The 52,616-nt window shown below is 47.5% G+C and overlaps 2 protein-coding genes across 3 annotated transcripts; one reads left to right on the forward strand and one right to left on the reverse strand.

Moving 5' to 3' along the window:
* Positions 1 to 10,158: 10,158 nt before the first annotated feature.
* Positions 10,159 to 43,775, forward strand: MME (membrane metalloendopeptidase). 2 transcript variants are annotated; one of them, XM_009088981.4, is made up of 23 exons: positions 10,159 to 10,175; positions 15,639 to 15,808; positions 17,008 to 17,043; positions 20,646 to 20,807; positions 21,905 to 21,985; positions 22,673 to 22,768; positions 22,870 to 22,988; positions 23,690 to 23,755; positions 26,331 to 26,465; positions 27,790 to 27,891; positions 29,425 to 29,561; positions 29,656 to 29,749; positions 30,378 to 30,506; positions 31,925 to 32,023; positions 32,533 to 32,613; positions 33,260 to 33,363; positions 33,538 to 33,596; positions 35,576 to 35,695; positions 35,943 to 36,076; positions 37,022 to 37,087; positions 39,162 to 39,257; positions 39,655 to 39,731; positions 42,412 to 43,775. In XM_009088981.4, the coding sequence occupies exons 2-23, from the start codon at positions 15,649 to 15,651 to the stop codon at positions 42,509 to 42,511; spliced, it is 2,253 nt and encodes a 750-aa protein (XP_009087229.1). In that variant the 5' UTR covers positions 10,159 to 10,175; positions 15,639 to 15,648; the 3' UTR covers positions 42,512 to 43,775. The 2 variants fall into 2 exon arrangements, with proteins under 2 accessions (XP_009087229.1, XP_050834024.1); XM_050978067.1 differs by lacking the exon at positions 10,159 to 10,175 and adding an exon at positions 11,841 to 11,972.
* Positions 43,776 to 47,204: 3,429 nt separating this feature from the next.
* Positions 47,205 to 50,544, reverse strand: STRIT1 (small transmembrane regulator of ion transport 1). Its single transcript, XM_050978136.1, has 3 exons — positions 50,532 to 50,544; positions 48,681 to 48,838; positions 47,205 to 47,287 (listed from the first exon to the last, which is right to left on the reverse strand). Exons 1-2 carry the CDS (start codon positions 50,542 to 50,544, stop codon positions 48,744 to 48,746), a joined length of 108 nt encoding a protein of 35 aa, XP_050834093.1. The 3' UTR covers positions 47,205 to 47,287; positions 48,681 to 48,743.
* Positions 50,545 to 52,616: the final 2,072 nt, after the last annotated feature.

A 52,616-nucleotide genomic window follows, 5' to 3' on the forward strand; every position in this document is an offset into this window, starting at 1 on the left:
TTAACCATGTATTAGAGCTTTACCAATAAAACTGAGACCAATAAAAGCAGTAGAACTGAGACCAAGCTGCCAGCAGGACATGCTCTGGAGCCCTGCCTTTAGTGAAGGCTGAAGGGCCCTGGGCACTCTGTGTCCCTCCCTCTGGGAAGTGACTGGAACGTCCCCACCCAAGGATGTCCTTTAGCTGGCAGCTGTATTCCTGTGGCAGTGCTCCATGTTCCACAGCATCCTTTTCATCCCAGGCATTGTTCTCAGACAATTTCAAATATCTTCCATTTACATTAGACAATGCCATGTCACTCTTCCCTCACACGTGGTCAGCTCACTCTGAGTTATGAGATTTCATTTCTGCAGCTCACTCGGGAAGGGGAATAAACAAAATAAAAATTCCTGGTAAGAAAGCAGCTGACTGATAGAGAACCAGCCCTCATGAAACCCATTATTCTGGAACACTTAAGGGGAGGAAAGAATTTATAAGACAGACGAGTTTTTTTTTTTTTCCAAAAGCATGTAAATAATTTATGAATTCAAGTTCTAATGGAAAGCAGGTGGGACCTGTACTATAAATGGCTGCAGCTCTAGAAAACTGAAATGCTCACTGAATATATCTTGGTAGGTAACCACAGAGCACTCTTCTTTAGAAAATACAAACCCAGAATTGTTAATCTTTGTTTTGGCAGAGGATAATTCTAGCATGTAAAATTGCATCATCTTAAATACCACCTGGAAACAAATGGTGGAAGAATGTGCTGTGTTAGAAACTGCTGTAACATTTCAAACATTCTTGTGCTGCTTCTTTCCACTGCAAGCCAGCAAAGAGCCCCAGTGAGAACATCTGGGACCAGCACAGAGCATGGCAGAAACACAGGCAGGGGGACTCAGACCAGCCTCAGACACCTCACACTGAACAGGAGGCCAGTACAGAGAAACCTGCCAATGTTTTCACCCTTAGAAATGCTGTTTTCAGCATTTCTCCAGGGACCCCGAGGGTATCTCCCATCCTCAGTGCCTGGGGTTCAGCTCATCCCCTGTGAGCTGCCAGTGCCCTTCCCAACTCCACCAGGGTGACAGAGGGCAAAGGGAAAGACCAGAGTTCCAAAACAAAGGATAACTGTGCCTCTCTTTCCAAAAGCTCCCTCTGCTCCCTCCCTCTCTCTTCCCTGGGCTGTCACCCTGGAAAGCTGTTAATGCCTAAAGGGGGGTGTGCCAGGAGCTCCTTTTAGCACTGGATTTTTAAACCATTCCCAGGGATTGTCTGAGTATGCCAGGGAAGCTGTGGTTTCACAGCAGGGTGGTCACCAGTTTGCCATGGCAGCAGAGACACAGGCCCAGAGCAGGTCAGAGCTTAACCAAAGGCAGAGGCAGCTGCAGCTGTAACCAAAGCAGAGGTTGAGACTGGCACCTCCTGGGGGGAAGCTGAGTGTAATAAACACATTTATAACTCTCTTCTAGCAAAATCAGGAGTGTCCCCTCCTCAGGTGCTACTTTATTCAATCCCTTGGCACCCAAACCCTTTAAATTTAGCAAGTGGTCCAGCCAGGTAAACCTTAGAACTTCAGAAAAAACTTCTTCAGAGCTTTTGAAATTTCAGAGCTTCTAAATCTTCTGAGTTTGAGCTTGGAGAGAAGGAAAACCACCAGTGACTGACCCCTGCTCCTGAGCCCTACCACCAGTACAGAATGTCACATTAGCTGGATCTGTATCCCCTCTTCACTGTGTTCTAAGTTTGCTGTGTAGCTCAGCTCAAACAAAAGAACTTCAGGGACATCTTATTTTAAGGCTGATACAGAAAAAAAACTTAATTATTATTATGTTGGAAAAGCTGATTGTGCTTCTCCACTACAAGATGAGAAGAAAATTAAAAATAAAGTATCACTTGTCAGTATCTTTATAATAACTAAAGCTGGGAACTCTGAATGCATCTTAACAAAGCTGTGAACATCTCCACAGATTCAAATTTCTAATCTCCTAAAATGCTGCAAGCAAAATGGTTCATTTTTAAATCCTCCAAGAATATGGATTATTCCCTCTAATCTTCACTAAATCATATAAAAGATAATGAAAAACTATTTTGTTTTAATCACTCTTAGGAAAATCATCAGAGAAATCTCCTCCTTTAATCCCCTCATAAGTGCCATCTCCTCAAAAGTTCATCAGCAAAGATTTGGTTACTGGCCAGGGGGAGCCTCAGCCAAGTCACCGTGACTATGGAATGTTCCAGTGCTGCTCTGACACTGGCAAGGGTGGTCCAGGGAGTACAGGCTCACCAGAAAAACCCCAACAACCACATCTCAGTCTTGTCTCACACACCTCTGCCAATTTTGATCTCATTCAGCCCAGCCACTTAATGAAAGATACAGCACTTTTTATCAGCCCAGCAGTGCCAAAGGCTTCTTAAGAAACCAATATCTGCATCAGACAAGTGTAAAAAAGCAACCTGTAAAAGGTAAAACACCTTTTCTTTCCTGCTACCTATCAACCATAAGGATTATCCAGGATATCTGACATGAAGTTATCCAAGATGCAGCAGGGTGTTCCAGGAGTGTTTCAGAGCATAGGATACACAAGACCTGGGAACACGTAGGAATAAATATTTATAAACACTCTTGTGAATTTTGTTTTGGCTCAGCCATCAGAGCAGAACATTATTTACATAGTAAAATCAACCTTCTATCTGTAAACAAAACCTAACAATCACGGTGATAATACATGCTAAGGGCAGAGGATTTTTGTCTCAGGTAAAACAAATAAAACTCATAAACATGAGAGCAGCCAGTCAGTGAAAAAGGAGGAATAGTGTCACACATCACGCAGAGTCAGCCGTGCCCAAAGCTAAAGAAAACTGTAAATGATGCATGAGCACAGACAGTATTTACCTAAAACTGTCAAGAAAAGCTTGAATAAAATATAGGGACAAAAAAACCTCTCTGTGAAGAAATTGTAAACTGTAAATGGAAAGAGCTGAAATTTCACAACGTAAGCAGTCAGCTGATGGTACATTTGGAATGAAAAGGGCACAGGACAGGGCTCCCTCAGTGCAGGTAAGCACTGCTCTGGGAGCTCAGGTGAGCGGGAGCTGCAGGCACAGGTGTGGAAATTCCTCCTCTCACTGGGAGCTCAGGTGAGAAGGAGCTGCAGGTACAGGTGTGGAAATTCCTCCTCTCACCGGGAGCTCAGGTGAGCGGGAGCTGCAGGCACAGGTGTGGAAATTCCTCCTCTCACCGGGAGCTCAGGTGAGCAGGAGCTGCAGGCACAGGTGTGGAAATTCCTCCTCTCACCGGGAGCTCAGGTGAGCAGGAGCTGCAGGTACAGGTGTGGAAATTCCCCCTCGCTCTCTCCCAGCTCCCCACGAGGCACAGCCCGGGCCGATGGGGCTCGGAGGCAGCGCCCTGCCCCAGGGCAAAGCCGGGTTGTGCCCCGCCGGGAGCCAGCCCAGCCCTAGCCCAGGTTCTGCCCCGCCGGGAGCCGGCCCGGCCCGAGCCCGGTTTTGCCCTGCCGGGAGCCGGCCCGGTCCGAGCCCAGCGGGGCAGGGCCGGGGCCGAGGACGATCGCGCTGCCAGCAGTGAGTGCCACCCGCAGGGCTCTGCCTCCCCGCAGAAGGCGCTCCCCAGGGAGCTGCCCCGGGCAGGATGCACAGCACGCTCCCAAAGGGGGATTTCTCCACGGAGAGACTTCAGAGCATTCACAATGCTGTAAATCACACACACAGGATAAAGGGAACAGAAGTGAGACAGGCTCAGGGCACCGTGTGGGGCTGTGTGGTATTTTACAGCCATTGTTTTGCACCATTCCCTCACCTAAGTCTAGAAGAGCGGTGTCAGAAATAATTCTTTAAAGTATGAAAGTAAAGAAAATAATTCTACTAGTTCTGAGCGTTGCTGAATATTTTCCAGAGGAAGTCTTGCTGGACTGAAGGTCAAACTGTAACTATAACAGTAGTCTAAGACAAAAAAAACTTAAAAGTCTATGAAGACATGTGAAAATTACATCAATGCATGACCGTATTTCATAAGAATCCTCACAGAATAAATACTACCATTTCCAGTCCTCAGAAATGAAGAATACATGTCACAATTTTCACACAAAGAAATTTAAGCGCACTTTCTAGACCTTCACACAGGGTAGGTCAGTGTTATTAGCCCTACAAAAACAAACACCAGGACTTGCTCTTCCACAGGACCTCTGCTTGGCAAAAGCAGCGTCACCAGGATCTCCCCCACCAGTGAGGAGGCTGGCACCCAGGCCAGTTCAGCTCTTTCGGGTTGTTTGGCTTTCGCTGGGCTGTTTCTGAGGCAGAGAGAGGAGCCCCAGGCGTGGGTGGCCCCGGGCTCCTCCCGCACCCACCCCGATCCCCAGGGCTGCAGCTGGGGCTGGATGCTGCTGCCTGCCAGCTGGGCTTGCACTGCTCCCACCACCTGCTCTGACTTCTGCAGCCCTTCTTAATCTCTGCAGCAGCTCCTGGCTCTTTCAAAAGCTAATTCACTGGAGAAAGAGGAAGGGACACTTTGTGCTTGGTGTTTAAACTGAAAGTTTGTTTTCCAGAAGCTCTTCAGGTTGATAGTTTTGATTGTATTTTAAGAGCTCACAGTGTGACACATTGAACTGTGGGTTCCTGCTGCTGCTGTCACTCACAGAACCCAAACTCTGCCTCCAGCCGGAGAGCAAGGATACAAATCCAGTGAAATGGCAAAGATATTCATGGAATTACCCTGCCCACAGGTGACAGAGCTACTCTGAGGCTGTGTAAGAACAGCAATAAAAGTTCACTGTGGCTCTTGATATACATAAACCCCAAACTTCTAAGCTCAAGGAACACTTCAGCACTCATCTTTTATCCCACTCCTCCCAAGGTCAGCAATTTTAGAAGCACATGTTTTTAGTGCTCAGGATACCATCGGTGAAGTTATGCTGTAATAGCTACAGAAACAGCTGAATTTATAGTCCTGTATTTAAACAAGACTTAAACTCGCTGTAACTTCAAAACTTTTCACAGGAGCAAATCAATTTGACATGAGCAAGTGCCCTTGGGTTGCTGCAGTCAGGAGATATGGGTATGGACCCAAACCCCTCTGAGAGATCCTGCTATGCATTACACTTACAAAAAATTCGGAATTTGAGTTTAGAGCCCAATTTCACAAGTCAAACCCATTGCTGATCCAAAACCAGACTTGGATAGGTCGAATTTCCAGACAGTTCTACACTCCCTTTGCTGCACAGGTATTTTATCACCATGGTCTTTTTTCAGGGTAATTACTGAACAGAGAGAAGAAAGTTAATTATGGTTTGGGTTTCTTTAACCTGGAAGAAAAAACAGCAATTTTGTGCTACTGTGAGAAAACTGCCCAGTTGTTTTCTGCCTTTTCTTATCCTCCACCCTGCCCAAGCTCAGAGACATGGGGTAGGGGGAGGAAGGCATTTTTAGGTTAGATGTAATTTTCTCTTCCTCTCTGGAAAGTAAACAACAACAGAAGCTTGTGCTTGTCTCAGTTATGAGTAAAAAATAAACCAGGACTTCATAATAAAATCACCTGGCATTTAGCAGACACTGATCTCCCCAAAACACACAGAAAATGTGATGCCACAGAACCTTGTAAGTGACAAACAAGTATGATGGAGGAAAGCAAAGAGTTCATAATTTTTTTAAACACAATTGCATATTCCAAGATCAGAAAGCAGCAGCAGTCACATATACCTACAGTACACTGCATACACTGAGCCTGGCTAATGTGTGTTTTAATATTCATGTCTTATCAAATATGTAGATATGCACTCTCAGAGAAAACACACATCATACACTCTAAGCCAGGCATGTGTTACCCAGATAATGCTGAAGATTTATTTCTGCATTTCAAGTTATGAAATCTTTGCGGCTTCTCCTTGTTCTTTACAAAATAAGTAGTTTTCAAATTCTCATCCCTCAGTTCTATGTGTATTTTGAGACATCCTAGCTCCAAGTTCCCTGCCAAAATCAGTGGTGTCATTAAAACTTTTTAAGGAATGTAATAGGTCTGGAAACCCTTAGTAGGCTACTAAATCCCCCTGTAAATCCTGGCAAATTCCCAGAGTGCCCATTCTCACAGGGATACATGGCCTAATTACAAACCCATTAAACACTGGGAGTTCAAGGGTCTGCTTTAAGCCTGCAATTATTTGATCCTCCTCACAGTAAAAGCTTCAGTGCAACAGAGACAGGCAAACCAGAGCCAACAGGGGAGGTGAAGCAGGATCAGAGAGCAGGCAAACTGAAATCCTGGGGCAAGTGAACAGCGGAGGAAAAAGACCGAGCAGGGAGGGAAATAACGCTCAGGAAAGGGCAAGGCTTTCAGCTCCAGGGGGAAGAGAGCACTGCTGGCATGCTGTGAGGCTGCCCAGCCAGGGCAGGGGCACGGAGCTGGCAATGCCAGGGCACCTCTCTGGTACCGAAGGAATGGAGCAGCTCTCTGTGGCTGGGCAAGGAGCAGGGATCCCTGTGGAGCTGCACCTGGCACAGAATGCCATGTACTCACCTGCTCTAACCCATGGGCTGAGCTGTGAGGATGCTCAGAGAGCACACAGCTGAGCACACCAGGCAGGAGCACCAACCCGAGGGGGCATTTCCCAGGCACAGCCACCTCCTGGCTCCTTGTGTCACCCGTGGAGCTTCCAGAGCTTGGACACGGGCCCAAGGAAGGCAGGACAAGTTCTCACTGAGACAAACAATAGAGATTTGTTTTCCCATATTCACACATACAGCACATTTGCCCTTTCATATTTTAAGATAGAAAACCTAATATAAACCATTAGGAAAACCTCTTGGTGTTCCCTCCCAGATCTACTATCTCAGTGTGGCCTGAGAAGGATGGCTTGGATCAGGACAACTCTCCCAGTGTTCTGACAGTCCAGAGCCAGCACTTTTTCCTCTCCATTTTCCATACTGTACTTGTGCCATACAAGCCTTGTACTTTGTCATTTGACATTAAAAAAGACCAGAAAGAGACATTTAAGTCATGGACTCGATTCAAATGATCTCATGGACAGGGCTGTGGAGCCAGCTAATCTGTGACATTGAAACACAACCTATTTTTCTTGCTGACTATTTGCTTATGTCATTTGGGCGGTGAAAAGAAACTCTTATCCAGGATGCCAGCAGCAAGGAAGAACAGAAAAATGGGACTTGCCACCAGGCCAGGCAAGGTGTCACCACCCAGTGCTTTGTCAGGTTATGGCTGATTGCTTTCCAGTGACCCAGACATTACTAATGGGTATCTTTAATCTGTCATCCCACATTTAGGTGTCTCTTTCCTCTCTTCTGAATACCTTAGCAATCAGCTTGACTGTGACTGCACTCCAGACTCCAGCAGACACAGCCTGTGGTGCTGAGTGTGTTTATCAGCCTCACAGTCCAGCAGGGGCTCGCTGCTGTAGCAGACTCTGACACTGAAAGCAATCACAGCCTTGGCAGGGATAACCTAATTAGTGGCTGCACCAGGCTGGACATCCTTGCAGCCTGCTGAGGGAACAGACAACTCAGGACCTGTCCTTCAGAGAGCTCCTGTCCTGCTGGGGTGGGCTGAGCTGCAGCCCCTGCCCCTCGGCAGCACCTGGCCCTGCCAGGGCACACCCACACTGCGAGGTGCAGCATTCCCGAGGGCTCCAGCCCCCCCTCAGCCCCAGCTCAGCCCCCCAGGGGTGCTTTGGTGTCCCAGGTGTGTGGCACTCCCAGGGCTTTGGAGCCTCTGCTGTGGCTGCCCAGAGCCGCAGAGCCCCGTGCAGAGCTGCCCGGAGACACAGAGGGTGTTCACTCCTTGGGTTCTCTGTGTCCCTGGCAGCTCCTGCTCCAGTTTTTGCTGGAGTGATGGCCTCTCTGTGCTTCTGCTCTTTTTTTCCCAGAGCTGTGGTTTTAAAGTTAACCAGAAAAAGTGTGACTGAGCCTTCTCAACTGTATTAGCACTGCACTGTGGTTAAGGGATCTCAATTCTCTCCTCTCCTTTCCTTCTGTGTTTACACCATTATCACTTTTCACACCATCTGCATGTGGCACGTGCAGTTTTACATCCCCCGTGCTGACCCAGCTCCACGAAGCCCCGCACTATTGTCCCAGTAGCACTGGGCACATTGAACACATGGCATTGAACACATGAACACATGGGCAGGGCTGCACAGACGGGACCCCAGAGAGCCTGATGGCCAGAGCGAGCTGCAGCAATGGCTGTGGCTCTCAGGCAAGCTCCAAACCAGCCAAAACAAAACCAAACAAAAACACCAACAAACAAACAAAACACGGGGAGGGGGGATTAAAAAAAATAAAAAGAAAAAAAAAAGAAAGCTTTTCAGCCTTTTCAGCCAAGTGTTTTGTCAGGCTTGCAAACACCTGCAAATCACTTGCACTGCAAAGCCTGTCGCCTAACAAAGACAAAGCTTTGTAATACAATACAATTAGACCTGAATAATTTAGGCATTGAAACAAATATTTTGAGACCAAGACTGTTTGCTTTCCTGAATGAGAAATTACCCAGGCTTGGATTCATTACAAACCTACTGAGAAACAAAACCAGAACCAAATGAGGAAATACTCAGTGTGGTAAGACTTTACCACCTAAATTCTCACAGTCCTGCTGCACTGAACACTCAGGGGCTAAGGAGGGAAGGCAGGAGGTTCCCCATTTCCCTCTCCTCTAGCACAGGACATGATGGGAAGGGATCAGCAGGGTTGACAGGGGTGGTCTCACTCACACAGGCAGCATTCACGTTGTTTGTTCCTTGAACCCTGGCTTTGCTGCTTTGAAAAGTGAGCTTTTCCAGAAGGAACTAGAGACAAGTATCAATAATGTTGTTTCACAGTAGTGTGAATGAGTCCTAATGTCTCCCAGAGGTCGTGCTGTGGCACTTTGGACCTACAGGAGAACACAGTATTGAATGGGTCACAGGCCTTTCTTGACTCCATGAGAAATTCCAGTTGAGCTATTGGGATACAGTTTGTTTTTCTGAAGGCTGGACAGGGAACCCATTCTTGTATGTTGTTCTGAACTACTTGTGGGCCCAGATTTTGGAACAGCTTCCTTCCCTAGCCAGATTTTTAAGGGATACTCCTGCTAAGTATTGCTATCTCCTCTCAAATTAGCAGTGAGCAGAACTCTCTGTTTTTTAAGGACACGGATTTAACAACAGTTAATATGCTCTTCCACATTAACTCCCTTTTGTTCATTTTCTGTCTCTAAATGGAATGTTGGGTGTTATTTGGTTCTACAAATTTACCACGTATTTGTTCCAACCTGGTGGCTGTCCAGAGGAGTCTGTGAGCAGCAGTGCCAGACCCCTCCAAACTCGTGCCTAAAGGATGAAGCTGCACACTCTTCCTCCTGCTCCTCACTGCAAGCAGCAAGATCAGAGCAGCACACCTCAACAAGGCGTTAAGGAAAAACTATTTCCTCTTATCTTATAAATTTGAGGATTCCATTGTTTCTTTCAATGGTGGGGTGAACTTTCTGTTGCTGGTTTGCCTTTTTGTTTCTTATCTTGGTGAAATCACAGTCCTGGCAGAGGAAGGTGAGTAAGAGGGAGGCAAACACATAGTGTTTAACCGGAATCAATACAAGGGTCACCTGCTCCTCGGGTCATCCTGGCACTGGGGGCTTGCCCTCAGGAATCTGCAGGGCATGTCCCATAGCAGAATGAAGATACAGGTCTGTCATCCCTAAAATTACAGGGTTGGAAAAGCCCTCTAAGACCATCCATTCCCCCAGCACTCCAAGGCCACCACTGACCATGTCCCCAAGTGCCACATCCACCCAGCTTTTTAAATCCCTCCACTGCCCTGGGCAGCTGTGCCAGGGCTGGGCAACCATTTCTGGGAAGAAATTCTCTCTAATAAGCAAACAAAACCTCTCTGGCAGAACCTGAGGCCATTTCCTTTTGTCCTATCACTTGTTATCTGGGAGAAGAAGAGAGCCACCTCAGGGCTGTGTCCCACTGCAGACCTCACCTCTCTGATTGCCCGCAGCAGCAGTGATAACATTGTCCTTAGGAAGCAGGTCACACTGTTGACTTGCTGGGAGTTTTCCCTAGGAAAGGCCCAAACAGGAATCTCAGTGCTTGACTCACAGATCACACCTCTCCCAGCCTGTGTCACCCACAGCTGCTCTCTCTTTCCAAGCACGAGGTTCTACAGGAGTGGAAACTCTCTCACTGCCTGCCAGGTATGTGAGTCCTCTTTGGGCTATTTACAGATTACCAGACGAGTTTCTTCCTTTTCTCTCTCTCTGTGGTTAATTAGGCAGTTCTACATTTGTTTTGTTCACCTATAATTTTTGAAACAAGTCCTTTGTTTTGCCACTTTAGTTGAGTCTGTTTGCACATCACCCTGCATTTCCCTTCAAGCTTTGTTGCAGTGGAGGCTGTGCAATGGGCACCTGGTTACAAAATCACATGTATTTTTAATGCCTCCTCCAGTCTTACATTGCTTGGTGAAATTTGCTATTGTTTAAGGCATCAGGCAATGACAGAAGTGACCTGCAGGAGCACATGGCTTGTCCCAGGAAAAGGACTGGAACTCTGTAAAAATTACTGCAGGAAAGGGTGAATGTGAGATACTTATAATAATTTGAACACTGATCCTGGAAAGGATATAATCAGTATTTCCCCCACTCCTCTCTGTAAGAAAATGCAGTATTCTTGTTCTCTAGACCTTTTGAAATTTTTTTCTTGCCCATTTTTGACACTTCTATTGCTTTTGTGGTGAATAAAACATGCTTCTTCAGAAGTTCATTTTGCAAAAGTGCTTCATTTGTACAGCTAATGCTCATCCTCCCCTCTTCATTGCATCTGCCCTGCAGATCACTCACTGGGCAGTCCCATAAGGAAATGGGGATTCAGTTTCCACCTTTCTTGGCAGAAGTTACCCCTCTCAAGCCGCAGACATTTTAGTGTGCGTAGCTGGTAATAAAAGATTTCAGAAATTCCTGCCATGTCTGCCTCAGAGGTAATAAACCTCTAAAGGAACGCAGCAGAAAGCAGTGTGGTATCTGGTTTGAATGAGAGGAATGACTGCAATTCATATTGCTGCTGTTGATGTTTGTCAGTCTCTTAGTAAAAATGAAACTTAATGAAGATGAAACTTTGTAAGAATGAAACAAATATCTTTTGATACTCAAGTGGCAGAGAAATCTTTTGACAGAGCTCAGAGCTGCCTCTCCGTGCAAGAAGTCACAGCTATCTCCCTCCCAAGGAGAAATCACTCGGTGAATGAGGATGTAAGATCTTGCAGAGCGTATGTGACTGCATTAATTTGACAAAGGCGATGAGTGTGCATGGAAGCAGGCACCGAGCCGCAGACATGCAGCCGCTAACCTTCCCCGCGCATCCCCTCCCTCCTTCTCCTGAGCCGCCCGGCGGGAAATGAGACGCGGGCAGGTGCAGGGGCCGCTCCATCGGACGCGGCGCTCCGCCGCCCCGCCCGGCCCCGCACTGCCCCGCCGCCGGGGGAGGCTTGGCGAGGTGCACAGCGCGCTTCGCCGCGGCGGGGGGGGGCTTGTTTGTTTGTTTCCTGCCCCATCGCGTTTTTATGATCGCGAAGAGGAAGAAGCCTTCAGGTCAGCCGGAGAACTGCTGGCCCGGCGGCCGGCGGACAAGGGCTCCTTTGATCGGCGGCGAGCGGCGGGCGCGGGCAGCGGGGAGCGCCCGGGCTCGGATGTCCCGGCCATGCGGGAGCCCCGCGGCGCCGCTGCTGCCCGCGGGCGCTGAGCCCCGCCGGTGGCTGCCCGGCACAGCCCCGCCAGCCTGAGCCGAGCCCGAGCCGGAGCCCGAGCCGGAGCCCGAGCCGGAGCCCCAGCCCCAGCCCCAGCCCCAGCCCCAGCCCCAGCCCCAGCCGGCGCCGCCTCCCCGCGAGCCCCGCGGGCGCGGACCCGCCGGCTCGGGGCGTCCCCGCCGCCTCCGCCCGGCGCCGCCCGGGGATGTGCGAGGCGGCCCCGCGGCCGGAGCCCTGCGAGCACCAGCGGGTGAGTGCGGGACGGGGCTGCGGGAGCGGGGAGGGACGGACGGACGGACGGGACTCCGCGCGGCTGCCCAAGCCGGGAGCTGCCAGCCGGCAGCGGTGCTCCCTGAGCCGGGACGCTGGGTCTGGGGCCAGCTCACCCGCGGAGGGCCGCGGGCCGGGCTCGGCCGGGGGTCGCACCCTGGGAGCAGCGCCCCGAGCCACCCTCGGGGGGCCGGGACCGGCCCGGGCAGCGGCTGCGGCAGAGCCGAGCGCCCTCCCCGCCCAGGGCGGCCCGGCCCGGCCTTAGGCGCCTCCCCGGGGGCCGGAGCCGCGCTCGGAGGGCTCTGGGGATGTGCAGAGCTTCGGGGATGTGCAGTGTGCAGGGCTCTAGGGATATGCAGAGCTCCGGGGATGTGCAGGGCTCCGAGGATGTGCCCGGTTACGGGGATGTGCCCTGCTCCGGGAATGTGCAGAGCTCCGGGAATGTGCAGGGATCAGGGCTGTGCCCTGCTCCGGGAATGTGCAGAGCTCCGGGGATGTGCAGGGCTCCGAGGATGTGCCCGGTTACGGGGATGTGCCCTGCTCCGGGAATGTGCAGAGCTCCGGGAATGTGCAGGGATCAGGGCTGTGCCGAGCTCCGGGGCTGTGCCCGGCTCCGGGGATGTGTAGGGATCCGGGCTGTGCCCTGCTCCGGGAATATGCAGAGCTCCGGGGATGTGTAGGGATCCGGGCTGTGCCCGGCTCCGGGGCTGTGCCCGGCTCCGGGGATGTGCAGGGATCCGAGCTGTGCCCTGCTCCGGGGCTGTGCCCGGCTCCGGGGATGTGCCGGGCTCCGGGGCTGTGCCCGGCTCCGGGGATGTGCCCTGCTCCGGGGCTCTGCAGGGATCCGGGATGTGCCGGGCTCCGGGGCTCTGCCGGGCTCCGGGGCTGTGCCCGGCTCCGGGGATGTGCAGGGATCCGAGCTGTGCCCTGCTCCGGGGATGTGCCCTGCTCCGGGGATGTGCAGGGATCCGGGCTGTGCCCGGCTCCGGGGCTGTGCCCTGCTCCGGGGCTGTGCCCGGCTCCGTGTGGCGGAAGAGGAGCAGCCCCGCACGCTGCCCGGCGATGCCCCGTGGCACTGCAGGCTAGCACGGGACAGGCTGCACAAGTTAATGAAAACACAGTAAAATATTCCTGTGATTTGCTACATTTTCTGTGGAGGCGACGCTGGGAACCAAGTAAGCCACAAACCGATTTTAACAAGCCCATCCCAAAACCAAAAGCTAATGCATTCATTAACTCCTTGTGCCATCTAGATCAGGATCAGTCGAAACATCTTCAGCGCTCCGTGGTGTCTAAGCTTTAGCAGGCAGAGCAGAGGGGATCACATGAGCACCAGGAGAAGTGTAAGGAAACCAGAATACCGAGGCTTGCATCTGCTTAAATTATTCTTACAGTTTCGCTGTGCATGCAGTAGCACATAAAGCAGCTTCTGCCTGGTGGTCCTTAATGCAGATGGGTTCAACTCTCCAAATAACTAGAAGTAAAAATTAGATGTCAGATGCCTTTAGACGCAAGGAGCTCTCCTGCAGGAACAGAAAGATTAGCTCGCTTGGAAAAACTTAGATGACTGCAAAGAACATATTTACACATGAAAGGTGCAGTGTTTCCTGCTGCTCTACTGAACTGTATTTTCAGTGCTCAAAGTCACCACCAGAGTCAGGAGATAAGCATCATTGCTTCAGTGAGCCTCCAAGTACTCAGACGATTCCGGAGACTCGGCACTATTTAGTCCATATAAATAACTTTTTTTCTTGCTGCTTAATTTGACTGGAAGTGAGAAGAGGATAATGATTAATTTGCTTTTTTATTACCTATGAACTTCTAGCTCATAGTTAATGCAGGACAGATTTCTGACTCCTTTGCACATTTCAGTGGGATTTCAGTCCTGTGCCTCAGAGACCACTGGCTCATTTGGCCAAAAATCCTGTTCTTCAGAGAAAAACAGCAGCTGATGAGGCACGTGAAAGAGGTTGTGCTGGTCCCTGTAGGTGCAGAAAGACGGAGGCTGGGCAGACCTCAGGATTCATCCTCCCGAGCCATGGAAGAGCTGCAGTTCTGGCACTGCCAGTCACCTCTTGCAGCTTGATGTCCCAGGAGTAGTGACAGAAGGGCAGATGAGACATGCAGAAAGAAAATGTTCTCTTGTTTATGTCAAGGAGCAGTGTGAGAATGTCCAGCGAGCCACTGAGACAGGTGTTGGTAAACCCATGGAACATGAAATCTCACTTACATCTGTAGTATGGGGTTATTTGCCATCTTTAGTTTATTATTAAACATACACTTTAGGGACCTGTTTTTGCAGCAGAGGAGCCTCATTCTAGGGGAGGTGGACATCAGAGGAAGGAAGAGATTATTGGAAACTAAGGAATGTGAATCAGACAGAAAACTAAGGAAAAGAATCAGGCAGGAGATCCAGTGGAAAAGCAAAAACTGGAGATCTGGCTGCAGCAGTTTGAGGAGAGTTTGAGTTGGGATGAACACAAGGCAGCATTACAGCTAAGCCAGTTTAAAATAATGAAGTTCTGAGTCTTAGACTTGACTGGATGCAGAGCCTGAGAAGGGTCCCTCACTGACTTATGGGGAGAGGGAGACGGTGTAAGGAAGGTTGACCTTTGTGTGAGGGGTCTGGTGAATGGAGTGTTCCCATTATTTATCCCAGTGAAATTCTCATATTCTTTCCCATTGGATGGAAAGGGTGTGTACTGCCTGTGGATGTAAAGAGCCCCAGGAAATGCTGGCAGGGATCTTCATTGTGAAATACTGAGAAATACATTGCTGTGTGTGTAGGGATTGGAATCTCAGTTGGTGGAGGAAAGTCTGGCCCTGGATAAGCAGGAGCAGGTGAAGGGAGAGCACAGAGCTGCCACCAGCAGCACTGCAAAGGTGGCCCAGTTACCTCTCAAGAGCAAGAGCAGGAGGATCTCCAAACCAAGGGCTGCACGAGTGAGTGTGAGCTGCTGCCAGCGGCGTTGCGTGACTCCTGTGTGCAGCGCTCTAACCTCCAAAGACAGGCCTGCTCACTGCCTTTACGAATTGCTGTGAACACTCACTGTCTTCAGTGTGAGTTTGACAGCCTCCCAGCAGAGCCTCATTTTTTTTTTCTATTTTTAGAGCCAGCTGTAAAGCTGTAGTCAAGAACTGCTTACATAATATTTTAGAAGTGACAGCGAAGCACAATGGCATATTTTGACCTTTGGCATTAGATAAGTAATTGGCAGGTTAAGTTAATTTTTATTCAAGCAAAGAGACTTGCTTTTTACTGCTCGTGAACTCCTGTACCTTCACACAAGATTAAACCCCACGGGTACATTTTAAAAATAGGGCTTGGTTTGCTGGCCTTCCTTTTCTGTGTGGTGTGAAGGAAGCTCCACCACGTGAAGGAACTCCACTCTTCTGCTCTCCATCTATGACACAAAGTGTGTGGTACGTGAGTGTGAGAGTGTGTGTGTGTGTGTGTGTGTGTGTGAGTGTGTGCACAGGCCTGGAAGTGGGCAGGATTCTTCATTTCCTGACTGACAGCCCAGTAGTATTACAAACAATTGGAAAACTCACCTAGAAAACACCTTTGTTGCGTGCAGTTGAGGAGCTGGTTTCGAGCCTGTGACTCAGGGTGAGCGCTCAGTGAATATTCCCTTTTCTATTCCAGACACTGGGTTATGGGCAAGTCAGAAAGCCAGATGGATATAACTGAAATGAATACTCCAAAACCAAAGAAGAGGCTGGGATGGAGTGGCCTGGAAATAGGGCTGGCTGTGGTGGTGCTGCTGCTGGCCATCGTGGCCATCACCATGATCGTCCTGTACGCTACGTATGACGGTGAGTGCAAGGGGCTGCCTGGGAGACAGGTACAGGCAAGGGAAGGGCTGGGGTGCTGCGGGTACAGGCAGGGGAAGGGTTGGGGTGCTGCGGGTACAGGCAGGGGAAGGGTTGGGGTGCTGGCTGAAATGCAAAGCTGCTGTACCTGGGGCTTGTGGCTGGAAAAACTCAGAAACTGCTTCTTTCCAGCTGGGACTCGGTAAATTCGTTTGTTCATGCAAAGTTGTGGTAAACACAAACCATCTGCTTGTTCTGACTTAGGCATACTTCTGTTTGTAATTAATGCTTCAGTAAGCAAAGATCCCAACAAAGAACAACATTGCTGAAGAAAACCAAACTCCAGGGCTCCCTTTGTGTTCCTGATGTATGAAATCCTAGATGTATGAAATCCTAGATGTATGAAAATCCCATTTTTTCCTTTTTCAGGCTGTCGCAGCAAGGACTCTCAGTGGGTGTAGTCATCCTGAGAGGTTTTGTGCTTCAGTAGCCAGAGCAAAATAATTTCATTTAGGGGGAAATCCATTGGTAATTCTTGGAAAAGATAATACAGAGAAGCTACGATTTCCATCTAGGGTCAAACTAGAATTTTTCCTTATACTGGGCATTAAGTGCTTTTTAATTTTGAAGTACTTAATAGTTGTGCTTAAGCTTTTTAGTGAAGTATAGTTCAATTATGGCCTGGAAAAATACCATTATGGGGGGAAAAAAGTTCTATTTTCAAAGTCTCAAAAGGAAATATTTTCATATTCCTGAATCCTGTATTTTGTTCAGAAGACTTCAGAGTGAATGTCTCAGAATTTTCATATAATTCCTTGAAAATCCTTTTGTCATTGTAAAGTACTGCTAAATTCAAACTGGCTTTGTCATTCTCTCCAGTCCTTGAGCTATTTTTCTCTAAAATGCTTCTTTGTTATAAAAATAGTATTTTGCCCACCTCCAATTGATGGGACATTATTCTCTGATGACTACAAAAATTCCACATGATGAGTGACTAGCACTGAGTGACCCTAAAGGGTTGAAGATGATGATATTTTTAGAGCCTGATCCTATAAATATTCCCTTACTGACTGTAAGGTGTCCATTCATATTATCTTACTGTACTCTGCAATTAAGTTGACTGCCAATGGAAACATCTACAGTAGACTTTATTATATTGGCATTGAGTAAAGAATTAAGAATATGATTGTATTCTCTTTCAGATGGCATTTGTAAGACACCAGACTGTATCAAATCAGGTAAGAGTGAAAATACATGTTTTAAATTAATTTATGTGGTTTAAACAAAATTTCTACCACAAAATTCTCCCATCTAGCTGCAGACAAGTATGGCACATGGAAGAGTGGGTCTGTTACCCCACAGGATTTTCTTAGCATAGTTCTTCATCAAAAGTGAACTCTTGTGCCATGATAGTGCCAATCTTACAGAGCCATCCTCCATGTCCAAAAGGTTCTGCATGTTACATCTGACAAGCTGCTTCATCCTCCAGTAACAGCTGCAGCTGTTAAAGAACCCCAGGAGCACAGCACCCAGGGAGGCTCCAAAGGTGCTGAGTCAGAGACACCTTTTAGGCTGGCAGATACAGCAGAAACAGCACAGGACAGCTGGTGTGTGCGTGCCCTTACTTCCACGGGACTGCTGGTTTCAGGTGTTGTTTCAGCAGCTCAGCCCTAAGGAAAGCCCCAGGGCAGCCCCTCATCCCAGGAGCTGCAGTTTGCCATCAGCATGGGCCACACAGAAGGTTCATTTCAGGGGACCATCACTGAATGTTCATTCCACTGCCAAGGTGTTCTTCTCCCAGCATGAAAGCTCATGCTGGGGTTTGGAAAATGGTCCAAGTAGTTCTCTAGCAGATTGTTTTTAATCTCTGGTGATGCTCATTTTCACCTGAGTACACATGGCTACAAGGGGGTTCAGACAGACTGTGGGATGATGAATGAACTCCAAAAGGAAAAGCAGGAAAAGTTTGGAGGAATGAGGCACGATGTAGCAAGAAGTGCCTAAAGTCATTTACCAGAACAATTTTGTTCTTTTATGCTTCTGTTAAATGCTTTAACAGCATTTAACCACTGGAAGGAGATAAAGTGAAGATACTGACAGAATTGATTGTTCATTTTGAGAGAAGAGCTACAAATGAATGACCAAAAAAAAAAAACAAAAAGTAGTAAAATAAATAATGAACAAAAAAAACCGAAGAAAAATGTAATGAGAATTCATTGGTTATAGCCAGGGTAAATACAGTAACTGCATGGCACTGCTATCCATGGATTTGTGAGGCCACTGCAGTGTGGCACAGGCAGATACAATGCAGTCTGTACATTTGAGCATTTTTTGGATAAGCTGACACACTCTGATGACTTCCCTGAGCTCAGGCAGCACAGCCTGATGGAACAGGGGAGTTTGGTCTCTGTTTCTTACCTAGGTAAGCATATTGTTTTGCTCCTGAATCCTCCCCAGGTCACTGGTTGCTTTGCCAGCTCATATCACTTTATTTGTAAGCCAATAAAGCAACAACTGGCAATCAGGAGTACTACAGTAAGATTAATCATTACAAGTAATTGATATGAAGCTCTACATTCTTGGTGCCAGGTAGGAGCTGAGTAAACAAGTGACAGTAGGAACAAAGCCCAGCTCTGGTTTGTCACAGCGACACTGAGCACTGATGAAGAGTACACTGTGTATTACCTGTATTTGTATAGGTATAAATGCAGGATTAGAGACAAAATAATAAATTATTCGTGACAGAATCCCATTCCCTTGATTATAATATATCTGTGGTCTCAGCCAAATGATGAAGGGTTATCTTGGGGCTCAGGTGTGCAAGCAGCACTCTTGAGGAGAGTATTCTGCATGGTCATACTTACTGCATGTCCTTCACATGCAGCCCCAAATGAAAGACCACAGTGCCCACAGCTGAGCTCTTCCTGGTACTTCTGCAGAATTTAGACTTTAAGTTCTGATAAAGGTGGATAGCTGATATTGGCTGGGCTGGACCTTGGAGCAGGAGAGCTATGGGAGATGATTATTTCTGTGTGGCACAGGTAGGCACAGAGGATTAGCCAGGTGCTGACTGCACAGTTCAAGCCAGGTTTGATATTACACTGTTAATGATTTCTCAGATTTAAGCAAGACATGGATTTCTCCTGGCTTTTGTTGGGAGGTTTTTCCCAAAGGGACAAGTCAGTGAATAAGGGCCATCCTCTTTTGGTGTCAGAAGATGTTTCTGTCCTACTGTTACTGTCTGGCAGGGCTGGGGTGTCCACTCCTGGCTAGGAAGGTCTGTGCTGCTGGACTGACACGTGCCAAGGTCACCCAAGGGACAGTGATGCCCTTCAGGTGCTGCCCCAGCCTGGCAGAGAGATTCAGAGGGATAACTTAAACCAGGAGATGTTGGCAATGGTTACAACCTTCCTCTTTCACAGCAAACAGGTGGAGTTAGGGCAGGAATAAACTGCAGCATTCAAAATGCTCCCCTTCCCCTAACTGAAACAGGAAAAGGACAGAAACCAGCACCAGGGCTTCCACAGCCCCAGAGCACGTGGGGCTGCAGCAAGTGTCCCACTTGGTAAAAACATGACTGAATTTCATAATTTCTGGCTGTTGGCATGATCCTGTGTCCCTTCAAATAGAAGTCACCCTGAAGCCATTGACTTCAGAAGGGAAACCATCACTAGGAGGCTTTGCATCTAGTTCCACAATGGGTTTTATGCTACAGAAGCAGTCTGAGGTTGAAAATGCACCTGTCCATGGCTATTTCCATCTTGCAGGCACTGGAACATTGTAAAACCATCAGATGTTGGCCTAGAATGTAACACTCCTGAGCCAACAGAAAAACGGGGGCAGGCAAATCAACAGAAACACCACAGACTGTCTCTCTATTTCCACCAGCAAAGAGACATGGAAAATATTGAAAGTACTGGAAAAATAACTATAAATATTTGACTTGCCCATGTGGAGGAATGAACATTTGAAATCACAAGCCTCATAATTTACTAAAAATAATGTCAGAAAAATGGGAAGAATATTCAGTATCCTATGAAATTCAGAAGTATCCCTAGCTCTTGCCTGACTCCCGAGATCTCTCTTTTCTGTGAGAGACTCTGTTCTGGCATACTGGTGGTAGAAGCAGTCTGGGTGGAATAGGAATAGGTGCAGGGAGAAGCCCAGAGGGTTTATGGACAGCAGCTGGGAAGCTGTCTCAAGGAATTGGATTTCACTGAGAATCCCTGTCACGACTGCTCAGCGACTGGCCAGCCTTGGACAAGCCACTCCAGGGAGTCAGAGGGATAGCAAGAGGCAGTATCAGCTCTAGAGTAAAATGGGGAGCAGGTCTCATAACGAGTGTAGCTTCCAGAAGGCATCAATAGAAAAACCTTTCCTGACAAGAACTGAAATAGTCCAACAAAGTCAGTATTTGATTGAGATAGACAGGATTCAGTTGAGCCTAAATCCTACTTAATTACCAAAATTACATTACAGTGGATACTTAACCTCTGCTATGCCTTGTGCTTTTAATGTCCCTTTTCACCAGGTTTCAGTACAAAGAAGGGTAGGTGCAGGGTAAATGAAACATCCTACATTTTATTTAGAACTGGGTGACCACTCACAGGGAGCAGGAACATCTGCCAGTTCACCACCAGTAAACACAGCCAACTGGAAAGTGTGGAAGTTGTGGTCAGCACAGGAATAGCAACTCCTTGTTCACCAGTGAGGACTTTGTTTGGTCTAGAACATCCAAGTTCGCCTGAGCCTGTTCTAAACGAAGCACATTTATGAGCTCCCTCCTGGGAGACAGGGAGCGTGGTGCAGTGTGTGTGCAAAGTGTGTCTGTGTGCTGCAGCTGCCAGGATCCTGGAGAACATGGACCCCAGTGCCAGGCCCTGCCAGGACTTCTACCAGTACGCCTGCGGGGGGTGGCTCAAGAGGAACGTCATCCCCGAGACCAGCTCCCGTTATAGCAACTTTGACATTTTGAGAGACGAACTAGAAGTTGTTCTAAAAGGTCAGTGCACTTTGGGGACTAAATAAAGTTTCTTCTTTGCCTTACATGTTATGCCAAGAAGTTGTGGTTTTCTAGCAAAGCTTAAAATACTCCCAGATATTTCAGGTTTTTTGTGTGTGGTTCAGGACAAATCTGCCCCAAACTGTTTGAAGGCTCTGGGAGTGTGCTGCTGTGTCTGACACTGGAGCAGAGCTGAGCAGAGCTGCCCTGGCTGCTATCTGCAGATCAGACCAGCTGCAGTCCCCACCCTGAACCTGCCCCCGGGACAGCACCTGGCAGGTGCAGGAGGAGGAGGAGGGAGAGGTCTGTTTGTGTCCACATCAGCTGAAATGCTGGAAGCTGCTCTCTGGCAGCCCGTGCCCTGCCTATCTCTGTTCCATCAGAAAGCCCAAAGAGCAGGCAAGCTATTTCCCTACTGCCATATCAACAGTATCAAATTCTTCACTGTCCCTTCTCTCAGGTGAAAATAACAGAGTCCAAGAAGGCAGTCTGCACTCATGTAACACTCTCCAACCCATTCTCTCCAGGCTAAATATCCTTTTTTTTTTATCTTTGCCTATCTCCTGGTTTTGCCAGCTGTGTCTTCCCACAATAGCCTGGTTGCTTAAAACCTGTCCCTGAGAAGTCAGAGCATTTGTCTTTCACCCAGGGATCCTACAGAGTTATCTACTGGCTCCATTCCACATCCCAGCACAGACTGCAGGCGCTGCAGGGCACTTCACCTGCAGAGCTGTCCCCTCAGCTGCTGAAGGACAGAGCCTCCCTGGGGCTGGGCACGAGCTCTCCTGGCCCAGCCCTGCTCCTTGAGCCTGCCAGCACTGAGCAGGAGTGACTGTGACAGAGCAGCAGTGACCATGACACAGCAGGAGTGACCATGACAGAGCAGGAGTGACCATGACAGAGCAGGAGTGACCAGCACAGAGCAGGAGTGACCATGACAGAGCAGGAGTGACCAGCACTGAGCAGGAGTGACCATGACAGAGCAGGAGTGACCATGACACAACAGGAGTGACCATGACAGAGCAGGAGTGACCATGACAGAGCAGGAGTGACCATGACACAACAGGAGTGACCATGACTTGCTGTGTGTGTTGCAGATGTCCTCGACACCCCCAGCCATGACGATATCCCAGCAGTGCAGAAGGCAAAAACCCTCTACAGGTCCTGCATAAATGAAAGTAAGTGTCCCCTGAGGCCATGGCCTACAGGATACCCCAGCAGCACCCAAAGGGTGCCTCAGGCAGCTGCACCTGTGTCCCATTCTGTGCATCATTTCTCAGATTACCTGTGTGAAAACTGAAATGTGTCTGTTCTATAGAGCCCAGTCAGATATCAGCAGTCAAACTGGTGTTGTACCTCCTGCTTTACTACCTTAGGTATTTTAGGTAACTCTTCAGTTACTAATTTGCTGCAGATATATAAACTTAAATCCTTTCAGTTAAATGGGAATTAACTTCTTTTGTAGAAATTAGTAGGGATAAGGTAAAAGCTACCTGGCACACCAGGCTCTGCCACTAGGAACAAAGAGCAGTAAAACAGTTTGCAGTGCTTCCTAAATCATATTTTTATAGTTTCTGTAATAGTATGAATACTTTTCAAAACTATTATTTCAAGCTATCTGCAGAGAGAGAAGAAAAAAGAACTTCAATGTCATGGTCTCAAGGATCTGCATATGCTGTTTGGGACTGGAACATTTTTACATTAAATGTTAAAGCACAGTCATACATCAGAGCAAACTGCTGCTCTGGTGATGGGGGAAACAGTTCTCAGCTTCATTTTTCTGAACTCATTATAATATATATTATAATATATAACATTTGTGGGGTTTAAAATGTCATGGTAACTCATTGTATTTTTTCCAAAAGCTGCCATTGATCTCCGAGGTGGAAGGCCTCTAATTAGTTTATTGCCAAATGTGTCTGAGTGGCCTGTAGCAACAACTAACTGGGATGATTCCTATGGTAAGATAACCTGTGCTTATTTCCTTTTAGTTAAAATATCTAAATCATTAAATTTGTTGCTTACTAAAAACAGAGACTGACTATACCTTCCATGTGCTCAGGTACTGCTTGGACAGCTGAGACAGCTATTGCACAGCTCAACTCCAGATATGGGAAAAAAGTCCTTATTAATTTTTTTGTTGGCACGGATGACAAAAATTCCACAGCACATATCATTCACGTAAGTCTGCCTGGGTGCCATGGCCTTGTTGATCACAAAATAACTGGAAGCACAGACACAAAAGTTAGCAAGGAGAAACATCAGTGATCTGAATTTGACCTGAGTACTTTGCAGATGAGTTTGTGAATTAATGTAGTTTTCAGCTGAGACTGGCTTTCAGAGTTCCCTGCCTGTTCTCCAAGGTGACAGCTTTGTTCTGTGTGCTCCTGCACTGTTACTGCCATGAGACAGGAATGACAGAGACAGAAAGGTCACCTCTGAAACCTGAACATGCAGACAGGGCAGGAGAAGGTCTGCTGACTGCTGGGATGCAGCAGGAGATCCAGAGGAGCAAAGGGCCAGTCTCTCCTGCCAGGGGGTGGATGGAGCTGGGAGCACCTCTGGTGCAGGGATTCCAGAGATGCAGGAGAGCCTAGCTTGTCTCTGGGCTGTTCTGTCAGCTGTGGTTCACCTGTTTTCACACGGGCTACCAGTGCCCTGCAGGGTTCAGCAATGGGAGAAGAAAAAGATTCAAAAGAAAACCAAAAAGTTTAAGGAGAATTAAAACAGTTAAAGGTGGGCAACAGGATGAGCAAGGAACGCCCCTGTGGCCAGAAAATCATCTGTCCAGTGAAGCATCAGCACCTGTAGTTCCCAAAAGAACAGAGCAGTGCTCTGCCATTTCCCCTTAAACACTTCTCGGTTTTTCTTTGCATTTTCAGATCGACCAGCCTGGGCTGGGGCTGCCCTCTCGGGACTACTACGAGTGCACTGGTGCATACCAAGAGGTGAGGGGCAGCTGGCACGCCCTGGGGACAGTTCTTGTGTTGGAACCTGTATGTTCAAGGCAGCTCCTTGACTTTTTAAGACCCTTTGGAAGGAGATAAACATGAAACAATTTAGCTTTGTTACAGAGCCTCACAGCTGGATCAAGAGCTGTCCCCTGACTGTCAGAGCTGTATTTAGGCAGAGTACAAGTGGCCATGATCTGTCACTGCAAAAAGGAGGCCACTTGTCAGCTGTGACCGACTGGCAGCAACTGCTGCAGGTGAACTGCTTCTACCAGGAATAGGCTTGGGAAGGAAAACAGAACATTCAGAACCAAACAGACACTTTGCTGCATGAAAGATCTGAAAAGATCACAGTCCCCTACACCAAGTGCTGAACACAAACACAGCAGCAAAAGGATGTGATACCATAGAAATGGCTCAGATACCTGAAACCTCGCAGGTCTCCTTTAATTCTTGTTTGCTCATTACTTCTGCGGGTCTCATTAACCTGTTAGCACTGACACTGTATCCCTGTTGCTAATCTTGGATGTGCTTTAAGTCCTTGAGAGCTGATGGGTGTCTGTGCTGAAGTCATGGAGCTGAAACTGCTACCACAGTGACCTTTAATTAACCACATTCCTTCTGTGTAATTAAATGCAGAAGCAATGAGAAAGTGTGCAGGCCATTTGGGCTTTGTAGGTATTTTGCTGATGTGCCAACAGTTAATAGTGAGTACACTTAATTGCAGATCACATGCTCATTAAGACAATCATGCCATCTGAACTGCCCTGTTCCATGTGAGATGGCCTTTAGGAGCTGACTCACACTGCACAGTCTGCACCTGCCATGTGCTGTGTTAACTGAGAGGCAATTCCTCTCCTCTGACCTACCTGAGCATCAGCTCTGCACTGCTGGAAAGCAGAGGAGGAAATACTGCTGAAAAACACCTTTATCACTGGCAGGCAGGGTCCCAGTGTCCTCCCAAGCACGACTGCTCCACGCCAGAGCTGTTCCCTCCCAGCCCCTCTCTCCTGCTCTTGGCTCTGCTTGCTGCTGTTATTCCACTCCAGGAGCTGCACACAGCAAAACCATCTCTGCCTCCTGTCCCTTCCAGGCCTCTGCCCCCAGCAGCACTGCCCACCCCACAGCTACGGGGGGAACCTGCCAATTAGATAATTTTAAAATCTTTTTCTCTGGTAAGATGCAGGATGGCTCTGCTCAGACAGGAGTGATTCCAGTGTCTTAAGTTTCCACTGAAATTGCTGAGACCATTTATACAGTCCAGATGAAATTAGCTGGCTTAGTTCTTTGCTACCTGGCTTCAGAGCTGCACTTAGCAGGAAAATAAAGTCACTGATTGGTTCCTAAAAATCTCTGTTAATTACTGGTTTGAGGTAACAGCTATATTGAATTTTATAATGGGTTTTACAGCGCTGGTATGCACTGCCTTTTGTGACTTTAGCTGTCAGAAGTTTCATGGGCCTTTCTCTTTCTGAAGTGATCTCTCCTGCTTGTACCTGGCACTGGGAGTTGGCCCTTAGGGCTGCTGAGCTCTGTCCTTGTCCCTGTCCCTGCTCCTGCTGTCCCTGCTGGCAGCTCTGTGCAGGCAGCCCCAGGTGGGCACAGCCCCAGGTGGGCACAGCTGGCAGGGAGGGTGCCCAGGAGGGCACAGGGAATGGCTGCTCACTGGGAGCACTCATTAAAGAGGTGTGTCCCCTGCCCTAGGAGCTGAACGTACCAAAATACTTCTATCAGTAAAGCTGATGACATGCACACCTTATTAATCCTAGCTTTAATCACTGCTTTGGTAGGTTACATTGCATAAACCAGATTTATTATTTGATAGCTGATCCAGCACTATGCATGGTTTTTTATTTGCATTGGAAAGGAAATATTGAAAGCAGCATTTCTGTTGATAGAAAAATGACTGTGACTTACCATGGAAGAATTAGAATTACATATAATAATGGAATTACAATAAAACAGAGGTTCCATAAAATTCAGTGACACCTTAAAGATATTTGGCTGTGGGACATTTCAGAGAAATTGCTGCTGTATTTACATTCTTGTCATTACCGAACTCTTTAATGTTAGATTTCATATAAATTGTCTATAGTATTCCTAACTTTGCACACAGCAACATGAGTTCTAACTGTTCAAGGAGCACTGGGGGAGGTTCACAGCTTCTGGGAGTGCTTTTCCCACAAAGCAAATTCCCTTGGTTTATGTTCCTGGGAACACAGCTCTTTGGAAATGGTATTTTTGGAGGTTGTAATTAAAGTGAGCTAGAAAAAACATGGGTGATGGTTTAAATATGGACATACAAATGTCTCATTCTAAATAATGAAAACAGTGCAGTTGTTGGGAGTGTTCAGCTTTGAGCAGTGCTCCAGTTACCCAGCAGTGCTCCACCAGGGAATGCTCACAGTTAAATTCTAGTTGTGACCTAACATTATTTCTGATAAAATTGATCTGTTTAAATAAGGAATGAAGAAGTGTAGTTCATAAAAATAAGATGAAATCTTGAAGATAATCAAGGTATGCTCTCCTTGGAAGAGTTTTGTCTTTAAACTGTTCCTGTTTTTTCCTGCAGGCATGTTCTGCCTATGTTGATTTCATGACTTCTGTAGCTAAACTGATCCGACAAGAAAGAAATATTTCTGTCAATGAGAGTGAGATTTCTGCACAAATGAGAAGAGTTATGGACCTGGAGAAAGAGATTGCCAATGTAAGAAAAACTTCTCCAAACTATCCTTTAAATAACTGACTTTTTTCATAAAACCTAAGAGAGCTGACTGTAAAGTGAGTGGTTAACTTCCTTGCTGATGCTGTTTTGTGGGAGTAGAAATGCACAGAGCCTGTCACACCTGAAGGAACAGTTGTGTCCTGGGAGGAGCAAGGGAAAGTATTTGAGGCAGCTGTTTTCCAAACAACAAAATGTTTTATCCTGATCTGCTCACAGAAGCCCTGCAAGAGCAGAGAGAGACAGACTTGGGATTTGGTTAATGTGGTTTAGAGCGTGAGTTTTGGGAGATGCTTTGGGGCCTCTCCTCCCTTTGTCCCGTTTCCCTGTGGGCTGCTTGGATCCCAGAGCAGCAGATTCCCAGCCCTTGGCCTGCTGTGAACACAAAGTCATGTTTGTGCTGCACAAACTGCTCCACAATGCTGATTGTTCCAAGGGTATTTTTACCAAACACTGTTCTCCCTTAAAAGAAAAGGACAAAGGAAAAATAATATCATGAATTTGACTTTGGAGGAATAGTGAGGGTTTGAATGTGCATGGAAGGCATTCATGAGCAAACCATGGCTTATTATTGTTAACCATTGCAGCAGGACCTGAAGCTGAGGATGACCCTGAAACAGGCTGAATACATATTTTATAGCTTCAGCTATTTTTGAAGTCACACTGATAGTAAGGTCACATACTTGGGAAAACCATTTATATAAACTAAAACCATCTGATTGGGGTTTTCTTCATTTTCGTGAGAAAGACACCTCTGGGCTTGGATCAGAGATGGGCAATTATTATCCAAAAGGGAATTCACTGAAGAAAGGCTTTAAAGAGCAGCATGAGAGGAGCTCATGCCTGCAGTGTCCCTGCAGCAGCTGCAGCTGCTGGTGGAGTCCAGCTGGTGCTGGGGAAGCTGCCACTGCCTGGGACTTTAACCTGTCATCCAAAACTCAGCATCAGCCTGAATGTGCTGGAGAGAGCTGGCACTGTGCTCTTGGGAGTTTGTTTAAAAAAACACAGAAAAACCCCTGAATGCACAATAGAATAGGAAAGAGGAAGAGAAGGATAAAAGGAGGCTTGGCAAAACTGATTTTTCAAAGCACTTTAAAAGGGTAAAATCTGCTGCTGAGGATGCAGATGTTGAACTCAGCAGTGCAAACTGGCAGTGCCCAGAGCAGCACAGAGCTGTGTGAGCTGGGGGCTGTGCCACCCCAGCAGTGCCCAAAGAACACACAGGGCAGCAGTGCACCCTGATCAGAACCAAAACTCCTGGGAACTCACTCAATATACTCAGTAATTTTCTCCTGATTAACTCTGATAGGCAACAACAAAATCTGAAGACAGAAATGATCCACTTCTGATGTACAATAAAATGACCTTGGCAGAACTCCAAAAGAACTTCTCACTGGTAATCAATAATAAGGTGAGTGATCAGTGACCTGGTATTTTAACCTCTAATTTATCACTGATGGGATTAAACAATGAAGCCTGGATTTTTTTTCTGTTAAAGACATGACATATTTGCAATTGAACAGGATCCCTGATGGGCACAGTCCTACCTGCTCTTCTGATGACTCTGAACTGTATGCACATTCTGTACCCACTGCTTCTCCTAACCTGAAGGCACATCTTCCCATTTGCCTCAACATAAAAAGATGGAAAAGTACAAAGGAGAAAACATTTCCAGTGGGAGGTGTCTCTGCCCGTGGCAGGGGGCTGGGAATAGATGATCTTTAAGATCCCTTCCAGCCCAAACCATTCTGTGATTCTCTGATCCTGCTCCTTATCCTCACAGGTTCAGGACTGAAATCCAGCCTGTAGCCACCAGCTGGTTCAGGGGTGTTCAGTGAATACTCAGCCCCACTCTGTTTATCCAGAGCTGCAGATTCAGAACAAAAATCCAGTTTGTCCAGCATTGCCTCTGTAATTACTGCTCCCAGGGCAAGCAGCAAGGGCCTGCCAGCCCATGAAACAGGACAGTTCTCCACCTCCCTCCCACTGCAGCTCCCCCGGGATGTGTCAGCTCTGCTCTCACCCTGAGCCATGTGCTGTTTGTGCAGGGCAGCCTTTAACTCACGGCACAGAGAGCAGCTGAAACCAGCCCGAGCTTTGCTAACACAGCTCTGTCTCCCCAGGAACATAACATCACACTGAACACGGGCAGTTTTTATCCTCATGACTTTTGTTGAGGTTTCTGAGGCCAGTGAGGTGCAATGAAACACTGTTATTCCTGGCACTTTTTCATATTCACTGCAATTTTATTGACTTTAATTTTCTGACAGTTCCCTCCTGCCTGGTTTAATTGGTTTCATAATTCACAGTCTCCCACAGGTGTAGTTGGTTACCATTACAGTCATCCTGTCAGAAAACAACAACTCCTGTCATAGAATGGCATTGCCCTGGTTATTATTAGTGCCTGGGGGGTGCTGCAGATCAGCACTAATTTAAATTTATTCCAAAATGCTCCAAAGACACTTGATGGGAGTTGGTGGTGTTGTAATGTCTAAGGATAGAACAGCAATTATTCCCAAGATTAGCCTGGAGTTTGCTGCTTCTCTCCCAGACCTTCAGTGACTGTTCCTGAAAGCTTATCTGCTCTCCTCAGCTACTTCCACTTGTCTGATGGAAGACTTTACCTCTTCCAATAAACCTTCCAAAGATACAGGCAGGGAAAAATCACCAACACTTTTTAAAGTAATAGAACAGAAACTTTAAAAATTAAAAAAAAATGTGCTAGCTTGAAATCAAAGCAATTTCTCTACCCTTTCTGCCAAATACCCCCGTATGTTAACAACCTTTTTAGAGCTATAAATGATCTCAGGCCAGCTATAATTACAATGACCCCATTTATAAGTAGTGCAAATATTAGGGAAACTGAAGGCAAGCAGCTGTGTCATGCAAACATACCCAAACTGTTTATGATGGAACTATATCCTAATGCATATTGATTTTCCAGGAGTTCAACTGGTCAGAATTCATAAATGCCATCATGTCAACAGTGCAAATCAACGTTGGCAACACGGAACACGTCATTGTTTACGACCCTGACTACCTGCTCAAGCTCAGGTCTATTCTCCTAAACTACTCCTCCAGGTGGGTGTGTTAAGTACGGCATTTGCATTTTCTTTCCAGGAAACTTAAAAAGCCTCAAAACATCACCAGTTATTATTGTTGTTTTGTAAAACAGAGACCTTCAGAATTACATGGCCTGGCGGTTTGTCATGGATCTTGTCAACAGCCTCAGCCAGGACTACAAGGACACGAGGAATGCTTTCCGTAAGGTGCAGAAATTCATCTCTCCCTAAGTTCTAATGATGGCTTTCGTGAGCCACAAAAGATAGGGGTTTTTATGTAGGTGTAGCAAATAAATATGTAATGTCTTTTGGATTTTTCACACAAAAGCCAGATGTGTTTGCTGAGCTTCTGCTGGAGTGTATCTATAATTTATGGGATTTATGCCTGATAGCTGAGTGGATTTGAAAGCACTGCTCTGGTACCTGGTCTCTTGTTTTTCTGAATCTAAATTAATCCCCATTTTGGTATCAGAACAGTCACATTTGTTTGCGAGGGATTACAGTTCTGACTGACTTGTTAGAAACTCTTTATCATCCAAAGGAACATATTGGAGGCAAACATTATGGCCCCAGTCTTGCTTTCCAGTCATTTGACCCTGCTGATAGCTTAGTGCTTTTAAGGAAATGCTGAGCAATTTCAGCAACTGGACATGGAAGTTCTTTGTATTCCCGCACAGAACTCCTCCCTCTGTGAGAGTTTTCCCAGTGATCCTCCCGTTGGAGAGTGAGCCCAGCTAAGAGCCCCGGCCGGGGATGGACGGGGTGTGTGCACGGAGGTGGAGGAGCCCCAGTTTAGCCCAGTTTAGCCCTGTTTGCCCTGCTGTGTGTCCCACAGGCCCTTTATGGCACCACCTCCGAGAGCGCCGTCTGGCGCCGCTGCGCCAACTACGTCAACGGGAACATGGAGAGCGCCGTGGGCCGGCTCTACGTGGAGGAGGCCTTTGCTGGGGACAGCAAGCACGTGGTAAAGCCCTCAGCCCCTCAGCCCCAGCGTGAAGCCCTGGTTTTTTAAGTTTTTCTAAGCTTTCTGATGTTTACATTCTTGTAATGAACTTTCTCACACGCTTCCTGTAAATAACTTATTGTTTTGCGTTCTTTTATGGGAGAAAGGAATTTGATAGACTGTTGGTTTGTCCAGTGTCGTTGGAGAGGTGGCACTTTTGCCCTCTAACCCACTGTCACTTTTAGAAATCTATAAATGTTGGAGTCAGAAAACAATCTTCTCTTTTTTCACCATGAGAACAGCAGCAGTGTGTGCACCCGTGTTGTTTCGTGTCCCACAGTGACACGAGTGCCCTTCATCAGAGGCACTGAGTATTTAATCATACTCTGTCTAGTCTCTTATCCAGTTTTCACAGGAGAAGGGACCTTCATCACCACCATGAGGAATAGGAGCCTCCTCGAGCCAGGTCGCATAAGCTGGTGGAGTTCTGTTACTCACCCAAGACAGCTCTGCTACCTTTGGAGGCATAAGAATAGCAGGATAGCTTCTGTTGCAGTGTTAGAAACAAAAAGGTTTAATAAAAGGCAAAATAACAAACAAAAAAACCCCCGAGCCAAGTGCAAGAGGTTTTTGGTCCTAGTAAGACACCTCACAAAAGCCATTAGTTTCTTTGTTCTCTTCTTTTTCCAGTAAATTGCCTAAGCAGGACTTTGTAGCTTCTATCCAATTAGCTATCCTTAAGTTTGAAGTCCCTTAAGCCTATAAAGTAGCTTTTTCACCTAATCAAGGAAAGAAACTTCTAAGCTTCTTTCCTTTTTAAAAAGACAAAGAATAGTTTTGTCACTCTGTCAACAAAAAGCAAATTCCTACAGCCCTGCACTTCCTGACACAGCTTTGGTTGCACTTTTATTACAGCCTAATCAAAGTGGGCTTGACTGTCGAGTTTTTATTGAAGTGTTAATAACGGTTATCACAAAGGTTTAAAAATGCAAGTTTTACCGGGGTACAGTGTGAAATGTGAGGCTGCAGGTGGGAGGAAGCCCCGCCTGCTCTCTGAGCCAGGTGCATGGGCAGCTGTGCAGGAGCCCATCCTCAATCCCAGGAGCTGCACTCGCTGGCACCAGCAGCCACTGCTGTTCCTGGAGAGTGACACCATTCACATCCTGCCACCACTGGGCACAGGGGCAATTCTGTTCACCTCCAGCCACACAGAAAGTTCCTGAAAATGGACCTGAAGTGAAGCCTTGGCTGACTGCAATCACCACTGGAATCCTGGTGTGAAACCACCCATTTTTGGGCTTGGCACAAACACAGCGATTCCCTAAGATGCACAACATCCAGCAGGGCAATGTCTGCCAGGTTTTGCAAACCTGCATGACTGAACTGCATTGCCCCCCGTCTTACTCTGTGGGTTTGTAACATTCTGGTGTTTTTTCCAGGTTGAAGAAATGATTGCAGATATACGTGATGTTTTTATAAAAACCTTAGATGATCTTCCCTGGATGGATGCAGAGACCAAAAAGAGAGCAGAACAAAAAGTAAGTTCTGTCTGAAATATTGGTAATGTGTAGTTCTATAAAAATCAGTATTTCAGTTGTTTGTCCTGACAAAAAATAAGTAGTAACTTCTATATTATAACTTCTATGTTGTAATACAAGCACATTTGTTGTTATGCTTGTATAGGCACAGCAGTTTAGGATTCCAAGGGAAGGGACCTCTGGAGATAGGCACACAAAACAGGAAGAATCTGTATACAGGTTCAGACCTTTCAGGCAAATAGTGATTAAGGAGCTAGATAATGAATATCTACAGGAAAACAATGCTGAAAATGAGAAGGAATGATTCCTGGTGATTTGACCAGCTATTAGGAGGACCAGGATAAAACCCATAAACTTGTGGTTTCAGTGAATAAAAAATTTAAACAAAATCTATATATAATTAACATCCTGCAGTTTCTGCAGTGGCTTCCATATTGCCTTTCTTATATAATCTATTATTTAAAAACATGGTTGGATTTGCTATGGATATCAAATTCCCTTGTCCCTAGGCAATAGCAATTAAAGAGAGGATTGGTTATCCCGATGAGATCGTGACAGATAATGACAAGCTCAACAGTGAGTACCAGGAGGTAAGTGTGCACAGCAGGCAGGGGAATCAGAAAAGGGTTTTCAGAGAAGAAAAGGGACTTTGCTTTCCTTGCCCCACTGACCCGTGTGTGCCCAGCTGCAGGGGGGAGGGAGGAGGTGTGCCCAGCCAGCCTGGTACGGATGTGACACGCAGATGTGCCTGGCTCTGGGGGCATTCCAAGGACACGTCCACATTCTGCTGGATTATGTGAGGGCAAGCATGGAGCCAGTGGTGTTCAGTGCAGCATTCCATCTGGCACAGACTGGCCCAGCACTGGCTGCAGTGCCTGCACAGGCACAGAGCTGACTCTGTGCCTTCTCTGGGGTGGAACTGCTCCTTACCAAACTGCCAGCTCCAGGGGTTCAGGGCAACACCAACAATTGCTGAACTCCACTCAAAATATGTCTGGGAACAGAGAATGAAGAGCTCTGGAAAAAGTACCCAGCTGCTAACACAGATCCAGCCACAATATCAACTCTGTGATGTAGCAGAGCTCTGCAAACCAAGCTCTAATTGTAGATCAAAAAATATTCTTAGAAATGTGTTGCTTAGCTCATCATACTTAAGACTAGATTTTCCTGATCCGTGTGTCTTTTATCCCAAATCAGTAACACCACCACTAACTCCTCTTCCCCCTTTCTTTTTAGTTGAACTACAAAGAAGAAGAATACTTTGAAAACATTATTCAAAATTTAGTATTTACCCAGAAGAAAAGGTTGAAAAAGCTTAGAGAAAAGGTGGACAAAGAGGAGTAAGTATTTAATAATACTCTGTCTAGTCTTTTATCCAGTTTTCACAGGAGAAGGTACCCTCCAACTTCAAATATTCTATGATTCTGTTACACAGTTTCTAGGCTTATTCTAGCAATCATTAATGTTGCCATTAACAATTGAAATACTAATGTTTATTCTTCTGGTGTTACCAGGTGGATAAGTGGAGCTGCTGTTGTCAATGCTTTTTACTCAGCAAGTAGGAATCAGATAGGTAAGGTTTACCTATTTATTTTTTATATATGTATGTAGGTATGTACTTTTAAAGGAAGCGAAACGATCTTGTTATAACAAATTTGAGTATAAAGATTCCTAATGTCAGCCTAGCCAAAACCATCCATGGGAATAAAAAGCCCTGTCCATTCTGGCTTAGATTAGAACCACATGGAGGCCCCAAGGTTTCTCATCTTGTGAACCATCCCAGCTCTCTTCACAGTGCTGCAAGGCTCGCAAGAGTCACAAAACATTTCACAACATTAATTATGCTTCTCAGTATTTCTGTCACGTCCATTCTGCAAATAGTGCTTAAATTTTAGTCATCCAAATGTCACAGACTGCAGTGTCCTTTCTAGGCCATCAGTGAGGTACTGTGATCCACTCGTGATTCCTTGAAACAAGTCTAAAAAAATGGAAAAACCTTGTCCTGCAGGGCTCAGGACAGAAATGAAACAAGATTGTTTCTTGATGTGAGCATTTAGCTCTTGACTGAACAGTTAACACAAGAACTTCCAGAAGGCTTTGTTTAAAATAGCTTTGTTCAGTAATTTGTAGGAAAGGAATCATGATGAGGAAGACTGAAACTGGTGACTGGCAGTTACTGTGAGTCATAAATTCTTACCTCATCCCTTAACTATGGCATGCACAGGATAATTAAAGCAGTCTGATCTTTAGAGTGATGTCGGAATGAGCTTAGAACCAGACTTTAAAAAACCCTCTGAAGAGCAGTTCTGTGCATGGTGTGTAGGGAACCTGGAGCTCTGTGGCTCCATCTGGGTGTGGTGTGACCTGCTCTGCTCCATCAGCAGCTCAGACCATGAGGAACCCACTGAGCTCCCCAAGAGCAGCTGAGCTGCTGCTGCCCAGGTGTGTTCCCCAGGAGCACCTGGCTGAGGCTGCACAGCCCTGTCCCCATCCTGGGCAGAGCTCCCAGAGCCAGCAGCTCCAGAGGTGGCTCCTCGCTCTGCTGACCCCATCTGTGCCCCCTGGTAACAGACAGAACAGTGGGGCATCCATTCCTCAGCAAACCAGCACTGCACTGGGGCTGCTGTGGCAGCAGCTCGGACACAGCACAACTGGCTGATCTCTAACCTGTTTGTTACTTTCTGGTTTTCCCATGGTTCTTTCTTATCCTGAAAGAAAGCCCTAGAACCAAACTGGATTTATACTGAAATATCCATCTTCTTTCTTTTGCTGTGTGAGAACTGTCACCCAGTTCTTTCTGTCTGTCTAAGTTGTGTAGAGCCACATCCACCTCCTTCCCAGGGAGAATTAAAACTTCATATTGCAGAGGTAGCAGGGAGACAGGAAAAGGCCTTCAAGATACTAAGGGGAACCGAATATTTTATAGTATTTTATTACTCTTAATTTATAAAAAGATCAGAATTGCAACATGGTTTCTTTTCAAACGAATTGTTTTGTAGAAGAAGCCTAGAAAAATGAGCAGAGAAGTGGGTAAATGGAACTGCTTTGTTCCAGTTCTTTTATTGACAGCTTGGCCTATTTTTATTGATTCTAGTGGGAGTTACTTGTATTTTCAAGGGAAGAATAAATTCCTGTCTCTGAGATTGATTTGTGATGGAATGATCAAATAATCTATTCTTCTTGGGGGACACCCTCCCACTTCTCACAATGTTGTGAGGTTTGTTCAAGGATGAGACTGAAGTCTGTGAATGCTGAGTGATGTAAATTGGAACAAACTGCTTTTTCCTGCAGAGCAGAAGAGTAACAAAGGAAAAGCTGGTCATGATTTTGGAAGTGTCTGAAGAGGGGGGTGGTTCTGCTGCTCTGTTGCTCCTGTCCTACAGCATTCCCATGTGTCAGTCATTTGTGGCTGCTGGGAGATCCCAGGGAACGGGGCGGTTTGGGTTCAAGCCCATAACAGGGGTCTGGCCCCACTGTACCTGCAGGGGAACGGGGCAGGGCCTTAACTGTGCTGGGGCTTCCTTTTCAGCCTTAAATGTGCTTCCTTTTCAGTCTTCCCTGCGGGGATTTTGCAGCCCCCTTTCTTCAGTGCCTCCCAGCCCAGGTCTCTGAACTACGGCGGCATCGGGATGGTCATCGGGCACGAGATCACGCACGGCTTCGACGACAACGGTGAGGCCCTGAGCTGCCAGGGGCAAACACCCAGAGCTCGGGGGGTCTGACATGCCCTAGTGCTTCATCCTTCCAGGGAGCACGTCAGGGGGAGATGAATTTCCGTATGTAAGATGAAGTCTGGGTTTCTGAGGCATTACAGTACTGCTCTCCCAAGAGCACAGTCCAAAGTCTTGCTCGCTCCCCTCCCCGCTGCACCAAGCCCTCTTTTCTTGTATAAATAATTCTGTTTAACTCACTGTTACAGGCAGGAATTTTAATGAGAACGGAGACCTCGTGGACTGGTGGAGTGAAGAATCAGCGCGGAATTTCAAGGAGCTGTCCCAGTGCATGGTGTACCAGTATGGGAACTTCTCGTGGGACCTGGCAGGTGGACAGAACGTAGGTCCTGTGTGGGAGCTCCTGCTCTGATGGGACAGCCCTGCTCACAGTGCTCCGTGGAAGGCACCAGAGGTTATTCCTCTCAATTCCACTGGCTGCCGTGATACAGCCTGACAGTGTTCCATCACACAGGACAGGGAAATGATAAAACTCCCAGCCCTGAGGTTTCCCAAAACGTGTGTTGAAGTGTGGGGACTCAGAGAGAGGCCAGTAAAAACAGAGAAGAAAATTTCAGCATGTTGTGCTGCCCTTTTATTCACACATTAAATTCAATCAAAGAATTATTCTAGATTTTGCAGCTTTGACTATCATTAATCAGTATGATGGACTAAAGGTTAAAATAAGGATTTTTAAAAAATAGAATTAGAGGTTTCCCATTATCAAAGCTTCATTATCTTTGGTACTATTTGACTAATTTAGTAATACCTACTAAATAGAGAATTTCTATGTATCTGGCTATCAAGAAGCTACTGAACTTTCCTACTATACCAAAAATACCTTCTAGCAGGTTTGCTGATGTCTGTTAACAGACAATTTCAGCAGTTTGGAGTTTGAGTTTTAACTTGTTCTACAGACTACAAATTCTGTCCACTTCCTCTGACTGGAACTGTGGTAAGAAACTGAGGCTTAAAGACAAGGAGAAAAGAGGAAGGATAAATGAGCAATGACTAAGTAGCAGAAAATCTGGGTAAGAGATACAGAGCTGAGAAAGTTGTCTGGAGGGGAAGGAAGGGGATTAGAAAAATAATCGTATCTCAAAACATGGATTTTGAGACAAGGGACATAAAGAGTTTTCAGAGATTTTAACATAATCTTCTGCTAAACCTTCAGATTTTAAGGTAATTCTTGCCTTTAGAAAATGGAAAATGCACAAAGTTTGGTGTTACAGGTCCAGGATGAGCTTTTTTTTTTCAGAAACCAAGACCTTTCCTTTCTATTTTACAGCTGAGTGGAATCAACACACTAGGAGAAAACATTGCTGATAATGGGGGTGTGAGACAAGCATACAAGGTAAGAAATATCTATTTCTCTATTTTAGCTGAAACTGTCAGAGATTAAGAAAATCCATTTCAGAGCCTTGGAAGAAGAAACACAATTTCTGTGTTAGGGACAGGACCAGACCTACTGTGCCATGGAGGCCTGGATTAAAGCCACTGGCCAGCTGTGGTATTTCTCTCATCCTGTTAATCATGTCAGGCTACAGATTACCTGCTCCTAGGGAACTCTTTTTCAATTTTTTCCCCCTTTGTGAATAAGGAATGTGTGGAATGGAAACACTCACTGGCTCACCCTTGGACCATGACCTAAAGAAAGTGCTGATACCAGCAGCTGTCTGGCTGTCTTTTTCACCAGGTTTTTCAGGAAGGAGAGGCAGGATGACTTTCTTCTGACCCATAGACATAAACACTTTGCTTTTCATCTTGTACAGGTGACTTGTGCCCTCTGTACTGGTATCCCAAGATGCCAGAGAGACTGGGCTCCCTGCACTAAGCCTTCCAGGAGAGCTGGATGCTTTTTGGCTTTGCCTTGCTTCTCTTCCCCAAGCAGCAGATGGACTCCTAGGCTGGCCACTGTTGAGATTGGCAGTCAGGGAGACACAGGTTCTTTTTGTGAGCATGGTCTGGTAGAGAGTAGCCAGTCAGCTCCTCTGTCAGCTTTCCTTGTTATTCACAAATCTGATGGCTGCAAGCCTCAGAAACGTGATCCTCCTTCTCCTTCCCTGAACACCTTCTGTGGCAAAATACTCAACACTTGACAACAGAGTGCTGTCACTGGCCCACAAAGAGCTCTGGGATGCACGGCCAACTCACCCTTCTCCAAGCTCTCACTGGAAATGGACGTGTTTGAGGGCAAAGACAATTATTAATGAGAGTTTAAGGAATGGTTTGGAAGCCTAAAAGAGGCATCAGGCTTATTAGATTAGTCTGATCTTTGGTTACTGGAATATTTGTGCAAAGTACAAAGCCATGAAAGGGGATACGCTTTCTGAAAGGAATGGGAGTAGCCAGAAAAATTAGGTCAGAAGTATTAAAAATTATTATGACATCACATAAACAGTAAAAAAAGGTCCAGAAGGAATCTTGAGAGGTCAGTATCCCACCGCCCTCTCCATGCAGGTAGAACCAAGCCCTTCTGCATCCCTCCAGCCTCCCAGAGGAGCATTCCCACTGCCTCCTCGTGCCACTCCCAGTGCCACCAGGCTCTGCCTCCAGCACGGCAAGCACAACAAACCTGCTCCTTTTTCTCCTGTGACCTTGCACATATTTGAAGACTTACATGCTTCAAGGCCCAGACTTCTCTCCTTTAGACTAAACAAACCCAATTCTTTCAATCTTTCCTCATAGGTCATGTTTGCTGGACCTCTGCTCATTCTTGCTGCTTTCTTCTGGACTCTCTCCAGTTGGTCCACATCTTTCTTGAAGGGCAGTGCCCAAAACTGGACAGAGCACTCCAGCTGAGCCCTGGCCAGCACTGAGTGGAGTAGAAGGATTACTTCATGTATTTCATATAAGCCACCCCTGTTTACACATCCCAGTACAACACTGGCCTCTTTAGCAGTGCTGTGGCACTGCTGGCTCTCATTCAGCTGCTATCCATGGAAACTTCCAGAGCCTTTTCCATGGACCTGCTATCTGCTCGTTCCTCAGCTGTGCTTGGGCAGTTGATTGGCTTTACTCGTGCGTTGCTTTGGCACTGACCTCAGGCAGAACATTTCTGCAGCATCTTTCATCAGTGATGAGACACTAACACATCGTTTGACACGTCCCCATAAGAAACATGAAAGCAGCTGTTCTTACTATGGCAAGGTCTTAAAGCCTTCTGCATTTCACTTTAAAAAACCCAAGCCCCAAAGAACCCACAGCGGGAAAAATCTCTTTTTCATAATGCAGCATTAGATAATTGAGAGCACAGTACTAAGAAATGGCCCTGTTGTCTTCTGCTTCAAGGTGGCACATGTGAGGTGGATGGCCAAGGGAGGCAACGATTAATTATGTCAAAGAATCCATGTTCCTCCTTGTCATCATTTCATTTTGACTGGAAAAATGCTGGAAGCTGTAACATTTCTGCTCACTTCATTCTACAGGCTTATGAAAACTTTGAGAGAAAACACGGAAAAGAAAAACTTCTTCCTGGTCTCGACATGAACCACAAACAGCTGTTTTTTCTGAACTTTGCACAGGTATCCTTTACTTCTTGCCTGAGGGCTTTGAAAACCACTTGACATTACAGTTTAGCAGCAAGTCAGAACAGGCTGACTCCCGTGGGCTAACTAAGAGCTGGCAGAGCTGAGCAGTGCTCACTGCAAAGCAGTGAAAATAAAGTCTTGTTAGGTGATTTTTATCTTCCCTAAAGAAATTAATTCAGCCACTTATAAGCCTGGTAGGAAGTGCCTTGTGCCCAAGTGCCTTTGTCTGAGGACAATGATGCACATTTTTTTAACAAAATGCACCCTTTTTTCTTTTTGTTCTAGTGTGGAATTTATTCTCATGAACATTAGGTATTTCACAGTTGAATGGCAGCAGGTCTCTTCCTGTAAAGTCTCGGGCTAATGATGCTTTTCTTTGTTACCTGTGCAGGTGTGGTGTGGGACGTACAGACCAGAATATGCAGTGAACTCCATCAAGACAGACGTGCACAGCCCAGGCAGATTCAGGTCAGCAGAGCCAGCACCCCCAGAGCAGTCCCGAGGTGTAACCCCTCTGCAGCAGGGGATCTTTGTGGGGGAACTGAAGAGACCCTGCCAAGGGCTGGGCTGCCCTTCCCAGGGAGCTTTAACCTGCACAAACCTACAGGCACAGCACACTGGGGCTGCTTAGGAGGACACAGGCAGGCTGGGCTCTCCCTGTCCCTTCCAGCACTGCCCAAGCAGGCAAAGCCCTTCCCAGACAGCTCCACAGGCAAAGGAAGATGTGGGATCATTGTCTCATCCTTGAGAAGATCCAGCTAAATTCTGTGCACACAATGGGGCAGCTTTGAACAGCCCTCACCACAGGACACACAGCCCATCACCTGGCTGTCCCTGTGTGACTGTGTCTGGGACCCAGGGCTCTGTCACTGCAGAGTCTCAGTGACTGTGTCTGGGACCCAGGGCTCTGTCACTGCGGAGTCTCAGTGACTGTGTCTGGGACCCAGGGCTCTGTCACTGCAGAGTCCAGTGACTGTGTCAGGGACCCAGGGCTCTGTCACTGCAGAGTCTCAGTGACTGTGTCTGGGACCCAGGGCTCATCCCCAAGTCCCTGGCTCTTGCAATAGCTCCTGATAGGGTTCTTGTACACCAACAGCACTGATGAACTTTCATCCTCCACTGAAGTCACAGGTAGAATCAGTGGCAGATCACTGCCCCTCCCTCTTGGCAAACCCATGTGCTGTGGTACAACAGCAGATGTGCATTCTGTGTCTGGTGTGCTCAGCCAGCCCTCCCAAGACCAGCTGGGCTCAATTCACTAGAGCCATGCAGGAAATGTGGCTGCTCAGGGTGCGAGCCTTTGAGCCAGACCAGATCTTTTCTCTTTATCTGAAGTCAGAGCAGCCTATTCATCAGCAGTGTAACAATGTGCTCTAATAAACCTGCTTGGTGCCATGCCACGGTATCAGTGGTAGTGCAGCCATCACAGCATCTGCTGGAAGGCTGAGTCATCTCCAGGCTCCATCTCCACAACAGCCAGGCTCTGTGCTGATACAATCCACGACATTAATCCCAGTATCTTTCTTTCCACGGCTTTTCAGCAAACCTTGTTTACCCCCCACGCTCAGATAGTTGGTGAAAGCAGCGACTGTTCCTCGCTGTTCTCGCCTGCTCCCACTGCGGGTGGGTTGTGCTATCTGGGATCTCTCCCAGAGGCAGTTTGTGCACCAGCTCCTACAGCCATTCCTGTCTGGTCTCGGTGCTAATGAGGCTCCAGAGGCCCTTCAGAACCTCAGCACATCTGATTTGGACGAGGTACAAGGCCTTTGAAGCTGACTGGTTCAGCATCCCAGTGTAACAAGCTGTGTTTGTGTGTACCCTGGACACACCACATCGTGCTGTGCTGTCTGTACCTCGCTATAAACTTTACATGCAGTGACACAAGTGTTCATGAGAAACCAGACAACGTCCTCAGAATGGGCAGTCCTTTACAGGATGAGGCCCCCTAAGAGCTCTAAAAGAGAAATCATTTCATGAGACATACCCACAAAATTAACACCTAATAAGATAGTGATACCACACAAGTGTCACGGAGGCTCCCAAGGTGCCTTTTTTGATTATTATCTGGGAGTGCAATGAGCCTTTTCAATACCTTCTACTGTGGGCTGCTTCTCCTTGCAAGGAGAACAGGCAGCTCCCCATAGAAATTGTTAATTGCAGAGCATCCCATTTTAGCAGTCCTTGTTCATTGGAGCAGTGAAGCACAGCTAGATCACCAAAATGCATGAGGTTTCTGATAACCCTTTTTCTGTGATTTCTCCTGTTCCACTGCTGGCTCCCAAGACCAGGGAGTCACTTTTGGCCTTCTAGAACAATTGAAGTATTGCAGGTGTCACTGCTGAACTTCACCTCAGCTTCTGTGGGCACACCCTGGTTCTAATGATGAACATAATTCTCAGAATAATCATTAATTACTCAAAGAAACAGTTCTTTAAAGAACTTCTGAGCCACAATCAACATACATCAGTATCTGTATTTGACCTGTTTCCCTGCGTAGGTATGTGCTGCTGTATTCCCAATCCTGAAGGAACAAGTGACTCTCAGCAGATCTAAGAGTCACACATGTTCACAATTACACATATAAAATCAGCCTTAGCTGGAATGGCCTCATACTCACTTCCCATGTTGAGTGGAAAGCCATTGTTTGTTTGAGACTTTTTGCCAGAAAACTCATTCACTGGAAAGTCTGTGCAGAACGCCCAGAGGAGCAGCATGATCTCAGTTAAAACCTGGTTGGTGTAAAAATGTAAATGAACATTCACTGACGAGTTACCACCACAGCCCTTGACCTCAGGGTCTTGTTTTCCCTTCACCAAGAAACTTGTCAGCAAAACGGAGCTGAAAAAACCCTCAGTGAAAACTACTGACAAGTGAGAAATCTGTTCTGGGCGAAAGAACTGGCTCGTGAGAGCCAGCCATGAGGAGGGGACAGGTCCTGTATTTCTGGGGTTGCAATAGGGGCAAGACAAACTGAAGAAGAAAACACAGCCAGCCCTTGAGGTGAAATGAAGCAAGTCAGAGCTCAGCAGCAGGGCGTTCCCCACGCTACGCTGAGGTGACACAACAAAACAAGTTACAAAATATGGGTCATGTTGTTTGTTTGAAACCCGAGCGAGCGGCAATGACAGCGTGTTGATTTGTTTTAAAGGGTCCTGGGGTCACTGCAGAACTCCCCAGAGTTTTCAGAAGCCTTTTCATGCACCACGGGAGACAACATGGACCCTGCCAACAAGTGCCGCGTCTGGTGACGGACTGCCAACCTCACATCTCAAGGAGCTTTCCAGGAAAAGAGACCTTTCCAGCTGGTTTTGAGAAGGGGAGGAGGGAAGAAAGCTGAGTGGAATATGCTGGAGACATGGCTGTAATCCTTGGTAAACATGCAAACCCCAAATCATCACCCGTGGCAGCACGGAAGGCAGCGCTGGCTGCCTGGCTGCCTCTCCCCCAGAGCCCTGCAGGACCCAACTCACCTGGCAGTGCACAGCTCACCTCACCTGCAGCTGTAACCCTGCCCACAGCCAGAGGGACTCATTTTGAAATGGCAAAGTACAGCACATGATCTCCCCTGGGTCAGTGAATGCAGATTTCTGATCAGGGCAGGAAGAAGGACTCAGTGACACACATTTTAGCCATCACAACACGACACACACAGCAGTTCATGTCCCAGTGTCAGACTCTGCACCCTCTGCTGTTGCAGGAGATCTGTTCTACCAAATGTTTTCATTTTTACTTGAAACCATTTATACAAGAGGAGTCCAAAGACCTGCTGTACTTAACTAACTTCTCACTAATTACTCCAGCGTGTATTACCTGAAGTCTCTATTTACAACAGTTAATTTACAGCTTTCCAGCCCAAATGAAACAGTAGGTAATTTATTAATATCTGTACTTATAATCTGTAAGATTGTGATCAAAGACCCTTTCACCATTTTCTAAGCTTTATCTTGCTTTCTCTAAAGTTGCTCTTTTTTAAAATTTCTAGTAATGTATAAATCATAGTTTTTATATTTAAATCTTGAGCTACACTTTTGACTTGAAGTATTGTAACATATTTTATCAGTGGTTGCATAGAACTGGGAAATTGGACTAAAGCATGGTATCGGGCAATAAGATAAAGCCTACAAAACTGAGTTCTCCAATGGAGGGCACAACCATGGGAGTTTTCAGGCTGACTGTCAGTGCTTAGGCTCTGATCCTGCACATAACTCGTACGTGTTCTGATCAATATCAGACCTCACATCAGGAAAGCTGCACAGCTGATTGCAAGAGTCTGAAGGAGCTTTAAGTAAGAGGGTAAAAGGCTTTAAATCTGCAATGATATGTATTAAACATCCTCATGCAGATTGCAAAGGAACTTACTGCTTTGTTTATCAAAGCAAAGACATTTGCAAACCAAGTACCAGATACCTCAGATGACTGCTACAATAGGTCTATTTAAAAACCTATGTCCTTTTAGCTGAGTTTGTCATCTGATCAAAACATTTTGATAATAAACTGAAATTATGAGCCAAATGCAGTGCGTGTTCTTCAGAGGAATTATGAAAATACAAATTCTCTGCAAATAGATGTCTGTGCTTGCCCCTGAGCCCCACAGTCAGAAAACACAGACCACGACAAACAAATGCCTCTCACAGCTCCAGGCCCAGCTTTGCGCAGGAGCGAGCCTCTGACAGAGAGGGGACACCCAGAGCGCCCCTGTTTTCGCACAGAAACCAACATTTCACACAGGAACCAACGCTCCGCACAGCTCGGCACAGAACAAGCACCAAACAAAGCCTCCGGCGCTCGGAGGGAGCCAGAACGGGGCTGCAGACGGAGCGCAGAGCCAGGCGGGCCCTGCACAGGTGAGGGAGGGCTCTCACCTGTGCCGGGCGGCTCTGACGGCCCCACCCGCCACTGACCCCGCCTGGGCTTCTTACCTGAGCAGGGGCTGGTCCCTGAGCCGGGGTTCCTGCCTGAGCCGGGGGTCCTGCCTGAGCCCGGGGGTCCTGCCTGAGCCCGGGGGTCCTGCCTGAGCCGTGCCCACCGCGGGCCGGGCCGTGCGGAGCTCCAGGTGCCCGCAGGTGCCCGCAGGTGTGGGGCTCCGGGCTCACAGCGGAGAGGCTCCGAGGGTCCCGAGCCTTACAGCGGAGGGGGGCCGGGGGGCTCCGGGGGCTCCGGGGGTCCCGGGGCGCGGCGCTCCCACCGCAGCGGGGCCGAGCGCTCCTGAGGGCGGGGGCAGGTGAGGCAGCGCCCCCCAGCGGAGCGCACCTGGCGCGCCCCCGCCCCACCCGGACCGGGATCCGAACCGGGACCGGGACCCGGACCGGGACCCACCGCGCGTTGTTCCCTTTGCGCTTCTACCCAGAGCAAGGCAAGGCCCTCGGGTTTGAGGGCATAACGGGGTCACAGGCAAGCCCAGGTGTGTGAGGCACTGCAAAAGCAGCCGGGAGCAGGTGAACTTCTTCCCTGGGCGGGTGTCAGCCTCTGGGGCAGGAGAGATACAGCAGGTGGGCAAAGCGCCCTGGAGCCACTGTCCTTGGCTTGGGACTGGGAATGTCCCACCCCAAACTCTGGTTCACAGGCAGGTGTTATCCCTGTCCCACACCAACTCTGGTTCACAGGCAGGTGTTGTCCCTGTCCCACCCCAAACTCTGGTTCACAGGCAGGTGTTATCCCTGTCCCACCCCAAACTCTGGTTCACAGGCAGGTGTTATCCCTGTCCCACACAAACTCTGGTTCACAGGCAGGTGTTATCCCTGTCCCACCCCAAACTCTGGTTCACAGGCAGGTGTTATCCCTGTCCCACACCAGCTCTGGTTCATAGGCAGGTGTTATCCCCAGGGCTCTGCTCTGCACCAGTCATGCTCTGTGTACACCAACGCCCTTCAATGGGATTATGAGCACTGAAAGAATATAAACATGAGCCTGGAGGTTTCCAGGATGCCGCATGCAGGACAGGGGGACAGACACTCCTCCCTACTTGATTTACTCCAGGAGCTGTTCAGGGGACACAGGGAAAGCCAGGCAGAGGCCGTGGGGCAAGCCTGGTATCCTACTGTAACAATATTGGGGTGGCCTGGCACTGAGTTATCACCTCGCTTTAATAGTGGAGCACCAGCATTTTCCAAGAAATCTGAATGGGCATGGTTTTTTCCCCTCAATCACCAGCACCTCTTTGAGAGAAAAGAACCTGGCTCTCAAACACTCGTTTTATTTTTCAGGAATGAAAAACCCCAAACCTTTTGCTATCCCTTTTACCCCAGCATGTAAGGAGAGCTTCACGCTGTGCAGCTGCAGCACGAGCAGACACCCGAGTGGGCTGTCTGAAGGTGGTTACAAAAGGTCACTGCAGAGTGCTCAGTGATCTTCCAGCAGTGTGGGGGATGCATATTTTCTTGGAATAATCCTCTCTTTATTACCCCATAAAACTGGCAGGAACTTGTGCTTTGTGTACAGCAAGTCAGCTCGATGATATTGACGCCAGCCTAGAAAGTTATTTTGGTTTGCTCTGCCAAATCAGATCTCAAAAATCAGGTAAAGCTAAACCAGATTGCAGTGTTTACATTTTATCTCCGTAAAGTTTTAATTGGAAACATTCGATTTCCAGCGTTGTGAGACACCCAAAGAGCTGTTTGGGCCAGCGGGCCCTTTCAGAACTGTTTCCCTCTGTGCCTGGTATATGAAGTGAGTTGTAAAAACACAGACGTGGTCACTGTGGAGTCACAGCTGGATCGGTCTGGGTGGGCTCAGACACTGAGGAACTGAGGTGAGACCCTGAGGTGTGTGCTCAGGGTGGGCTCTGGGCTCAGCCAGCCCCTGGCAGGGAGGAGGGGGATGCTCCCACCTGCAGGGACCCCCTGAGGTGCTGCTCAGGTGTCCAGGACACAGCAGCTGTGCAGGCATCCAGAATCCCCAGAGTTATCCCCTCTCTTCCAGGACATCTGGTGAGACTGGACCCCCTCTGCCTCAGTTCATTCCCAGGTGAAGAAAGCCTGTGCTAAGACAATTCCCAAACGGAATGTCACACGTCAGTGCTCCTGCTGACTGCTGGAGTGGCCCAGGAATGTTCATGGCTGCACCACGGCCAAATCTATTTGTGTTCCCATTCCTAAAGCTCAACAGACAGTGCCCACAGATGGAGACAGGATGTCTGACTGATGTGCCTTCCTCTCATTCTCAAAATTATACAAATTTTGTGAGCAGGAGTAAAAAAATTTGTTTCTTTCTCTATTTAACCCCATCAGGGTTGTTAAGAGTTTTTTCACATTCCCTTAAACATACATTTTGCTGGGATCTTCCAGACATGCCTCTCACAATCAGTTCTCTGCTTTAACTGGGGGTTGAATTATTAATGATTTCATCTTCTCAGAACTGCAGTTCTTCAGTAGAAAAATCTTCATGCTCAAAAGCCCAGAGCTGTCAGTGAAAATGCAGTGATCTGATGCTCAGTTGTGATTTAAATGGCAAAGTCACTGGAAGTTCACATGGCTTATTATTGACTGGGGGAGTGAGTATAATTATCTCCAATTCTAATTAAACAGGCAAACCCCCAGCACAAGACACGGAGGGCCCCTGGTGAGCCTGAGGTTCAGACACAGCTGTACAGCCCTCCCAGCCCCCAGCAAGCCTGGGGTTTTCTTTTCCAAGGACATGCAATGCTTCTGTTTCATAACAATAGAGTCCAAGAGATTTTCCCCCATAATAAGGCTAAAAATACTTGCCCAGGCCCCATGAGAAATTAACCCTTGCCTGTTTCTACCAAGCTTGAAGTTCCTTAGCTGGTAGCAGCTGTTTTGAAAGTTTCCTGTTCAGCAAGCAGGTGGGATCTGACCTACCACGAGATTCCAAAAACCACTCCCTAAATTGCAAATAATCTGAGACAGGGAAATTGGTTTGGTGATTCTTCCTAATGGATAAAAAGTGTGCACAACATTTACAGGGTTGATATTAAAAATAACTCATTTTATATGTATTTTAGTAATTAGAAATCTAAACTGAACTTCTGTGTTCTTCTCATCAACTTCATTGTAGGTTCTTCTCACCTGTAAGACACAGAAAATAGCATTTTAAAGGGTGGCAGTGCCAGGTAGGGCAGGGGAGGCTGCTGTGTGACACTGCTGTCACTGCAGGGCTCTGTGTGTGACACTGCAGGGCTCTGTGTGACTCTGCTGTCACTGCAGGGCTGTGTGTGACTCTGCTGTCACTGCAGGGCTCTGTGTGTGACACTGCTGTCACTGCAGGGCTGTGTGTGACACTGCTGTCACTGCAGGGCTCTGTGTGTGACACTGCTGTCACTGCAGGGCTGTGTGTGACACTGCTGTCACTGCAGGGGTGTGTGACACTGCCGTCACTGCAGGGCTGTGTGTGTGACACTGCTGTCACTGCAGGGGTGTGTGTGTGACACTGCTGTTACTGCAGGGCTGTGTGTGTGACACTGCCATCACTGCAGGGGTGTGTGTGTGACACTGCTGTCACTGCAGGGCTCTGTGTGTGACACTGCTGTCACTGCAGGGCTGTGTGTGACACTGCCGTCACTGCAGGGCTCTGTGTGTGACACTGCCTTCACTGCAGGGGTGTGTGTGACACTGCTGTCACTGCAGGGCTCTGTGTGTGACACTGCCGTCACTGCAGGGCTCTGTGTGTGACACTGCTGTCACTGCAGGGGTGTGTGACACTGCTGTCACTGCAGGGCTCTGTGTGTGACACTGCTGTCACTGCAGGGCTCTGTGTGACTCTGCTGTCACTGCAGGGCTGTGTGTGACTCTGCTGTCACTGCAGGGCTCTGTGTGTGACACTGCTGTCACTGCAGGGGTGTGTGACACTGCCGTCACTGCAGGGCTGTGTGTGACACTGCTGTCACTGCAGGGCTCTGTGTGACTCTGCTGTCACTGCAGGGCTCTGTGTGACACTGCTGTCACTGCAGGGCTGTGTGTGTGACACTGCCGTCACTGCAGGGCTGTGTGTGACACTGCTGTCACTGCAGGGCTCTGTGTGACTCTGCTGTCACTGCAGGGCTCTGTGTGACACTGCCATCACTGCAGGGCTGTGTGTGACACTGCTGTTACTGCAGGGCTGTGTGTGTGACACTGCCATCACTGCAGGGCTGTGTGTGACACTGCTGTCACTGCAGGGCTGTGTGTGTGACACTGCAGGGCTCTGTGTGACTCTGCTGTCACTGCAGGGCTGTGTGTGACTCTGCTGTCACTGCAGGGCTGTGTGACACTGCCATCACTGCAGGGCTGTGTGTGTGACACTGCAGGGCTGTGTGTGTGACACTGCTGTTACTGCAGGGCTCTGTGTGACACTGCCATCACTGTAGGGCTCTGTGTGACACTGCTGTCACTGCAGGGCTGTGTGTGTGGCACTGCTGTCACTGCAGGGCTCTGTATGTGACACTACTGTCACTGCAGGGTGCTGTGTGACACCATCACTTACCGCAGGGCTCTGTGTGGCACTGCTGTCACTGCAGGGCTGTGTGGCACTGCCATCCCTCCGAGGTCAGGAGAAGACAATGTACACCATGAGGGCACAGCCCAGGATCCAGCCCAGCGCCAGCAGCACGGGGACAAGCAGGCGGGACAGCGGGGCCTGGGCTGGACAGAACACAGACACACAGAACAGAGAACACAGAACACAGAACAGAGCACAGAACAGAGAACACAGAACACAGAACAGAGCACAGAACAGAGAACAGAGAACAGAGAGCACAGAACACAGAACAGAGAGCACAGAACACAGGCACAGGGTCAGTGACACCGGCAGGGACTCGCTGAGCAGATCCCAGCACAGCCAGGACAGGAGGAGGGCATGTCCAGCGTGCTGAGCCCTGGCTCAGCTGCTCAGCAGGTCTAGACCAGCTCAGAGGGGCCCAGGGCAGGCCCAGGTTCTCTGTGGAGCACACGGGAAGCAGGACTGTGTGACACTGCCATCACTGGACTGCCTTCACACCTCCATACAACAGCAGAAATTTATGGACCCTTCTGTTGGTTTCCTGCCAGCAGCACACCCTTGCCAGAAAGCAGAACAACCTTTGAGATCCTGTTACTTACCAGTATATTACACCTCTTACAGCACATCTTTACACAGGTAATAGAGTCACAGGTTTTTGAAGGGATTAATGAATTGTGTAAACTATCCACACCACCTTGCACAGTTCAGATCCACCAAGCAGGCTCAGAGGGGTTTAAGGACTGACACATTGCTGTTCCAAAGCTCTGCACAGCACACCTGTCTCACCAAGACACTGCACAGTGTGTCTGCCAGAGGGACAGATCTGCCTGGGCTGCCATGAAAATATTAAACACAGAATCACAAAAAAATCCTGCCCCAAAACTGGGTGTCCTTTTGCCCCAGGGGAGCCTCTCACTGTTTCATTTAGAGACCTTCACTGCTGTGGCACCAGGTGAGGCTGCTGGGATGGTTTCCCTGCACTTTCTCTAGGTCTAATCACAAGGGCAGGGCTGGATCCTGCTGGGGGCACAGAGGGGTTTGGCAGAGCTCTGCTGATAGGGGAGCTCCAGTTTAAACCAGTATCAGGGTAACTTCTGGGGCTATCAATGAAAACTCTGTAATAAACAGTGTTCAGTGTCCTTTTGTACCTTAGCAGAAACTCAGATATCTATCAAACTATCTCCTCAGATACCAGAGTCAGTGGTGCAAAAAAAACATGAGAAAAGTCTTTAAAAACTTTGAACAAAGCTATGAAAAACTTTGAAGGTAGCTATGAAGATGTATTAAAAAGTTCCCTTCCCAAGCGTTACCTGAGTAACTGTGCACACACCTCACAGCACAGCTACAGTTGAAATTTAAGTGAAATAAATAAAAATTTACAATAGATATAAAATGCCTTTTATAAACTGCCTTTTCTCCCTGGAGAGAGTGAAGTGTGCTTACAATGGAAAGGTCATTATTAAAATTTCATTTTGCTCTGCCACTTGAGCTTTGTGGGGTTAAAATCTAAATTATTCTGTGTTCACTTGGAGCTCAGCTCCACAGAGTATAACAAAAATGCTGTCAAACATAACTCATTTTCCACACTGTCCTCTTGTGTCAGCTAACCTGGAATGACAACTACAAAACATAAAGAAAACAAAACCGGTAGGATTCAAAAAGACACAAGGAACCCAAGCTGTTAATAGAATTAGCCTTTAAAGAGATTACACTTTCTTACTGAAATTATCTAGTGTACCAGACAAGAATGCAGGTAGCTGAGTGTATTCACACTGCATTGCTCAGATCCATTAATTTCAGTCTGTTATTACATCCACATGGAATTGTGCCTCTTACCTGGTTCTGCCATTCCCCTCTGCTAGTTTAATGGCAGGTTAAGCTTTGCCTCTGCAGTTGCTCTGCGAGCCCTGGGATGCTTTAAATAGAGCAATATTTGGAATGTGCTGCAGCTGCCTGGCTCACTGGTGCCAGGGGTTGGCTGTAAGCATTCAATTGTCTAAAAAGGCAGGAACTCAGGGGTTCAAGGTTATCTCTGCCTGGTCCTCCAACTGCACCTCTGTTCCAGAGCAATCTGACCACAGAGGGCTCTGTTTCTTGAAGAGGGAGGGAAACAAGGCTGAAAACTGCTTTATGGTCTCTTTATAGGCATGAAGCCCCCCTGGCAAATGCAGCTCACACTCATGAGCACCCCTGTACCTCCAGCACGACAGGGACCTGCTGTGGTCTGAGTCCCCCACGCTTCTCTCACCCCTCTCCCATGGAAAACCCAGCCAAGCCCTGCTCAGGTTCCTGTGCAGCTACCCCTGAGGTTTCCAGCTCTCTGCTCAGCACCTCCAGCTCTCTGCTACTTGCAGGAGAAGCTCAGCCCCAAGGCAGGCTGCTTTGCAGGGATCCCTGCTCAGGGCAGGGCAGGAAGGTGTCCTGCATCACCCCTGCAACACCCCTGGCAGGGACAGCCCTTCCCCAGCACCCCTCAGGAAGGGGATTGCACTACTGCTTCTCCAAAATGGGAGCAGCCTCACAATAAAACTCAGACCTGTCTCACACTTTATCATCAGCCTATCACAACATTCTGAGACATGAGAATAAACCATGAGCTTCACTTTCTTTGTCTGGCTTTGCCAAGAAGCAAATCCTTTTGGGATAAGATTTAATTTGTTGTGAAAAGAAATATGATCTGTGTAGAATATTTATTGGAATAAAAGTCTCTGATACAATAACTTTGTTGGCTGCACAGCTGTTCCTGTAAGAATCCTATCTGGCTTGGTTCTGCTAATTATATCTATCCATCTGATCTCATGGAAATAATTTCCAGCAGGAATCATGTATTCCTGACAAGACCATCTGACCTTCAGGGATTGGGATCCTTCCAGGCCCAGTTGCCACAAGCAAGGGCAGCGAGTCACTGCAGCTCACACCAGTTTGGGCACTGCTCCCCACTGAGTGCTGCCCTGCACGTCCACAGCTGGACCAAAGGAGATCAAAGCTGTAACTGCAGCAGAGACCCTAACAATATAGACATTATTTTAAACAACACATCTTCTGTTGGGAGCTGAGGAATGGACTGCAGACATCAATTCCACAATAGACCTCAGTCCAACAAAAAAAAGGCAGAGGGACAGTTTCAAAATATAAGAACAAGGAGAGGACACAAGGCTTAAGAAAACACTCAGAATGATCTGTGGCAAAACACAGCTACTGCTTTGGTGCTGAAGAACAACAATTCCCTCCTTTCTATCGGTGTGCCCAGTTACTGGGTTTATGTTTTTCCCCCTCTGTGCTGGGACACTGAGCTACTCAATCCCCAGAGTCACACTTGGATGGGCAGTTGGGCTCAGAAGTGAGATTCCTTTTCAGCCTCCAGCTCACTGAGCTGCTCAGACAGTTTTGTCTCAGGGCAACCTTTGGGGCAGCCTCTGGGATTTCAATCCTTTCAAATGCTTTAAATGTCTGCAGTGCTTCAAGGGAGTTAGGGCCAAAATTAGGAGGAGGAACAGGGTAAGGCAGCAGGGCTGCAAGGCTTTCTGTGAGAGAAGCAATTTTAAGGGAAAAATCCTTTTAGTGGCTGGTGTTTGGGCAGGAACTGTCAGAACCTCACTGACCTCCCCCACTTTGCAAAGCAAATTGGCCATTTTTAGTGTGAAAATACCCAGTATGTTCAGAGCACATCCCAATCTTCATCACTGCATCAGCAGCCAGAGATCAAATACTGGAATGTCACATTTCTGTCTTTGTTGCTGTACTTGTAAGCTCTGGGAATCTGAACCCATGTGCAGGAGGCTGGCAAAGAAATGTTTTGTTTTACAAATTCTATATGATCCCTATAAATAACTGCAGCCTACAGAGCTTTAGAGGAGATTAGAAGGACAGACCTACTCATCTTCACAAAGGGAATGCTCCAAGTAATAAAATCTTTATAGC

Source organism: Serinus canaria, chromosome 9 (assembly GCF_022539315.1).
Source record: "Serinus canaria isolate serCan28SL12 chromosome 9, serCan2020, whole genome shotgun sequence".
NCBI lineage: Eukaryota > Metazoa > Chordata > Aves > Passeriformes > Fringillidae > Serinus > Serinus canaria.

Excerpts from the sequence above, each read along its gene's own strand:
- MME (XM_009088981.4), top strand. The coding sequence starts at position 15,649 with ATGGGCAAGTCAGAAAGCCAGATGGATATAACTGAAATGAATACTCCA. Across the intron at positions 22,989-23,689 it reads CCACAGCACATATCATTCAC|ATCGACCAGCCTGGGCTGGG; the intron begins GTAAGTCTGCCT and ends TTGCATTTTCAG. Across the intron at positions 27,892-29,424 it reads CACTGGTAATCAATAATAAG|GAGTTCAACTGGTCAGAATT; the intron begins GTGAGTGATCAG and ends TTGATTTTCCAG.